Below are 56,414 nucleotides of genomic sequence, written 5' to 3' on the forward strand. Positions count from 1 at the left end.
GGTGACACATTTGTATTATGATCAGGGATGTTTAGACCTCTGAAGTACACATGATAACATTTCAGGTATGCGACTCTGCTCATCTTGTTTATGATGTACTTCTAGTCAGGGGTGGGCTTCAAGGGGCTTAAGCCTTTGATCTCTGGCCTCTTAGCCCCTGACCTTCGATGGCGTCATACCCCAATAAGGAACCACTCACGCAATCGATAAACCATGAGGGGGACCCCCCCACCACTATTTAATCTGGCATACATGTGATGTGTGATGAAACCCCCCCCCACTCTTCCAAAATGACAGAGAGGGCTAGGACCCCGATAACTGCAAATCCTAACGCCGTCCCTCCTGCATGGGTCCCTTACGCTAATCCAGACTCTTCTAGATCTTTAACATAACAATGGATGTGCCAATGGGTTCCGGATTTTGAAAGGTTAAGTTCAGGTCTCCTTGATCTGCTCGTATCCTGCCAGCCAGCCAACTATTCGTAATTAAACATTTCTGTTTTTGTCCAAATATTAGGAACCTTTTCAAACCTCAGATATTTAATATCCCATAATGTCAAGCACTGAGGAACCACACAACACACCAGGATTTTTAAGAGTGCAGAACTTTGGACTCCCACTTGAGAAAGCAGACTTACTGTAGAAGGCAATAAGAGAGGAGGAGGAGGGGGGGGCGAGTGGGGGTGTAGAGACAGGGGGGCGCTGCATTTCTCCTTCTTAATGGACTGGCTATGGGTGTACTGGTGGAGGACACAGGCTGACACGGTCCAAGGAGGTGACGGTAGGCATGGGGGACTACTGGGACTCTCACTATGGCTTTGGGGGTCTAGTTAGGGGGTACACGGACTGGGTCATTCAGCCGCTAAGCTTTTCTTCTTGTTTTCAGTTCCTGGTCCTGTGGTCTCTCGGGGCCCAAGTTTGGCATTTTTATGATCTATTTACAGTTATTTTTTGATGCACACTGAGAAGGTTCTTTCAGGGCCACCTCAGCGATTCTCCACAGTGGTTCTGTGGGTTGAATGAGGTTCGCACGAGGGGAGGAGGTCCACTTAGCAGGACACCCCCAGGGTGCGGCTCAGAGGGCCTTCTCAGTGATGGAGCGCAAATATGCAATCTTCTGTTTTGTTATAAAGTCGCATGCACAGAACCCTGAGTCAATAAAGAGAAGATTCTGCATGAAACAAATCCTTTGGCCTCCGACGTCTTCTGTAACTGATGGGGGGGTGTTGGGGCGCGCGCCCAGTTCTAACGCGGGAGGACCGCGTGCACGCGCATTTCTACCCTCATCTCTCCGGGAATCAACGGAGCCTGAGGTGCTGCGCTGCCCGCCAGGGCCGACCACGCTGGAGTCCCCCGTCAGGTCCGACGGCCTCCTCAGGCGCTGGGTAGTGTGGTCAGATCACGGCTGTCATAATGCGACTGCACAGCGCCTGCTGGGGCGGGGTGGTCCCCTGGGAGCGGAGCCAGAGGAGGCTTAAGGAGGTCTGAGGAAGCCAGCGCTGAGTGAGCTGCTGAGTAATCAGGACAAACAGCGCATTGAACGGTTAGCGGTAAGGCGCACGCAGACAGCGAGAGGGGGGGATGCCATATGTTCACATCCCCACGATGGAAAATAACAAAACAAAATGAAAAAGGGGAGGGGTGTGCAATCTGGAGGAACACGCGCACACCTCTCAATACGTGCGCACTCTCCTCCAGTCGCAGCACAGACCTCTATACGACAAGAGTCTTCCACGCGTGTCACAAGCACACGCACAGACACACAGACACACACACACGGGGCACATAGCCCACTGCCGCACACTCGCTCGCGTCGCAGGATCGCGCACGCGCACTTACACACCGCCCCAAAGACTGCAGCAGAAGGCTTTTGCGCCCAGGGGCGTTACCATGGCAACCCTCTTCCAGGCAGCGCTAATGAAGTCCAAGTGATTTTTCGACAAGATGGTGGTGGGGGGGTTAAGCGGCGGGGGCTTATGCCCACATTCAAGTCGGAATTCGTTGACAAGTCTCAGAGGCAGGTGGCCGTTTGGCGGAGAGAGGGCACGTAATGTCCATTTCTGTTACGTAAAAGGGGATCAGCAATCCGCAGCAGACCTAAAATCCCACCGAAGCTGCCTCAGTCACAAACAGGCTGCAGTCACCGATCACACGGCTATGGCTGGCCGTTTTCATTTTCTTATTTTACAGCCCAGTAAGTCAAACCGAGGGGCTTTCCCATTGACCCCTATGGAACTATGAAACCCAGAGGACTGCTTGACTTTTGACTTGTTATATTCGGAGTTCGGGAATTCTTCAATATCATTTTAGGCGCGAACGCATAGGAGGGCATGGCGGCGCAGTGTGTAGCGCTCTGGCCTGGGTGCTGACTCTGGGCACTTTGCGTGTCTCCTCACATACTAAGGACGAGACGTTAGGCTGACGCGGCGCTTCAAACTGTCCAATGTGGCGGTGTGGTGGACAGTTGGCCCAATCACAGTTTGTTCTGTCCATGCAGGCTCCTAAATACGTGGGTTAGAAGATGGACGGATGTATAACGCTGTGAAGAAGTATTTGCCCCCTCCTGATTTCCGCTCTTCTTGCTCATTCATAGCACTTGTTTCTGATCTCCGAACAAATCTCTCTGTTATAAAAGGAAATCCTGGGAGAAGACTTTCTCGGCGATCATTTCAACTCCCGCGAGAGAGAATTTCAGATCCCGCGAGGTGAGACTTTTTGCCAAGGGGTTTTGACAAGTCCCGCCCTCCTCTCAAACATTTACAACCACTTGGTCCGATCACTTGTCATTCGTGTGAATGCTATGGTCAGACACAGTTCCTGCGCTCTCAGGAAATAAAAGACAAAGAGTAGAAGACAAAGTTGAACGTCGTAAAAAGGTTCAAAAACGTTGGTGCAATACACATGCAGAACAGGTTTGGGATTATGAAAGTCCTAAAATTCAAAAGTCTCAAAAAACCGATAGTAAAGATCGCATTAGTGCTAACAAACGGAAATTATTACTTGGTGAAATAACGGAACAGCGAAAAGTGATCGAATATATGGACAGAGGTGATAGGACAGAAGTATGGAGATATTGTTCGGCTTTAAAGTTTAAGTCCGAGACTTGTTGATCGTCTAATTTGTGTTGCAATCAGGGAAAAGTGGTGTTTCTTCATAATGAAAAGGCGCATCCGCGGGAATTAAAAGATTTGTTATTTGGTGAAAGTGAAATCCACAAACGCGAGCGGCAGAAACGTGAAGTGGCGCAGTCCGGAGTGGGGTTAGGGAGCAAAGCCCCCTAGTTTAATAAATTACAAAAGACAATCTGAGTAAACACAATGCAGTTTTTAAAATGATCATTAGATTTATCAAAGGGGAAAAGTTCACTAACACCTCTATCACCCATGTGAAAAAGTAACTGCCCCCCAGACCTAATCTTTGGTTCTGCCACCCTTAGCAGCATCAACTGCAATCAGACGCTTCTGGCAACAGCAGAGAAACTTTGGCCTAGTCTTCTCTACAGAATTATTTTAATTCAGCCACGTTGGAGGGTTTTTGACTATAAACTGCCCCTTTAAGGTCCCATAATAACATGTGAATGGGGTTCAGGTCAGCACTTGGACTACAAAACCTTCATTGTGTTTTTATTTGTCAACCATTCAGAGGTGAACTTGTTCTTGTGCTTCAGATCGTTGTCCAGCTGCTTAACCCAACTGCGCCTGAGCTTCAGATCTCAGACTGACGACTCGACATTCTCCTTTCGGGACTTCTCTCAGTGATGGCCCTGAAGTAGCAAAGCATCCCCACGCAGAGGCGTAGCTAGGGTTTCAGCGCCCCCTCCTGTTTGTCAAAATGTAATGGGGAAAGAAAATGTTAAGATGGCACCCCCTGGATGCTGCACCCGGGGACAGATGTCCCCCCTTGCCCCCCCCCCCCAGCTACGCCACTGTCCCCACGCCACCACACTACCATGTGCACATGATGTTCTCATTGTGGAGAGCTGTGTGTCAGCTTTAGGCCAGATGGGTCCAATGTGACCCTTATCTTCCACAAAAGTTCTGCTTTTGAATGTCCATCTTGTTTAGCTGTGCTGTTCGCCTCGCGGCTCTCCCATGGATTCCATTTTTGTCCAGCGCCCTTCTAATGATGGAGTCCAATGGCGAACGCTGCCGTGAACTGAGCTGGGAGAGGCCTGCACTTCCTTAGATCTTCTTCTCTGACTTCCCCAATGAGTTTTCTATGCACTCTTGCAGTCCTTCTGCATTCCTACCACTGCTCCAAGTTTTCTCCATCCTTCCGGTGGTTCAATGGAGTCCCAGGGTTTTAGAGGTCATCCTTTCCCGACTGGTTTATTTCCGTAACTTCTGGAGTTTCTTTTGATCAAGGCCTGGTGTGCAGCTTGCTGTTGAGTCCTTTAAGCCAACTTCACGCTCCCTGACAGGTTCGACTGACGTTGAGGCTCAATGGGGCAGGCAGCGAACACGCTTGGGTGAGGCCAAGTCTCATTCACATTTGATTCATGGGCTGATTGAGTAACCAAGGAGCCAGTTACGTTTTCACATGGCTGACAGAGGTGTTGGTGAATGTTCTCCTTCAATAAATCAAATGAAGATGTAAAAAGTGTGTGTTTTGTGTTTACTCGGGCTGTCTTTTGTATTGTACTACATTTGTTTGGAGATTAGAAACAGTTAAGTGTTACGAATGAGCAAAACCAGAGGAACTCAGGAAGGGGCAAATACTTTTTCACAGCACTGTAGATGTTGGTGAACTTGCTTCCCTCCTTCAATCATTTATATGCTGAGTATTGTGTTTTCTTTTGTACTAAATTTGTTTGAAGATCAGAAACAATTTGTGAATAAAGAAAAACAGAGGAAATCAGAAAGGGGCAAATACTTTTTCACAGCACTGCATCTTGACTATTCAAAAACAAGACTGCTGGGTATTCTAAAGAGTCAAAATGTACATTTGACACCTACAAAGCATCTTTACCTCAGCAGAGTACGTTGTGTTGGTGAAGGTTTTGGACTTCAAACCCAGAGGTTGTGGGTTCAAATCCCACCGCTGACACCATGAGACCCTCAGCAAGTCACTTCACCTGCCTGCGCTCCACTTGGAACTCCACAAAGTAATGTAACCAATTATATCTGAACTGTTGTCACGTCAGTCCATTACAGGTACATAACATGTCAGCAACATACCCTAAACTCCAGTGGACCTCCATGGAATGTTGTTTGAGAAGTAGACGCCTGCAACCCCCACCCATCTCAGTCAGGCGGTGCCCCCCTAAAACGTGAATCAGATCAATGCATCACAGTCCACAACTCTTTCATTGAATGATTCTGTGGAGCCCGTCTGTCTGAAGCCGAGATAGAGAACATCCCAAACAACAAAAGGGACCCAGCCTTGGACATAAAGGAATGTGTAAGGGATGGGCAGAGCTGATGACACGGGGCACAGTTTATTATAAATGTGCAGCTCCACGACCTCACCTAAAGGCTCACAGAGACACTGCCGGGCAGACGAAGCGAGCCTGGTATCTCTGTACCCCAGGGTGCCAAGTAGGTGGAGTTGTCCTACTCGGCAGACGTCATTATGGAGCCACCATGAGATGTGCAGCTCCACGCTGTCATCACTCGAGTCACACAAACTAATCTCAACTGTAGCGTAACCAGGCGGAGCTCTGCAGGCCGGCAGTGAGAGTTTATTGGTCCCCACTGGAGTCGACTCCGCCTACTTGGAGCTCCAGGGCGGAGCTTTTGAGCGGCAGAGTTATGTAGAACTGGCAGTGGACAGGCAGAGACACTCGGCAGAGTCTGAAGACAGCATCCTTTAATTCTACTATGTACAGGAGAACATTCGGACACAAGGAGAACGAAACAGAGCAAGTGGACTTTACAGGAATGTACACATTTCTCTTTTTAGAAAGTTTTCAGGGCGTCTGAGGCCTGAGGTTGGGGAGGGTCAGTGCTCAGTCCACATTTCTTTTTTTTGTCGGTGCTCCCGGCCAGCCTGATAGGCCAACAGGTCGGCAGTGGGCATTGCTCGTCAAACGTGGGCCGGCCAACACTTCTCCACCCCCTTTTCCCTTGGCAAGGATCGACACAGTAGGCTCCATCCAACCCCCCCACCCCACACAATTCACTTTCATCACCGTCTGAACGATCATAAACACGAACCATTAAAGGGTATGGCTGAAAGTGACCTCTGTGAGGGTGACAGTACGAGGCCACAGTGGTCAGTCATATGCACTGGCAATCCGCTGCCCACGCCACTCATGGGGAGGCTCCACCCAAAAACAAGAGAAATGAAACATTCAAGCTTGGAGAGAGAAAATTAAAAAAAAGGGGGAAAAAATACATAAGTAATACAGCATGCCGTTTACATGGTGGAGCAGGTCTTTACAAAACGTGCCAAGAGGACCGGGTGAGGGGTGAGGGGCGAGGGGGAGTGGTGGGGTTCAGCACCAGAGTCCAACAAGTGCCACACATCCTTCTGAGGCCCCTGCCGGCTGTCCTGCAAGGGGTTGGTGTGATGCTTAATTAAGTCCTGTGTTTGACCACTTGGCATTCAGGCAAATCAAAGTGCCCCGCATCTCTTTGGCCAGGGTGCCCTCTTGGCAGTCTGCAATAGAGGAGACCCGGCGCCGTGTCCCCCGCAGTGGCACCGCCTCGGCCTTCCCCAATCACCAGGCCTGTGGCAACGAAGTTGTTGTCTCTGGGGGCGGGCACTGCATCTCCAGGGTGGCATTCTGGGCCACACTCACATCAATCTGATTGGCTGAGTGGGGACAGGTGCTATCTGGACCTGCATTGGAGAGGACAAAAAGAGAAGAAAACGCATCGAGAGTTAGGAGGTGCCTGAGAAGAGACAGAGACAAGACAGGAGAGGAGCGGAGCCGAGCTGGAAAGGCGGACGGGTAAGAAGGCAAAGACAGACAAGTTGAGAGAAGCAGACAAGCATCGGATTGGGTGGGCAGAGGAGCAAAGACAGGAGAAGCAACCAGTCAGGTGAGTGAAAGTGGAAAAGAAATGGAAGACAGCAAACCTGGACAGAGACAGAAGAGGCCAGTGGGTGGAGATGTGAGAGGGAACAGCACTGGCACACGGGCGGGTAAGCGAGAAAGTCCAGAGTCCCCAGTGCACGGGGACAAGGGTTGCACAGTGAGTGACTGGAAAATGCTAGGAGGCAAAGTTAGCAGTGACAGACAGGGAGATAAGCGGGGATTACAGCTGCCCGTGGTAAGCAGTGCCAGCGTGTAGTCAGGACAGACAGACAAACAAGCAGGTGGGTGAAGCAGAATGTACAAAGGGCAGAGCCCGAAAAGATAAGACAGGCTGCCACTGAGTTGCCCTAAAGCCCCCTCGGGTACTCTTGCCTGCATCGGAGTCACTGCACCCCCGTTAGCTGCTTGCAGTGAGGTTGGCGTCCCCGGTGCCCTGGGGTGTCCCGCCCTCTGCGTTCTGTCTGTTGTTGTGCGTTCCCATGTGCCCGCTGAGCTGCGACGCGGTCTTGCAGTGCACGCCGCAAAGTTGGCACACCAGAGTCCCGCCTGCACCCCCCGCAGGGCGCCAGCTCAGCCCATGGTGCTTCTGGGCATGCACACGAAGGTAGGCCAGCGTGGTGAAGCCTAGACAGACAGACAGACAAAGTTAGAGACACACTTAGAACCAAAGTGTCCTTCAAACAACATCTCTCTCTGTCTGTCTGTCTGTCTGTCGGCTGAATTACTGACTGCACCCTGTCTGCCTGTCTGGGGAAGGAGTGGGGCAGGGGGGGTTTAAAAAGGTATGAGGGGAGGTGGGGCGCCCCCTTTACCTGTGGACCTTCAACATGACGGCTGGGCGTAGCTCTAGGTGAGCGCATGTATGAGAGTGCAATGCAGGGTGCTGACATGCATGACACGAGAAAAACACACCGGGTGTGGACACACGCACGCGCACACACACACCTGCGCGCGCACACACACACACACAATCACACACACACCCGCGTGCGCACACACACACACACACGCCTTTACTGGCTCACCTCGGTTGCAGGTCTCACAGACGTGGTTCTGCGACTGGTTGTGCACCCTCATGTGGTCAGTGATGTAGGCGGCGGAGAGCAGCTTGCCGCACACGTGGCAGGGCACCTTCTCCTCATGCCGGATCATGTGTGCCCGGAGGCGGTCTTTTGTGGCAAAGGCAGACTCGCAGGTCTGGGGACAGAAAAGCGGACAAGTGCATTAGAGACGACCCCCCACCCAGTCTAGGGGATGAACTGAGATTTGGGCAAAGTCCCAGCTCCAGGCGGGTGTGCACCCTGCTAAAATACATACATAAATAAAAAGACGTCACATAACTGTAACGCATTTCTAAAATTCAATCCCAGATGGGCTTTCCAATCTTCTTCTTCTACCGTTAGAGGTTGCCACAGCGGATCATCTTCTTCTCTTGGGCCTTCCTCTTCTCCTCTTACCTGGCTGCTCTATCCTTAGAACCCTTCTCTCATTATACTCAGCATCTCTCCAAACCAACGCCATCTCGCCTCTCTGTCTCCAAACTGTCCACCCTGAGCTGACCCTCTAATGTCCTCCTTTCTAATCCTGTCTGTCCTCGTCACACCCAATGCAAATCCTAGCATCTTTCACTCTGCCACAACACTTTCACCTTCTAAGCAATGTGCAGACGTGATTAAAGAGGCAAATGAAAGGCTCGGGTACATCGGAAGGAGTGTTGAACAGAAATCTAATAATAATTAATATTTCTTTACATTTATATAGCACTTTTGTCACTACTCAAAGCACTTAGCAATTGCAGGTTAAGGGCCCAACAGAGCAGGATTGGCATTTTACGGGATTCGAACCGTCAAGCTTCCGATTGCCAGTGCAGATCCCTAGCCGCAGAGCCACCACCCTAATCTAGTGATTAGACGGTATGATGAGACCACATCTGCAGCCTTGTGTGCAGAAAGACAGCAGGACATGTGCAGAGGAGAGCAGCCCAGTGCATCATGGGACTTGAGGACACGTCCTACTGTGACAGACTCAGAGAATGAAACCTGCTGAGTGACAGGCAGAGGAGACAGCGTGGGGACCTCAGCCCGGCCTTCTCATTAATAAAGTGGGTCCCGCAGCATTCATCGCGTACTCGAGGACACAGAAGAAGAGCATTTGGGACTGAAGAGAGGCAGCACATCTTTACACAAAGAGTTGTGGGACTCTGAACAAAGGCCTGAAGCGGAGGTAGAAACCTCGAGAACCCTCGAGATATCGGGACCCGTTAGCTACTACTGGCTAATACACCATACAATACAATACCATTTACATGTGTGTAGCCCAAAATCACACAAGAAGTGCCACAGTGGGCTTTAACAGGCCCTGCCTCTTGACAGCCCCCCAGCCTTGACTCTTTAAGAAGACAAGGAAAAACTCCCTTATAGGGAAAAAATATGGAAGAAACCTCAGGAAAGGCAATTCAAAGAGAGACCCCTTTCCAGGTAGTGGGTGTCAAAAAGAAGGGGGGTCAATACAATACACAGAACAGAACACATCCTCAATACAGTATAAAAATAAAAAGTACGGAGTACAATTTAGCAGTAGATGACATCCCATAATATGATTTGGATTTGTTCAGAGTCCTGGAGACCTCAGCCATCAAGCTGCCTCCCCTTATTGGCCATTCCACTGCTGTGTCAGCGCTGGGCCAGCCAATCCGATGACAGGACGCCTCTACCCCACGATTCCTGTGATCCGCCATCTTTACCTGAGGCAGGCAGGTGGGCCGTGGCACCAAGTGGCACATTTGAGTACCGAGACCTAATGGTCTCCTCTCGTTGTTTCGTTCCTGCTAACTTCGCCACTGTTTATTCACACATTGGAGGCTCCATGTCATTGGACCTCCGGCTGTTTGCAGCTCTGATGCCTTCACCTCAGTGCAGTGCGGCTCCTTAAGAGCTTGTGATACGCTGGTAGAATGAATTGCGACTGCGAGAGAGTCATTTGATCTCCTTAAGCATTGATTGAAGATTCTGAAGCCTTTTTATGGAGGAGCACAATGTTAAGAAGTGAACCAGTGAAGTTACTTTAGTACTCCACAACGCCCAGAGAGAAGCGACCACTTCACTGACGATTTGTGTGCTCTGTTGACGTCTTGTTACATTACGGCATGTGACTAACAGATTACAGGTAGGGCCTCACCTAAAGTGTTATCATGCATTTCTCAGAACATCGGATAAGAGAATACAAAATTAAACAGTCACATCAATAAGAGGTAGAATGGCCAAATGATTTGTGAAAATGGCTGGAGCACAAACCTGCAGGCAACAGGGAGATGACACCAGCACTGCGTTCACTCGTGTCTGTTATTAAAACAAACTGCTAGGTTCACACAACATGGGAAGAGAAGGGGAGCAAAACTCGCCAGAGGGAGGAAAGCAACAGACAAGAGGAGTGTTTACAGCTTACGGTAATTCATTGGCATGACTCGTATTTTTCCATTTGCTCAGATCACAATTGAAATTTAAAAGGTTTGAAAGAGAAAACGCGTTCAACGGATTTCAAAAGAACTTGTTCAGTAAGGCCGTGTCAGCCACCGACAGGACACGTGGTAAGTGTGTAAGTGAAGACCACATTCATCACTCATTGGGACTCTTACTTCAGGCGCCTCACAATTTAAGAGATGTAAGCGCAGGTCTCTCGACTGGACGTCTGTGCACCGATTTGAGACACGAGGACACACATAGCTTGTGTTCTTCTTAAGGTGAGATAATGAAAAGACAGCAGCTAATTAAACAATCACATCCGCTGACTGGAGCACCGACCTGCGGCCACAGGGGGTCAGTCACGGCTTCACTTCCATTTATTATGAAGGCACCCCGGGAGAAGCAGGCAACTCATTTCAATGCTGGATACAAACCTCGAGTAACACCAACAAACGGTGTCAAGTGCTGCATGGGACACCACAGTGGTCCCGTGAGCCGGACTTAAAGTCAGACAAGATGCCCTCCATGAGTACATGCAGGGCGACCACCCAAAAAAAAAAGCCTGTCTGCAGTATCTGAGCAGTGAAGACTTGTAAGAGTTCTGTCCAGTTCAGCTCTGTTGGACAGCAAGGTAAAGACAAATCAATCCGAACATTTCAACAGTCTGGACGACGAGAGGCCATTCGACCCAACAAGGTGTGACAGTCGTATCCACTTAACTCCTCCAAAATAACATCAAGTCGAGTTCTGAAGACCCCCGGAGTCCCACCCCGCTACTTGTCTACGGTTCTCTAAGCAAAGAAAAACCTCCTAATGCTTTTTGTGAAATCTCCCATTGACGAGTTTCCAAATACGCCCCTGTGTTCATTTTAAAGTCACAATGTCACCCACATATGGTGAAACATCACTACCCTACTGGTATGGACACCTGCCCCCTAAACAGACGTTTGTGTCAGTTGTTGTGGCCCGATGCCCTTTGAAGACAATTATTTGAGGCGTTTCTCATTAGGTACCTGCATATGTAACTTTGTATTTATTACGAAATATCCAACAGAAATTCACATATCTGAGAGACAGGAAGTGAAGATGGCAGAATAATGTGGTTTTGACACTACCTTGGGTACCCTGTGGCATTATAATTACTTGTCACGGCTAATTGTTGACAGTGACAGAACTGATTTCTGGGAGGAATGAAACATTTAGAGTGACATGAGTTTGTTACAAGGGTGGCGCAGTGGTGGCACTGCTGCCTGGCAGACAGGAGACCCGTCTGGGTTCACTTCCCGGGTCCTCCCTGCGTGGAGTTTGTGTGTTCTCCCCGTGTCTGCCTGGGTTTCCTCCCACAGTCCAAAGACATGCAGGTTTGGTGCATTGGTGATCCTAAATTGTCCCTCGTGTGTGGGGGTGTGTCCCCTGTGCTGGCTGGGATTGGCTCCACAGACCCCCATGTTAGGATATAGTGGGTTGGATAACGACTGAGTGACTGGGTTTGTTACAATATGCAGGTAAAGAACGAACATAGCAGGATGACATTATTGAATCGTTGAATTTGATAGACAAGTATGGAATTAAGTGCATTTAAATTATTTTTTTGCATTATCTATATATATATAATTCACTAAGTCCATGGCAAGCAAGACGCACGCAAGACAGAGCCCCGCCCGCCAACACTAACCCTCGCTCTCGAGGCACGCAGCACCTCACCAAACTCTGCCTCAGTCGCTTTCGTCTCTGCTGCAGTCCACATGCACCTCTGTGCCACATTGACTTTTCATTGTTCTTTTCGGTTCCAGCTGCTTTGTCTATATATAATCCACCAAGTCGCCCGACCATGGGATACGCACACACGACAGAGCCCTGCCCGCCAACTCTAGCACTTACTGTCGCCGGTTGCATTAACAAGCAACCTCTGTGGCGTTACATGCATGTACTTACACTGACGACAAATATGACAGCTCTTCCTCGCGAACAAGATTTCGCAAGACGGGAAAAACGGAACACCTGCAATATTACCTTCACATTGTTTTCCTTTCATTTCTGATCCCGTTCAACAACTATGTGGCGACATCGACTTCTCAACTGTGACTCCGGAACAACTCAGTACGCAAGCTATATTAAGTGTCACCAACGAAGACTCGCTAAACCTTAATGAACAAGTGCTGAAACTTATCCCTACTGATGAAGTAACTTTCACCAGCGTCAACCCCATCGTCACAGACGATCCCGCACATCAACTTTCATTCCCCGAAGAATTTCTTAGCAGTCTTACTCCCACTGGCATGCCTCCATATAAACTCAAAATTAAAATTGGTTCAGTCGTCATGCTTCTCAGAAACCTCCTGCCAGCAAGAAGTCTCTGTGATGGCACTAGACGGACTGTTACCAGCATTCACCGCAATGTACTGGAGTGTAAGACTATCGCGGCTGCTACCTCACAAACTGTCCTTATTCCCCAGATGTCCCTGACCCCATCAGATTCAAATTTGCCTTTTATGTTTACACGCAGACAATTTCCTGTTAGATTGGCCTTTGCAATGACAATTAATAAGGCGCAGAGACAAACTTTCAAAACGATATGCCTGTATCTGCCAGAACCAGTTTTCAGTCACGGACAATTGTATGTTGCTCTCTCCAGAGTTCCATCTTTTCATTCACTCACAGTCGTATCCTCAAACCCACCCCATTTTGGACAACTGTGTCTTTCAGGAAGTGTTCACCCATCAATAAATAATTATGCACAGCACATTTTATAAATACATATATAGTGGGTGGGACATGGGATGGGCAGGCACCCCAGCAGAAGATTCCTTATCCCGAATGGAAAGAAAGGCATCCCAGCTGCAGAGAGGGAGGAAGGTCACACCCAGACAAGGCTTCCGTAACAGAGGGACGGACATCTCAGCTGGAGAAGAAGATAGTCCCTTAACCAGATGGGAAGCACAAGACAAATGGACAGGAGTCCAGACTGGGCACATGTGTTCCATCTTCCCTGGCCGAGATAAAGGAAGACAGGGAAGGCCTGTGTCTGAGGGGTGTTTGTTCCCCCCTGGCGCTAGGTGGAAGCAGCCTTCCATATCTGCGACCATTTGGGAACGAGCTGGGAATGCCAGGAGTTGAAGTCCGGCAGCACAGCCCTGCTGGGGTCCATGGGTGCCACAAGAGGGCGCTGCAGGGGGATATCCTCCCTGTAATACAGGACTTCTGTGTGACCAGGAAGTACTTCCAATGGTCAGCAGCCCTGGCACCAGAAGTGCTCCCGGGTCTTTAATAAAAGGGGCCGCACTCCCTTGTCCAGGGAGCTGGGAGGACGGCAGGCAGCACTCAATTGGAGGAGGGCAGTGCGGTGGAGAGAGGAGATCTGAATTGAATTGGAGGAGAGATTAGTTGGGCTTGTGTTTTATGCTTCAGTTTGGAAGTATTGTGTAATAAACATACCTTTATTTGAACCCAGGACTGTCTTTCCATCACTACACACACACCCTACTCTGCACCGGTGTGCCATACAATGGCTGGCCCTGACCTCTGAGCAACAAAAGGTCATGTGAAAAGATCATTTCCACTTGGGAATTAATAAGGTATTTCAAATTATAGCATAAAAATACAACTGTGAGTACCACAGTGGATGGACAGGGGTCACCAAGGGGGGTGGAAAATGATTACTCGACAGGCTGGGATGCCATAATGAAGGAAAACAGATGGATGAGCTTTCTGGCTGGGATGGAACAGGAACCCATACCTAGATGAGAGGCCAATACAATGGAAGGACCAGGGGAGACAACAACTTATGAATCCTTTATCCTCCGATACACTAGGTGGCAGCCTCTCTGGGCTCAGTACCCTGCAGGACACTCACAGAGCATGCTGGGAATTGGAGTTCTGAGGTGCAATCCTGTCAGGATCCTTGACTGTATAATCCCTTTGTTTATGGGACTTCCATGTCATGTGGAAGTGCTTCTGACAGACCTTTTCCTAGTATGAGGGGTACTACCAGGCCTAAGATAAAAGGAACTGCTCCACCTGGCCCAAAGAGTCCAACGTCAGGAGGCAGAGGACAATTCTCTTGGAAAAGTGAAAGGAGAGAGGAGTTGCATTTACCTGTGTATTTGGTAATCTGACTGTTCCTGTCAGTAATAAAAGGGCAATACTGGAACCCGTGACTGTGTCTGGGGTTTGGGGCTCAATGGCGCCCCCTACCCTACTGGTTACAAGACTTTTCAGTTATCTAAGATAGCATCGGTTCACATTACCTCTGAAAATTGGGATTCTACTGTGTAAGTATCTATCTATTTATATACATACTGCATATTATACTTCCGGCCTGTCGCTCTGACGTCACATGTGATGAAGACCATGGAGCGGCTGCTGCTTCACCACCTGAGGCCACAGATCCACCACGCCCTCGAACCTCTGCAGTTTGCATACCAGGAGAAGGTGGGAGCGGAGGATGCCATCATCTACATGCTACACCGATCCCTCTCCCACTTGGACAGAGGCAGTGGTGCTGTAAGAATTATGTTTCTGGACTTCTCTAGCGCCTTCAACACCATCCAACCTCTGCTCCTCAGGGACAAGCTGACAGAGATGGGAGTAGATTCATACCTGGTGGCATGGATCGTGGACTATCTTACAGACAGACCTCAGTATGTGCGTCTCGGGAACTGCAGGTCTGACATTGTGGTCAGCAGCACAGGAGCGCCATAGGGGACTGGACTTTCGCTGGTCCTGTTCAGCCATCGGACTTCCAATACAACTCGGAGTCCTGCCACGTGCAAAAGTTCGCTGACGACACTGCTATCGTGGGCAGGAGGAGGAGTATAGGAACCTCATCAAGGACTTTGTTAAATGGTGCGACTCAAACCACCTACACCTGAACACCAGCAAAACCAAGGAGCTGGTGGTGGATTTTAGGAGGACCAGACCCCTCATGGACCCCATGATCATCAGAGGTGTCTGTGTGCAGAGGGTACAGACCTATAAATACCTGGGAGTACAGCTGGATGATAAATTAGACTGGACTGCCAATACTGATGCTCTGTGTAAGAAAGGACAGAGCCGACTATACTTCATTAGAAGGGTGGCGTCCTTCAACATCTGCAATAAGATGCTGCAGATGTTCTATCAGACAGTTGTGGCGAGCGCCCTCTTCTACGCGGTGGTGTGCTGGGGAGGCAGCATAAAGAAGAGGGACACCTCACGCCTGGACAAACTGGTGAGGAAGGCAGGCTCTATTGTTGGCATGGAGCTGGACAGTTTGACATCCGTGGCAGAGCGAAGGGCGCTGAGCAGACTCCTGTCAATCATGGAAAATCCACTGCATCCACTAAACAGTGTCATCTCCAGACAGAGGAGAAGTTTCAGCGACAGACTGCTGTCACAGTCCTGCTCCACTGACACACTGAGGAGACCCCACACTATGTGACTCTTCAATTCCACTGGGGGGTAAACGTTAACATTATACAAAGCTATTGTCTGTCTGTATACCTGCATTGTTATCGGCATTTTGATTACTCTTTAATTTAATATTGTTTTTTGTATCAGTATGCTGCTGCTGGAGTATGTGAATTTCCTCTTGGGATTAATAAAGTATCTATCTATCTATCTATCTATCTATCTATCTATCTATCTATCTATCTATCTATCTATCTATCTATCTATCTATCTCTATGGAGGTTTGCAGGGTGGCTTTGTATTCAGCACTGTCATGAATATCTTTTAAATAAATACGATTACAAATTTGTCTTTATAGATGAAAACTATGCAGATTAAATTTTGTCTATTTGTAATTTGTACATCTCACATTTGTTATTCATCTGTACATTATGCACCTTATTTGTAAGTCCTATGAGTTATGGTGAGCTGCTCACTATCTACATACATACATAGTGTACAGACGTCACTAAGAAGGTTAGATGACACACAAATGTGTGGAGTAAAAGTCAAAGGAGCTTAAGCTTTATGACACAATAGTGAGGCCTCACCTGAAGTGCTCCGTGTAACTTTGGACTGCAGGCTCCGAAAAGACACAGCAGCACGAGAGAAGGTCCACAGACGAGTGACCAGGCTGACGAGCAACGAGGAAAGACTGAAGGATCTGAACCTTTATACGCAAACGGAGACTGACTGAATTGGTTACAATCATGAAGGATCCCAGCTATTACTTTTAAATGAATTCTTCAAAAAAAAAAAAAAACACACAGCCACACTAATTCAGAGAAGATTTTGTCCAAATGTTAGAAATAATTTCTTCACAGGGACAGCTACAGACACAGGGAATAAGAGGACCTTCAAATCCCAACTGGATGTCATTTTGTAGGAATTTGGCTGAATAGTAGGTTGGTCTGAAGAGCCCGTTCTTGTTAGAACTGCTTTAATGTTTTTCTAAGCTGCACGGCCCCACTTTCTTTTTCAGAACATCACTTGGCCACACATTCTTATATTAATGTCTTGTCTTTTTATTCCACCACATACCTACGTTATGTAGCTCAAGGCCTTCAGGGTCACGACTCATCTGTTTATTTGCACCAATCTATTAAAATGATTAAAAGCAAGTTGGTCAGTGAAAAGCGGTACTTACTAGGGGCTCTGCATGTCGCTTTTTTATTTTAGCAGTGGCATTAACTATTGGCACTGCTGCCATGGCATGAGGGGCTGGGGGTCCACAGCCGCTGCAAGATTGTATTATTAACATACTTGACTACTTAACACCTGAAAGGAAAGGCTAATGATGTCATCAATCCCACAACTCCATAAAGGCTAATTACGAGGTGACACTTTAGATGATGAGGTATACCCATAATGCACCTGTTAGTCACATTCTATTAAGTAACAAGACATTAATGACGGCATCTTTCGGCTTGAATAACTCTTACAAAGCATCAGTGACGTGCTCATTTATATTTGCAGTGTGGCGCCTTAAGTGGGTGAGAACATACGTGTCTTATCAGCACAAGGCTTGAGAATCCTTAGTGAATGTTTGACACGACTGGTCCGAGTGTATCGCAGGCTCATAACACAGCAGCACCCTGCGTCTTTACTGAATGAAGCCTTGCGAGTGTTGGAAAGAGCTAAACAAGCCTTTGTGATAGTAGTAGGTGACTGACAGGTGCATTGTGGGTAACCACCTAACATGTCACTGGCTACGACTCCTGGTATTTTATGCAGCTTATACACTCGGTGTATCTGACTGATGGCGGTCATTTTAGGCCGTGACCGCACTTGTTCTCTTTAGCCAATTCCGATGTTTTAGTTTTCTTTCCTTTCAGTCATTCTGCTGTGTATTTGAGAGGGGGGTCGCTCTTCCGAGACCCCCTCTTAAACGGTGACACAATGGGAAACAAATACCATTTTTTTTTTTTTTAACCTCCTCTTTGCTCGATCAGCTGCTGCTGCTGCCGTGTCACATGATCTGCACCTCGCACAGCAACATTTAAAAGTCGTTACAGCAGCTGTCTACTCTTTGTCTTTTATTTCCGGACCCCGGCCTGGTTAAATCTCTTGGCACAAAGTCTTGTCTCACAGGAGGGGAGTTCTTGATATTTTTTTAGTTTATAATTTAAAAAACGGAATCTGAAAATCTAACAACATCACATTACAGTGCGATAAATTGTGAAAAGAATGATACCAAACATATATATGAAGGTTTTAAAATAAGCCCGATTTGAAGCATGACATAAAATCGTTGCACTTTTAGGGTTAGGATTATTATATATCTATGTATCTATATCTATATCGAGATATATCGATATATATATATCGATTATATATATATATATATATATATAGTAGTCAGTCAGTCAGTCATTATCCAACCCGCTATATCCTAACACAGGGTGACGGGGGTCTGCTGGGAGCCAACACAGGGTGCCAGGCAGGAACAAACCCCGGGCAGGGTGCCAGCCCACCACAGATATATAGAGTGGATAATATTTATTAATGTATTGAGCTCCTGTGTTCTGCGTGATCTGAAAGAAGATTAAGAAATGCAGTTTAGCTTTGGACAAGGTGAAACAATCTAACAAGCTGCCATATACTGCAGTAAGTAAGCGTCCAGTTTGAATAACAGACCACCAGCATGTGCGCTGCTGGACACGGCACAAGGGCCACACAAGTCATCCTTTGGTTTTGTGCCAAACCACTTCACTTCTGTTACGCTTTTCGTTTGCATTAATCCGAAAACGCTATCCTACAATCTTCAGCCCTTAAGTCAAATTAAATCAGGTACAACCTGGACGTCTGAGATGCTCTTTCACGCTGAGGTTTCTGTACGGGGTGGAACGTTAGCCATTGGGGGGCTTCCAGGGTTTGAATCCACACCTGGTCAGTCTCATGTTGTACCCGAGTTGTTTTCCTCTCCAGAGGCACTGACATGCTGACCCTGTGACCCCTGCGACCCACCTACAGCTGTTTTGTGCCCAGACCTCAAACCCTGATCTGGATTAAGAGGGTCTGAGAATGTCAGGTTATGTTTAGGCCGACTTCACATGAAGCGCTTTGTTCGAACCCAAACCGGCAAGGCGAATCTGCCATTTTCAGGTTCACAGTAAGAAATAAAACAAGCGTACTCTTACAATACCTTCATTTCATTTAAAGATGGTTGCATAATTAATCAGCTATGCTTTCATTCATTTGATATTTGCTGCATTACTCATTTCTGAAGCTGTACTTTTTAAGTGCATAATCCACTGCTGGAATATCAGTGACAAACCCCAACGTCACCTGGGCAGTAGAACTGGCAGAGAATGCCGACGGGCGCACGCGCTTAATCGACCCAAGGTTTCAAATGGTGCCTTTGCTTGTTTACGAGAACATCACAAGCTAACAGTGATTAATGAGATTCTAAATGGCCGCCGCTCTCCCGCTCCCTCATTTTTCTCCGCACAGTTATTACATAAATTTATCACAATGTTACCAAAGGCAGGCAGTTACGGGGGTCTGAAAAGGACAACATCTTTGAGCAATGTGAGCCACTGGCTGCAGCTCCTCTCCATAAAACCGTCATGTGCTTACTTCAGAATGAATGCTGGAAGACAACTCCTGTAAGCAGTCCTTTTACTTAACGCAGGACATCTGCCAGATATGTGGGCACAGCTTGGCTTCGGATTTTGGGAGGGGGGGCCATATATACAGAACAGTCTTTAAATTCTTACTTTAAGAAGCCCACAGATACCTTAACCAGTCGCACCAAAGAACAAGTCCATACATAATTCAGCATGTGAGACACATTTTACATCACAAGTGCAAACTTCTCAATTCTTTGTGCACAATACGATCTTATGAACCGACCCAGAAAAATAAACGACATGCTGCCATTAAAGCTTAAAATATTTTCTGTCTCTTCTGAAGCAGATGCCACCTCAAGTTAGTCTGGGGCTTGTTAAATTTAACAGCTGCAGCTGCCAGATCTCGTCGCCTTCAGGATGTCAGATTACACAACTCAGCCACGACGTCTCACATTTCCTCGCTCACGGCCCACTAATGGCCTGCCAGGACCTGTGGAAAGGCTTTAAAGGTGTGGCAAGTTCAGCTGCCCCCACTAAAGCATGCGCTGCTCTCGCTCTGTGATTTCACGTGGCCTACCACTTGGTGGCTGACTTGCTGTTGTTCCCAGTTGCTCCCACTTTGTTGTAACACCACTAACAGTTGACCGTGGAATATTCAGTAGCAAGAAAATGTCACGAATGGACTTATGGCACAGGTGGCATCCTATCATGGTACCAGGCTTGAATTCACTGGGCTCCTGAGAGCGACCCATTCCAGCCTGTGTGCCGAGGTGCTCGATGTTAAAGACCGGTAGCCATGGAAGTAATTGGGACACCTGAAATCAATGATTTGGAGGGGAGGCCCTGATACTTTTGGCAATATGGTGTGAAAAATGGAAAGGCCGTTGGTCCAGATGACATACCTGTGGAAGCATGGAAGTGTTTAGGAGAGAAGGCAGTGGAGTTTTTAACCAGTGTGGCGTGTGGCCGGCTAAATATTCCGGCCCTCACCCCCAGGCCACTAGGTGGAGCTCTTCCAACAGCGTGGACGTTCCCCGAATTCCAGCAGGGCCTCATGGACTTTGTAGTTTACATGCACAGCCCTGCTGGATACTATGGGGACCACCAGGAGTCGCTGTGGGGAGGCTGCTGGACTCTTACTTGCCCTATAACCCGGAGGTACGTCATGATCACATGACAAGAGGAAATGACGTGCTTCCGGGTTGAAGAAAGGAGCTTTTTATCTGACCCGGAAGTGTTCATGATCACATGGACAGAAGGGAGAAACACTTCCGGGTCATGGACTATATAAAGGACTCTGGGAAACCAGTACACTGAGCTGAGCTGGGAGGAAGGGTGACAAAGTGTCTGGGAGTGTGGAGGACTGAGTATTGTAGTGTTTATTGATTTATGAGTATTGTGGAGTGGAGGGTGCTTTGTGCACTGTACTGTTCAAATTAAAGTAATATTTGGACTTTTACCTGGTGTCTGGAGTCGAGTCAGAGGGTTCAAGAGGACGATAAGGGCCTCAATCTGTGACACCAGATTGTTTAATGGAATCTTGGAAAGTGAGAGGATGCCTGAGGAGTGGAGAAGAAGTGGACTGGTGGGCCGATATTTAAGAATAAGGGGGATGTGCAGGACTGTAGTAACTACAGGGGGATAAAATTGATGAGCCACAGCATGAAGTTATGGGAAAGAGTAGTGGAGGCTCAGTTAAGAACTGAGGTGATGATTAGTGAGCAGCAGGATGGCTTCATTACAAGAAAGAGCACCGCAGATGAGATGTTTGCTCTGAGGATGTTGATGGAGAAGTTTAGAGAAGGCCAGAAGGAGTTGGATTGCGTCTTTGTGGACCTGAGAAAGCATATGACTGGGTGACTGAGAGGAGCTGTGGTATTGTATGAGGAAGTCGGGAGTGGCAGAGAAGTATGTAAGAGTTGTACAGGATATGTACGAGGGAAGTGTGACTGTGGTGAGGTCTGCGGTAGGAGTGACGGAGGTGGGCTTACATCAGGGATCGGCTCTGAGCCCTTATTTGCAATGGTGATGGACAGGCTGATAGACGAGATTAGACAGGAGTCCCCGTGGACTGTGATGTTTACTGATGACATTGTGATCTGCAGGTTGAGGAGACCCTGAAGAGGTGGAGATATGAGAGGAGAGGAATGAAGGTCAGTAGGACCACCAAGACAGAATACATGTGTGTGAATGAGAGAGAGGTCAGTGGACAGGTGAGGATGAGGGGAGTAGAGTTAGCGAAGGTGGATGAGTTTAAATACTTGGGATCAACAGAGTAATGGGGATTGTGGAAGAGAAGCAAAAAAGAGAGTGCAGGCAGGGTGGAGAAGAGTGTCAGGAGTGATTTGTGACAGGCGGATATCAGCAAGAGTGAAAGGGAAGGTCTATATGACGGTAGTGAGACCAGCTGTGTTATATGGGTTGGAGATGGTGGCACAGGAGACAGAGCTGGAGGTGGCAGAGTTAAAGATGCTAAGATTTGCATTGGGGGTGACGAGGATGGACAGGATTAGAAATGAGGACATTAGAGGGTCAGCTCAGGTGGGATGGTTGGGAGACAAAGTCAGAGAGGCGAGATTGCGTTGGTTTGGACATGTGCAGAGGAGAGATGAGGGGTATACTGGGAGAAGGATGTTAAGGATAGAGCTGCCAGGGAAGAGGAAAAGAGGAAGGCCTAAGATGAGGTTTATGGATGTGGTGAGAGAGGACATGCAGGTGATGGGTGTGACAGAGCAAGATGCAAAAGACAGAAAGATATGGAAGAAGATGATCCACTGTGGCGACCCCTAATGGGAGCAGCCAAAAGAAGAAGAAGAAGAAGAAGGTGTAAATAGTTGTGTACCCATTTACAGCTGACCAAACCGAGTCTGTTAGTACTTAAGGCCGAGAGCCTCAAGAAAACAATTAGGGTGATAATGTTCTAGAAATTACCAAACTAAATAAACCTTTCATCATCATCATTATTATCACAGGGTCTCATGTGTTTTCTGGGCCCTTAATGTTTGTTTTAATCGCCGCAGCTCCATGTGGATAGTTCTTACGCATTTGACTCCACACCTTCTTCCTTACGCCTGCGGTTCTCAATGGCAAACTGCCTCCTAGGTGAACCACGAGCCTCATTAAAGGTCACCCTTATTGTAACAAGCTCCTTTAGAAACAGGGGAACACGTCGCACAGCTCTGCAGAACGCTTAGGTGACCCACTCGCGACCCAATGACGCCAACCTGCACCCTACCGGTGGTGTAACTTAGTGGTTGGGTGGCATTGCCTTACATGAACCCGTCACGTTGACGCAGAGACTAGAAGATCGGCTTATTAGAAGTCACGTGAACTGGTGGCCCACACCCTCAACTGCAATGACCTGAACGCTTTGTGACCAACATACGGCCAAATGGCCGGTCCCACTGTAACGGAGACAGTGACAGAGTGCTGTGCCACAATGCCCTGCCCTGAGTCAACCCTGGAATTGAGCCCCATAAGACCCAGCAGCAGCAGCACAGCTCTTTCCTACGATTTCCTTCTTTTCAGTCACAGCTGTGTAGGGACACCTCCTGCATGTTGTATCAGCAGCCCCCATTTATCAAACTACCCACACGACTAAGACCCACCTCGCCCTTGGCCACCTGCCTGTCTATATGCTAACACTTTTCAATGTCAGACTCCCTGGACTGCAGATACCTGGCACTTGAAGGGTCTCTCCGTGGAATGAACTTGCCGTACATGGCTGTTGAGGTGGTCTGGCCTAGAGAAAGAAAAACAGAAACGGTAAGACATAGCTGGTCCTGGTCTTACAGCACTGCACACCAAGCCTGTACAACAGCTACTGACCTAGAGAAGCCCTTGGCGCAATGTGGGCATACATAGGGCTTCTCCACACCCCCCTGGTGGGACCGCACATGGTAGCTCATGCGGTCTTTCCTCTTGAAGCGCTGCTGGCAGATGGGACACTCGAAAGGCTTCTCGTCCGAGTGGGACAACTTGTGTCGGTTGAGGTGGTAGACGTCACGGAACGCTTTCCCACAGGCCTCACACGCGTGGTTCTTCCTCACACGCCGCGCATTACTGCTCTCGGGAGTCTGTACATGAGAAAACTTCGAGTCAAATACTCCTGCCAGGCCAGTCACAGCCCCAGATGCCCGCGACGTCCCCTACTCACTTGAACGGCGCTCGCCAACACAGCAGCCCCCAGGATGGGCTGGGTATTGGCTGTCACCGTCTCGGTGGAAATGGAGCCTGCAGGCTGCTGTGTGACCGTGATGGGCAGCGCCGCACTGACGTCACTGCCCGGAAGCTCAAGGAGACTGACGGGGACTCTGGGTAGCTCCCTCTGCTCACGTTTGATCCCAGTGTGGACGGCTTGGTGTCGCCGCAGGTTGTAGCCATTCTTAAATTGCTTGGAGCAGGTGGAGCAGATGTGGCTCACCACAGCCCTTGGCCGTTTCTGGCCGCGATTCACAGAGCTGGCATCCACACCTGAGAGGAAGAAAAAAAGAAATTTAAGGAAGGAATCGTCAAAAGATCGAGATGACATGCACATTGGGTTCAAGTGACGTTCAAGTGGCTAACAGGCCATTTTGTTGTTCACTCAGAGTGGGCTATGATCTCGTTACCAATAAATGTCTGAGGGGCTGATAAGCAAAACGCGCTCTGGCTACTCTGGTCAGTGCCAACCACACAATCCCAAACCAGCCTGAAGGGGGTCCGGCGGGCTGTAAAGATGATATGCTGGACAAGATTCCAGATTGTGGCGCACGAAACAGTCAGTGGTCAGACTAGCCTGTCCAATCACAACTTCGTCACGTGACAGGAGTAACAGGGTCCCTAAGGCTTTGTAGAGGCCCCAACATGGGCACGGCCTGGGACGTGTGATCAGCCGCTACTCACCCGAATCAGTCTCTTGGCTTAGGGCAGCGGTGTCCACCGTGGAGGGAGGAGATGGAGTTATCGGGGTGATCGAGGTGGCTGCCGGAGCCGGCGGAGGGGCCTCCAGAACAGGAAGAAGCTCCACCTGCAGAGAGTCCGTCGCCTGAGCCTGCGTAGGCTGAGTCTGCAACAGAGAGAGGGACACAAAGATGGCAGAAAAAGTGAGAGAGCAAAACCAAAGACGAGTCCAAGATCAGCTGACCCACCGGCCCCCATGTCTCAGTAAACCCACAACAGTCGGAGGAACTGCAGAAACTCGTACAATTAACAAGTCAACGAGGTCCATGCCACCTCCAAACCAGGCTTAACCTACTCTCGTGGCGCCAAACAAAAGGCGAAAAACGGAGACAAATGTCTGCAACGTAGGCGTAGTGGTCAGGACACGGCGTTAGCAAACCAACTACTTCTTTCCACTGCATTGTGTGTTCTCTCAGGAGCCTTTTCTCCAATACTGCACTTTGAGGCCATTCATATGACAAAATCTAGGTTAGGGTTAGAGAACATACACCAGCACGGCACTGTAGGTCCGGACCTCCGAGATCAGGCTTACGTTGGTCTTGTAACGACCAAGCATGTGGCCCGAGCCAAGCTGGCCTGAGGCCCGAGGACTGAAGTGGCCTGTGGATGAACTGAAACTTGACAGACGCCCCAGTCGACCTGATGTTGAGCGACACTCACTGGCCACTTTATTAGGTACACCAGTTCAACTGCGTATTAACGCAAACTCCTAAGCAGCCATTTTGGCATGCAGACACCGTGAAGACGTTCAAAGCGAGCATCAGAATGGTGAACAAAGGTGACCTCAGCGACTCTGAACTTAGCGTGGTTGTGGGTGAAAAACATAAAACATCCAGTGAGGGTCAGGTCTCTGGGTGAAAAGGCCTTGTCGATGGCAGAGGTCCGAGGAGAATGGCCAGACTGAGTATGAGCTCATAGAAAGACAGCAGGAACTGAAATAGCCACTGGTTACAACTGAGGTGTGCAGAAGAGCAGCTCTGAACACAAAACACATCAAACCTTGAAGCAGGTGGGCTACAGCAGCAGGAGACCACCCTAGGTGACACTCCTGTCAGCTAACAACAGGCAACTAAGGCCACAATTCACACGGACTCACCAAAAATTGGACAGGTCTGAGGAGTCTCGATTTCTGCTGCGACACTCAGATGGTGGGGTCAACAACATGGAAGCAGGGATCTATCCTGCCGTGCATCAACGGTTCAGGCTGGTGGTGGAGGTGGTGTGATGTTATATCTTTTTGGCACACTTTGGGCCCTCAGTACCAGCTGAGCATTGTTTAAATGCCACGGTCTACCTGAATGTTGATGCTGATCACATCCATCCCTTTGTGACCGCAGTGTCCCCAACTTCTGATGGCTCCTTGCAGCAGGATAACACGCCATGCTACAAAGTTGAGATCATCTCACATTAGCTTCTTGAACATGACGATGAGTTCACTGGGCTCAAATGGCCTCCACAGTCACCAGATCTCAATCCACTAGAGCACCTTTGGGATTCGGTGGAACAGGAGATTCACATCATGGATGTGCAGCTGACAGATCTGCAGCGACTGCGTGATGATCTCATGTCAGTGTGGACCACAATCCCTGAGGAGTGTTTACAGCTCATTACTGAAGAATTATAGCAGATCTGAAGGCAAAAGGGGGTCCAACCGGGTGCTCCTAATAAAGTGACCAGTGAGTGAAGGTCAGGGGACTCGGCTCTGGTCCTGGAGGTCTGCATTGCTTCATTTTAACCTCTCGAGTGTTTCTTCAGGACTAAAACAATTACAAAGTTTTTTTTTTTAGTTAACTTACTTGTTACAATTCAAGACCTCTTAATGGCCTCTTTTGGTTTGAAACAGGGACATTTGGCTTTGCATTGTCACCGGTGTCCTTAAGCAGCCATCAGTTTATAATGAGGTGCCAATGACAGAGGGGCCAGCAGCTTGAAGTAACCTTCCATCTCAACCTGCACCTTGAAGTAACCACGTCAAGGCGACGTTCAAATAAATGATGGAGAAGAGGAGCAAATCTGCTCAACAAACACAAAACACGCGTAAAGTTCTCAGGAAGTGGAAAATCTACAATGGGATAAAAGATCTGAAAACACAAAGAAGCCATTGGATTAAATACCAAGTTTCATTATCTGCTAGGCCTGACTTTAAATGACAAAACTGGGTGGAATGAACACCTGCAGTCACTGCGGACCACCAGCACTGGAAAGGAGTACCCCTGATCAGGGAGGAAAAAGGGCTGAATGGCCTCCTCTTGTCACCGCTGTTTCAATGTTCTAAAACCCCAAGGTGGCCGCTGACCCCAATAAGAGCCTGGGGCCCGTCACCAAAGTGCACTCACGGCCCCTCTGAGTTTTAGTCCTGCTCACTTGCCTTTGGGTTTGCACACTCACTCACACCGTCGCTGTTATCTCACGTGAGAAGGGCAGGCCGTCCTAATTCAAGTTCGACTCTGTTGCAGGGCACCTTTAAAGCACCTCGGCGTTCATTAAACGACTGAATTACAGTTTGTTGGATCTCGTCAATTTCTAGGCCTCATGAAGTACAGTGGATTGCGGTGGCATTGAGACCCCTGCACTTTCTGCTGTCGTAGATTTAACTCTAAACGGTCACAGGTGCCATTTCTGCCCATCGGTCTACAGTCGATATCCCATGTTGACCAAGTGAAAACATTTTCAAAAGGGTTTGCAAATTTATTAAAAATAAAAAACTGAAAACTCTCATTCATAGCAGACACTCGGACCCCTTAACTCAGTACCTTGTAAAAGCACCAACAGCATCACATTACAGCCTCAAGTTCTCGTGTACATCTCTACACAAGACCCTGGACCGTTTATTGTAGTCCTCCTGGCCGATCCGCTCAAACTCCGTCAGTGAGCCGCACATCGCCCTGCTGTTCAACACGGCGAGCGATGAGAAAAATGTTTAATGGCCATCAAGGGGTACAGCATGGAGGAGCACTGGAATCGTCAGGTAGAGGGGTCCTTTCATCTGATTGGCCGGCCCAGCACTGACTCAGCTGTGAAATGGCCAGTGAGGGGGAGGCGGCTTGATGGCCGAGGTGTCCAGGACTCTGAACCAATCGGAATCCTCTTAGGTGATACCATCGACTCTGTTCTTGTAATGTTACTACTGTCCTACTATCGTATTGTAACACTAATCCTATTGTGTTGAAGATTACTTGTGCTCGGTTCTCTCTATTGTGTTTACCCCTTTTGTGACGCTCGCTGCACGCCCAAACTACCTGGTAAGGGGTCTCTCTTTGAATTGCCTGTCCTGAGATTTCTTCCTTTTTATTTGGGAGTTTTTCCTTGTCTTCTAAGGGAGTCAAAGCTGTGGGGGTCTGTCAAAAGGCAGGGCCTGTGAAAGCCCATTGTGGCAGTTCTTGTGGGATTTGGGGCTTTACAAAAAATAAATGATGTTGTATTGTACAGTATGGAGTTGACGGACCTTACGTTTGCCATTGACAGCGCCATCTTCACAGAGAGTCGCAAATGAGGTGCAACCGTATGGGCTGAAAATCAACATTGAAAATAACCCAAGTAATGGCGTCTACCTTGAACACAGTCAGCTTAAGTAAGCAGCGGAGTTCAAATATACAGGAGAAGACAATGGCCACTACCTCCGAGGTCAACGGTCGAATCGGGCAAGCCACTGCTGCTTTCAGGTCACTAACTGGAGCACTTGGTGAAAAAAACAGCAATCGAGACTAAGATGGGACCCCGCTGACCACTCGTCATCCCAGTCCTCCTCCACGGCTCGGAGACGGACCTCAACAGGCTGGAAACATCCCTGATGCGATGCCTGCAGTTAATTCTCGGAATCTTGCTCAAAGACCGAACACGAAATTAAATGATACGACGAGGATCAGAGGCCTCCAACATCCCAGTCATTCAGAAAAGAAGACAACTGCGCTGGTCCTGCCCAATGAAAACCAACTGCTATGGAGAAACCGCCCAACAAAACACGCCGAAGACAACGTGGGGTCATCCAGTCAAGGACGAGCTCAAACAACATGGACTGAGCCTCATGGAGGCCAAGGCGACAGCACAAGGTCAGACCAGCTGGAAGCAAATTGTGCACATTGGCACCTACAGTGGCATACTGGCTCCAAGGCAGCCTCGTCCAGATGCCCGCTCAAGGATTGACGACGATGAGTCAGGGCGAGTCAGACTGTGAATTGCCATCATGGAGGTCTCGTCTCTCCTCACGTGTTCTATAAGGTTTAATGCTGGGCCTCTGAAGAGCAGTCACAGCGTTGACGTGGCTGTAGGTTTCGGGTCATTGTCATGAAGGGCAAACCATCTCCCCCAGTTTGAGGACATTTATGCACTGGTGCAGGTTTCTTTTTTTAGGGCACTCTTTGTGCTTGGTGGGCTGCACTCCACCGACTCTCAGTTCTGACCGGTCCCCCCGTCCCTGCACACCCATGGCATGATGCTGCTACCACCACTCTTCACAGTAAGGATAGCATTAGGCAGGTGATCCCTAGTTTTTCTTGCCCCAGACACTGCCCATGGAGTTCTACCCAAAGAGTTTGTGTCTCATCAGACCGGGTGCTCCGAGTCCTTTAGATGCCTTTAACTCGAGAGTGGCATCAGAGTAGCCGCTCTGCCCTAAACAAGAGTGCCACCGAGTCGGCCGTCGTTCTGACAAGTTCTCCCGTCTCAGCAGAGGACTTCTTAAGCTCAGTTAGAGTGACAATGGAGACCTCAGCCATACCCTGACTGAGGTCCTTCTTGGCTGGTTACTCTGGTTGGCCAACGGGTGAGAGTGACCTGGTGGTTCCCAACGTTTTCCACTTTACAATTATTGACAGGACCCTCAGAGCTTTAGAAATGGTTTAACCCCCCCCATTACCTTGATTTGTGGCCCACCACAATCTGATGGAGGAGAGCTCTCTCTCGCCGGAGCTCATGGTTTGTTGTTTTTTCCTGACATGCAGTGTGAATTGTGGGGTCTTCCATGTCAGGTACACGAGTGACTGTCTACGTGATGTCCTGTTGGGCATAGGTGGTCTCCAGTCACGTTCTACACACATCAAGGAGAATTAAAGCAAATAATTTGGAAGGCCACAGCAAAGGGTCTCAATAGTTCTAGGAATGAGAGGTTTGGATTTGGTATAAAATCTGACTGAGGGGTAACATGCTGCTGCCTCTCAGCTCCGAAAGCCTTTGTCCAAATCGCAGCCCGGTCAGGACTTGGGGGTGTGCCTGTGTGTTCCTCATTTCTAATCCCAAACGTGTGCAGGTTTGGTTATTTGGTTCTGTACTTGTGAGTGGGCTCTGAACGCAACTAGCAGCCCAGCGTCCTGGGTGGGTCCCTGCTTTGCAGCTGATGCTGTCCTGCTCTCTGCAGCTTAGAAACGCGGTGTAGTCTATGTACCATTAATTGGTGCCATTTTCTTCTTTGCTGACAAAAATAAGCCTTATCCTGTAAATATAATAAATCTAGATAAATAATAAAGAATATTAAACAGGGATTCAGTGAGAAAAAATAAAAAGGAATGAGAGGTTCAGTTTTTGAGTTTTAATGTTTACAGGTCTTCCTAAAAATATCTTTTCATGTTATTATGGGTTATTGAGGGTAAACTGAAGGCCAAAAATGTCAAATTCACCAGTTACCACTGAATCACAACCATCATAAATTATGGAGAACGTCACCTAATGAATCCACTGGGTGGCAATAAGCCTTGATGAGGAGACCCCTTTTCACTAAAGCATAACAAAGGGTCTTTCTTAAGAATTACATTCACAACGGTCATAGAAGAAGAGTCCACCCCTTTCAAAATAGTCGTATTTTGTCGATTTTCAGTCTGAAATGAAAACACAAACAAACTTCTTCATCTTCTACTTTAGGCTGCTCCTGTTGATGATCTGCTGTGGTGACCCCTTTCTTCCATCTCTTCCTGTCCTCGTCTTCTTGCTCTGTCACCCCCATCACCTGCAAGGCTGCTCTCACCACCTCCATAAACCTCCTCTTCGGCCTTCCTCTTCTCCCCTTGCCTGGCAGCTCTATCCTTAGTACCCTTCTCTCAATATAATACCCAGATTCTCTATAAACTAACGCAAACTCGCCTCTCTGACTTTATCTCCCACCCTGAGCTGACCCTCTAATGTCCTCATTTCTAATCCTGTCCACCCAGTGCCAATCTTAGCATCTTTAACTCTGCCACCTCTGTCTCCTGTGCCATCGTATAACATAGGGGGTCTCACTACCGTCCTGTAGACCTTCCCCGTCTGTCTCAAATCACTCCTGACACTCTTCTCTGCCCACGCCACCCTGCCTGCACTCTCTTTGGACATGAAGACACACACACGCACACACACATTCACTCAATGCCACTCAGAACAGCCAAGTGAAAGATGATAGCAACATTTCAGACAAAACAAACAAATAACGCAGACGGTTAAAAGGAGCCCCCATGTCAGAACCACCTTTTGCTTTGATTCCAGCCCCCAGTCTGTACCAACTTTGCCCATCCAGGCTGTGTGATATTTGCCCCCTCGTCTGTTCAAGCTCAGTCAAACTGAACGGTGGCCGTCGGTGGGCTGCACTCTTCACCTAATTGCACAGGTTTTAAGTCAGACTGCAGTCTGTGACGAGACCACCTGAGGACATGCGCCTGTTCCTCTTTTGCTGTGTGTTTCGGGTCACTGTCACGTTAGAATGTGAACCTTCTTCCCGTCGACGACTTTCTGGGGGACGTCAGCAGGTTATCCTCACGGTATTTTCATCTTGATTTTCATTCTACTTTTCTAGGTGTTCTAATCGTTTAATTAATTCCGTTATTTACTAATTAGTGGGTCTGATGCTAAAGTGCTTGCAGCCTTTGCTTATTCCGTGTTGTTTGCCTGGGGGGTCCGCTCTGCTCGTTTTTAATTGTCATTAATAAGACACAACGAAAGGGGAAAACGGCAAAATAAAATGAAATCAACTAAAGAGAGTTAAGCATTTGTCTTATAAACGTAAAAGGCTGTGCTTTTCTGAATGCAGAGTAAGAGAAAAACAAACCAGCTAATTAAATGAGCTCAGTGTGATCAGGTGGAATCTGACTGGAACAAAAACCCACAGCCACGGTGGGCCCCCATGTCCGACTCCAAGCCCCCCTGATTTACCTGGTAAGCGGAGTTGACCTTCTGCCAGATTCACCGTTTGGTGCCGAGGCCAAGTAGTTGGATTTTGGTCACATCTGATCGAATGGATTTCTGGCATACAAGTCACGTTTGTCACAGAGTCGTCACATACACACAGTGGCCAGAGCTTCCTGTATCTGCTTCTACGTGGCCATCGCTCTCCCATCCAGTGCTTGGGGGGGGGGGGGGGGGGTACAGGCTGATGTGAGAAGGACCCTTGTGGTACCAAACCCTTCCCACTTCTTTATGGACCGCTAGGAGATCACAGTAAAGACTTTGATACATCTGCTGACTTGTGGCTGTCCCCCACCTTTAGCTCTCAGACCTTCTGACTGTGCCTTGCCCCCCAAAGTTGACTGTTTGCTTTCAGTTGCACTTCCGAGGACTGAAGAGCTTTAAGAACAGCTGAACGAATCCAGAGGATGACAGCTGATGCCACGTGGACGCCAATGAGCTTGGAGTGCAATGAGGAAGGTGATTGGTGACAGGAGGGGGATTCTTTAGCCATCTCCGAGATTCCGGTTCTTTAGTTTCTTCAGAATTGTTGCTTTTATAACTTGCATTGAGTAAACTCAGCTGGAAAAATATCGTGTGTGTGTGTGTGTGTGTCTTCAGTTCAGGCTGCAAAGTATCAAAACGTGAATACGTTGAAGGGGGTACTCTCTTCCACACCCCCTGTATTTAGCGCTGTTCGCAGACAGTGAAGACCCCACGCTCCTGGAGGATGGGAGGGCACTGCATTGCCATGCAAGAAGATGAAGATCTCAGGAAAAAGAACGAAGCGGTAATCTAACAATACCTGCACAGTAGAGGGGGGCACAAACGGCACCGTAAAGACACTTCAGGGGGACGTTCAGACAGATGGATAGCAGGGAGGAGCAGAGCTTAGAGAAAAGGCAGAAACCAACAGAGAACATGCGGACAGAGAGAGCGACACTTCAAATGCAGGGCTGACTCAAAAAGAAAGAAGTGCACCCTTTCAAAAACACATCACAGGAAAAGTTCCTTTTAGGAGTTGGTGTTACACTACGTGTTTATTTTAATTTTATAAATGCTCCTTCTGCACCCCACGTGTCCGTGGCACACAATCACCCCAAAGCCTTTGGTGAACGGCGGCCACACTGCATCCCCGCTCTTTCCTCAAATGTCAAAATCTAGAACAAGAATAAGGGGACAGCCAGATAATTTAATGACACTACACGTCCCTTGTTGTATTTTTGAACACGTTCAATTATTATTTTTGTTTTAGTGACCCTGAATAAACGTTGACAGGGAAGTGGGATCCACATCAGGAAAAGACTAAAATCTCTGTGATAACAAAGTAGGTTTAACTCTCAAACAGACAAAAAATTAAAAAAGCCTCTCAGCATTGCTTTGTGAGAAGGAGAAATGTCACCTGTGAACAGCAAACCCTCACAGCTGCAAAGTGACTAGAAGTGGAAAAGGACGGCCACCGGCAGAAGGGGGCGAAAGCAAAGACCCCAATGAAAGCGCAGGAGGGAGCAGGCTCGCCTCACACCAAGCAAAGAGCTGGAGAAATTAAACTACGAACATAGTGACTGGCACCCAAGCTTCCCTAACGCTGAGGCTAATATAGCGCCTTTAAAGTGCACTGCAAGGAGAATGAGCTCGTCGTTGTTCTGCCGCTATTTTGCATGGCAGAAAACCCCAAAAGGGACTGCACTGAAGTCCCAATTCTAATCGGGTTTTTCTACATCAAGGTCTGAATAAAAATACAAAAATGACATCGCCAGCTTCCTGTCTCTTATTCCTACGCTTCAGAGAAGAAGATGCGCAAAGCTCTAAAGTAATGAAACCGAGGCAAAGTTCAACAGTTAATAGAATACAGAAGAAAAATCATATTAACAAACTAAATTCAATAAAAAAAAAATACACAAATGAGGGATTCTGGGAGAAATTAAACTGCTCCACAGTGGCAGGATACTCCCTGGGAAAAGAGATGGCAGGAGACACCCGATGGGATAATAAAGTGCCTTTGCCCTGAACTACAAATGGAGTTGGCATCTGGGCTTGCCAAACAGAAGTGAAGACTGTCATTTTCTTCTTCTTCTTCTTCCCCAGTAATTTACTTTTCGTAACTGAGGCCTTTAAAAGTATACGCCAGAGTGGCTGCGCTGGTACCTGTAATGTTGCCAGTTTGAACGCCTGTTACTGCCCTGGGCCCTTGAGCAAAGCCCTTAACCACCAATCGCTTCGGGGCACAGTACAATGGCTGACCCTGTACTCTGACCCCAAGGGGTACGTGAAAACTAACAAAATCCGAACACAAGAAACTGTATAAAAGCATAATAAAGAACAAAAAGAAAGAATCTGATGACTGGAGACACCTAATGGAATCCTAAAATGTCTTTGTACGGAGCCACAAAAATAAAGTACACACTCAAGCTTCCCAAATAACAGCAACGACAGTGGACTACAGGGATTAACGAAATCACATTCGGTGACTGAGGACAATATAGCGCCTTTTAAGTGCTCTGCAGGCTCAATGAGACCCCCTTGGCTTAATAAGTCCTGAGAAACTGATGAAAGGTGAAACCCACTGGCATTATAGTGCGCCCTTGTGGGCATCCAGCCTTGCCATGGTGACTGCAATCACATTCCGTTAGGAGAGGCCGATATAGCGCCTTTGAAGTGCACCACGGTGGCAGGAGATGCCCGACTGGCCATAAAGCGCCTTTGCTGTGTGTGAGCACCCAGGCTTCCCCAAAAACAAAGCTTACATCGCACTTAATGAAATCACATTCTGCCACTGAAGCTAATATAGCGCCTCTGAAGTGCGCCGCAGGTGGCATTAAATCCCCTTTGCGCGACTGACAGGAGACGTTAATGACAGCGAGGTAATAAAGCGCCTTGGCGCATCCCTCCTACAGAAGGGAGGCCTTGACAGATGACAGGAGGCCTCCCCCGCTCGCAATCCCACAGAGAGAGAGAGAGAGAGATAATAAAGCGCCTTTGCAGCGCACTGCCAGTCAACGGCGGCGGCCCCCCGCTCGCTACCGCTAGACTTACCTGAAATAGGAAATTGCTCCAGGCTGCATCCATGTCGCCTCGTCCTCCCGGCTCCTAATTTCGTGTAATTAAACGCAACAAGTCCTGCGCTCCTGCCGCGGCCCGGGTCACCCCGAGGTGGCAGACTAGCAGTCGATCGGCCGGTCCTTCCAGAGGCTTGGGTGCGGTGGGGGAGCCGCTGGGTGACCTCACGTTCGAGTAGCTCGCGGATGGATGAAAGTCGCAGCGCCCCTCACTTGCCTCTCCGATTTATTTCTCCATCACGTCTCCTATATTCGAAGTTTCCCCCCCCCAATTCTCCATTAAAGCTTCCCACCACCCCCCCCGCGCGTTGCGACCGTGGCAAACGACTATTCGAGACCCCAGCTGCTGGACGGCGGCCCACTCCTGTACATCGCCCCCGCGCGCCGCTTTCACTTCTCACTGGAGAGCGGAATATTTTTTGCAGGCTTTTTTTTCTGAATTTACAGTTCACCGCGACTCCATTTTTTTCCCCCGTCCTCGAAATTAAAGGGGAGGACGATCGGTTCTCCTCCTCCCCAACCCGAAAGGACGTCTGTCAGCAGCCTCGTGTACGCCGACGAAAAACACCAAAGCGACGCGGCGCCTTAAAGGGAAAGGAGCTGAGCGGGAGAGAGAAGCCAGAAGGGGAGGGGGAGCGAGAGAAAGCGGTGAGCGAACCAAATGCGGAGTGGGAGGGGGGGGGGTGAGTGCGAGCGAATGAAATGCGGAAAGGGAGGGGGAGGCAGCGAGCGAGAAACCGCAAAGGGAGGGAGAGAAAGAGCGAGCGGGCGCGCGCACGAAATGCATAGTGGGAGGAGGGAGCGAGCGGGCGAGAAAGCGAAGGGGGTCGCTGCGGAAAAAAGACGGGAAGAAAAAAAAACAAAAAAACAAAACTGCACGATCAGCATTCGGTCGTTGGCCTCGGTCAGCAAAATGTAATGCGCGATCAAGAGTCGATATTCTGTTATTTCGAATTTTGTCATTTTTAACCCCCCACCTCCGACGTGCTGTGTGACCCTGAGCAAGGCAATCAACTGACAACCTCCATCTTTTATCGCTGGTGCCCTAACAGTCGCGAGTACACACATCGGTTACAAAGCGATATCGCTTATTATAATAAATGATATTCTGGGTTTACTCGTTTAAGATTTAACGCATTAAATGCTTAAATTGCTTTAAAAAAAGCAAGTAAGAGATTCTACAAAAAGCACTATAATGGGAAAAAGAAATACAGGAAATGGAAGCTTTTTAAAATTACAAATGGTATGGCATGATAAAGGCATTTTGTACCCTAGATGGCATACAGTATATGTCAATGACGATCGCTTCGCATCCAACAGGCTGCCCTTTGCTTGACTAACTAAGTCCATGTAGGATGTCATATATTATTATTAGGTGGTCAATATGGTGTGGACTTCAAACACTTGAGGGGCTGTGGGTTTAAATGCTCAGTCACACTGGATCAGCGGCAAGTCACTTGACTTCTTTTGTTGCTCCAACTGGAGCACAGACCAATGGAGTCACCTGTATCTGAAATAATGCACAGTCTAAAGGTTCCTCAAATGAACTGCAATCCAAATTAAAAATAAAACCATACGTTGTTCAGTAGCTCACTCTGTTAAACTTCTCACTTTTGCCATCATTGGTTAACACTCGCCAAATGCCTTCATAACTACACAGTGCAGATACTCGTGCGGTACAATGTACAGATGAAGATGAAAGGATAGATCATTTTAGGAGTATGTACATTTTTACATCTTATATTCATTTTTCATCAGCAATCAAAGCACCTTATTCTATTGACTCTGGGGTTATGGTGAACTGGTCACTGTCTACATCCATACATAATGGACAGAAACTATTATAAAGCCTCAGAGAATGTTACATCATACAGCATCTCAATGTGTGGAGCACAACTCAAGCTTAAGGTATATAATTTCCCCTGGGGGCAAAACGGTCCTTCTACTTCAGCCTCTACCCACCCACACATAACAGCACTAAAGACTGACCAGAAAATGTAAGAAAACAGATTAAGAGTTGACATGATTAAAGAGTTTAAGATTCTGATGGAATTAGTACAGTGGATCCTGGCAGTTACTTTAAAGTGAGTTCATCAAAAACACAGGGGCACAGCTGGAAACTTAAGGGTAAAATTCACACAAACGTTACGAATTTGTTGTTCACACAGAACCACAGGCATATGAAAAAAGTGACCGAGTAAATGTTGGAAACAGGGGTGGATGTACAGGGGGTCTTAGGCCGCCCCATTCAGAAGCCAGCAGATGCTTCTGTTTGAATTACTCATCAATTGTCAATCACTTTTTCTGCTCACCTCCAATGGGATATAGAGCTCTGCTAAACGTCAAGGGGAACCATAACTCTCCAATTATTACAATTTATAAATGGTTTATTGCTTGCAAATCCAGTTATTTCCAGTCCTGGGGCAATGTTTTTTTGGGTACGTTCTTCAGCAAATCCTGCCAACAGCCAAGAAAGTGCCAGGTGTACATCCATGGAGGTCGGAGGCCGACTAGGAAACAATCCAAGGGTAAGTGGGCTTTAAGTAGTGATTAATTTAGAGCTGGGGATAAAGAAAATGAACAGCCAGACACAAAAAAAAAGCACAGATCTTTTTATCTACATAACTGTCTACCCTCTTTCCAATTACAGCAGTCCCTTCTGTAGCGGAGAGTGCAGAACTGACAGTTATATACAGTATGTTACACATATAAACAAAAGACCTGTGTTTGTGTATGGAGCACTCCTCCCTGCTTATGCACACCCACAGCCACTAGATGGCACTTGCATGCACTTCAGTTCTCACTATGAAAGGTGTGTGTGTGTGTATATATGGAGCAGTCTGCTCTGCTCACGGTCAACCACAGTGAGTTGGTGTGAAAATCGACAGAAGATGTGACTTGCACTTGGGTGGATGGCACATGCAAGCACCCCACTTCTCACTCAACCCAAGAAGACAACTTCAGCTTTGTGGTACATTCACACAATGAGCTACCATGTTTGCCCGAGACAGGTTCCAGCCTGTCTCACTCAATCTGCCACAGCTGCCCTCGACTACACATTTGTCCAGGACAAAATACGACCTGTCCTGGCTGATGACTCTGCAAGTTCACCAATATAGTAAAACTGCTAGAGAGTCTTTGGGTTGTTTGTTCTGAAGACCACACACAGTATAACACCACACACACACACAACTTTAGATACCCCAACTATTTTACTTCCAATCCAGAATAGAAAGGATTCACTTGAGAAAAAAAGTTGGGTTTGACATTATCCTACCAGTCCAACCCAGCTAGCAGATGAAGAAGTTTCACTTGCAGGTTCAATGGTTAACCAAACCTTTCTAGCGTGAACTGCCCTGACCCTTTTCTATGAATTAATTAGATTCATTTGTAACCAGTCTCTTTGACAAATTATTCCCATCCACCATCATATTTCTGACTTTCCCCACCTGTGCAAGTTTATTCAAATACTCCTCATTTTCCACGGGCATTCTCCCCAAAGTTCCCAAATCTTTCCCAATCATTAAGATGTCCCTTGCCCATAGACCACAGGGCTAAACACAAACTTTAGTCAAACTTGCTTAGTATAACGTAGTGCACACTATTTGGACTGTAAGGGGGAAAGCAGAAAACTATTACTACACTTGAATCTGATGGAGGTCAGTGACCAGGAGGTCCAGTTAGCAGGACTCTATTGCCTCAGAAGACAAGCAACCCAATGAGTACCCCAAAAGAATAAGGTGTCATTCAATTTAGTCAGCAGACCATAATCCATTCCAAATGACTAATGTATTAAAATAACAAAACTAACGTGAAAAAAAAAATTTATTTAAAAAACATTAAATGGAAATTCCTACAGAACGGCAGAGGAAAAAAAAAAAAAAAAAAAAAAAGCGCACTACTCAAGCTATATACAGAAGGCCAAAAACAGCATTCACCGTGCAATGGTGCTCAGAAGATTTGCCTGGAGAAAAAAGAAAACAAAACAGCATTAGTAATGAATAGGAAAAACAAAATATAAAAAGTATTTGATCAGGTCTGAGTTAATCACACTGCATTGTCAGAGATACCATGAACCAGGTGAAATCAGATTAATTCCTGTTATTTCCAAGGTCCTGAAAAGTACCTGTAAAATTTTGCAACATGAAAGGCACCTACATAAACATTAGGGCCCAAGCTGACAGGATGGTCTTTAAGGATACAAGAGCAATGTACTCAACAGTTCATTAGAGGCCATGTCAAGCAGATGAGAAGATCATAATAGAAGTACTGCTGCATTACTGGGAGTGCTATTTTAAAAGTAAAAATCACTTTTTTTTGCAATACTCAACAGGGTCTTGCCCCCCCCCACTACAGTGGACCCCACATTAAGTGCTTGCAGTCTTTGCTGAGGTGCGTCTAAAGCCACACTAACAGTACAAAGAAACTGGTACTGAGTGAACATAGAAATGGGCTGGCATGTCACACCAATTAAAAATTTGTTTCTATTTGCACCAGGAAAAAAGGGATGAAGACATTCATTCATTGCATACCAATGGCTAAATAAGATTGCAATAGAAAAAGTAGAACCTTTCAACCAAGTATTTTGCCGGTACAAAATGATCCTAAAATTGCAATAAATGCTGTCCACAGGACCCATGATTCAGTTTAACAAAACAATTCAGTACTGTACAAAACCACTAAAGGGATTAGAACCACCACCACCCCGCGTCTATTATTCACAACAATGATGCTTCAAATCACACTGGTCTTGTTGGCTTTCTGGAACAGGTTGAAAACAGTTTGAGATGGTCTGCTCAATATTCCTGTCAATGCTGGTTTTGCATACTTAAAACCGTTCTGTAAAACAATCACTAATGGTTCCAATAACATGGATGGGAGGTGCACAAAAGGAGGCATATGACCTTATAAAGCCAAACACTGAGAATGTAAGCTGGCAGCACCTCACCTTTAAAAATGTTGCAACTTGCTTGTCTGAGAAACCAGCAATGTTTGCCAAATCAGCCACCTTAAATGAGACAGATGAGTAAGTAAGTATCTGCAAACCTTAAAATGACAGACAGAAATCTCTCTCCATGTAACACACCTGTTTGAACTGCCCATTCAGCTCTCTGTAGCCCATGATGAGTCTGGCCTTTTTATCTCCGATACGCTGTAGCTCTTTCAGATCCTGCAATGACCCGGTGTTGAGGAGATTTAGGATCATTTCTTCAGACTTCTTCAGTAATCCAGAGTTGACTTTGCACTGGAATTCTTCCATGTTCTCTTTACCCTCAAGCTGTTCAGTCTGGTAAGGGATTCATGCAACAAGCCAAATATATTCAATTTAGAAGTGTGCTTATTATACAGTGAACTAAGCACACTTACAGTTGACTTTGATTTAAACACTAAATTAACACATGCACAACACAAAACAGTACACAGTGACAACTCACAGTAAAAAGGCATCAGGCAGAGCCAAGAGTAAAAAGGGAACTAAGAAGTACCTTCTTGGAGGTCTTTGTTTTCTTAGAAGTTTCAACCTCACTTATATTCTGCTGCAGAGGGTTTACTCGGGATACTAAAAGGGTATAAAAGGTGCAATAATTTAACATAGCAGGAAAAAAAAAAAAAAAAAAAAACTAAAGTAGTAAAATATGGAGGACTGTGCTCCACTGGGATCTGGAGATAAATATCTAAAGAAAACCAAAACACCAAATGCACACACACACACACACACACACACACACACACACACACACATACACACCTAGCTTTGTCATGATTAAAGACCTAAAGAATCACCCCATGAGATCTCTTACCAGAAAAATTGCATTGGACTCGGCGAATACATATTGAAGTTTGCAGATTCTATTTATCAAGCACACAAGTCAGTGGTTAAAGGCAAACCAGCATCCATATGCATTAATGCATGCCTCCAAGTAGAAACAGAAGTTCACAGATCTTAAAATGAAAAGTTAACTGCACATATCAAACTGGTTTCAAAATGTTAAAAGTTCCTCTACATTAAGCAACAAAAAAAAATTTGGGAAATGTATACAAACTAAAATTTCAGATGTGATCACAATTATTCACAAGATGAGCTACTGTCAAAGAATGCCATGAAATGAGACCGTAGTAACTGGAGAGCAACTTCCTTGTGCCAGTCTGACTCAAGCAAGTGCTACCTGTGTAACAGCTAACCTTTCAAGCAAGATGGTCTAATGGACAGAGGTGTGCAGCAATAGTAGAAATACAAGTTCAGGGTGCACCTCCAATGGAAGCCAACATTTTTTCTATAATTTTTGGATTCTTCTTCATATCCATGTAAGGACATATATTTTTAATTAAAACCACTAATCACCATGTGGGGAGGAGGGATTAAAAAAAAACCACACACTGTTGCTCAAAAGTCATTTTAAGGAGCAGAAACCCAAAAACCACAAAGTTTTCACTCAGGGATTCAAGTAGAAGGAGAGATGAACACCTAACATCACACACAGAAGAAAACTTACCAAGGCCACATTAAAAAGTAGTCCTGTTACCATCTTGCAAGTGACAGGATGTGACGAGATACTAGTACAATTTTGCCATCATATTGTGAAATAGATCAGAATTACCACCTGTTATTTACACATAGTAAAAAGCAAGTATGCACACACACACATCATGCTTAAACCCACTTGGTTCCTGAAGTTGCATACCTTGCAGAGGTGACACCACCGCTTGCTGCTTTGAGCAAGGAGCAGCAACAGATATAGGCTTATTTGCCAGAGGACGGATATTTCTCTTGACTTTGCCTTCTGCATTTGAAGAATTCGAGGGCTGCAAGGTATTTTGCTGAGCAAGGAGAGACTGGGCCTCTTGTGCCTTGGCTTCTAGCTCTTTCTGCTTCTCTCTAAGCTCCTGGCAAAAATAAGTGATTAAATAAAATAGTTCAATACATCAGCCAAGTAAGAGTCCATGCCACTTCTGTAAAGGAAGAAGCTAGCTCTTGTCACACCTGAATTTCCTTACGACTCTGTTGGACAGTCTTGAGAAGAGCAAGTCTTTCTCTCTCAGGAGTTCCCATCATCATTTTCTCTAGCATTAACAACCTCTCCATCACACTGCCATCATAGACTTCATTGTGAGAGCTAAGAAAAGCAAAGCCCCATAAACAGATTCAGATCAAATTCTTTGCATGTTCACTTAAGAAAAAGAAAAAAAAAAAGAGGCACAATGAAATCAAGTTACTACCTTCTAGAGGACACAGAAACACCTGGTGCAGATTCTGTAGAAACTTCTCCACTGATATTTTGTGCTTCCATTTTTTTCTTGGCAGGCATCCTAGTTGGGGACTCTTCTCTTGGCCTTTTCAATGCTTGAGAGGGGAATTTAAAAGGGCAGAACAGTAATGTAATGAATTTAAAATTGGTATATAATCTGTGGGGGGGGGGGGGGGGGGGGGACTCTGGTTTTATTCTCAACATGGGTAAAGTACAAGTCTTAAGACATTTGTTCACTGGTTATATTAAAAAATACTTACTGAAATCTATGGGCAAAAATGCAAGTGGAATTTTCACGTTGCCCAGAATATTTCCAGCAATTAACTACATTCATTTGCAAGTTATTCAGCTGAATAGATCACAATGCCGATTAGACTGTTAACTTTCTAGATACTTAAAACATTTATATTTCAACACCAATATTCAACATATAGTGTGCCAAAATGTTGCCCTCCCAGACAAGATCTTTGGGCAAATACAGCAAGCTTACCGGTAGGCTGAACAGTTTCTCTTGTAAATGGTTTGTTGATTATCTGCTTTGATTTGGCGGCAAAGTTCAGTGCTGTAAGTGTATCAAAATAATACTTAAACTCTGGAGCAAGGTTTGTGATCATTACGCTGTGTGCTGAGCCACCCAAAGAGTCCTAAAGAGAGAGCAAGTAAACATGACTGAAAAGGATATAAAACAGACAACCGGCTACCACACAATGCAGATCACAAGGGCACTTGTCCAGAAAAGCAACAAACTGTGTATTTAATGATCTTGAACTGCTATGGGATAGCTGTTTCAGTTCTTTTCAAACACAAAACTTGATGATCTGAGGTAGGTTTGAGAAAGCAGTCATAATCTAAAATTGTATCCTTTCAAATAGCAGCAAAATTTTGGTTTTCCTTTGCATGCTAAGGTGGAAACTTTTCTAAATTGTTGTATAAAAAAAGGTAACCCTGAATGGAAATCATTTGATATTAACTGTTGCTGAGAACATATGTTGATGTTAACCCTTTTCACTTGGATGAGACTGAACTGTGTCACTTACCTGCAGAAGTCGAGTGAGCTTGCTGTCTCTATAAGGTATCCGAGGAAGTCCTTGGTTGAGCGCATCAACCACCTTGCTTAACACAAAGAGAGAGGAGTTAATGGCTCCACTTTCTTTCAGTCGAATGCCTTGGTTTCCTGTCCTGCGATTGTCTTCTGACCCAGCAAGGTCAATCAAATAGAGTTTACCAGTCAGCTGTCTAAATGGAGGCCTACGTAAAGACTTGACAACCTGTAAGCAGAAGGTATAAAATAAGCCGCAACATATGGAAATCCACATACAGGCGGTTAGAGATCTTGCACAGTTGTAAAACACTACCTTGATGAGGAGGACTGTGTGGCTGCGGCTAGATCGAGAGTTCAGTTTTGTACTCGCCACAGTGCGATTCTGACTGGCCGGGATGAAGTGATTCTCAAAGTCTGTGAAAGAGGAGATAAGCTTCTGAGTGAGTCCAGGTATCAGTATGTTTTTGTCCTTATCTTCCCGAATGGGCAGGTCCTGATCTTTCAGGTCTTTAGGCTGCAGCAGGTCAAGAACCTATATAAAAGGGGGGACATTTTTTTTTTTTTTAACAAAACTTGTATATTTATACATAAAACAGGTGGATAACTTTATCATCACCCATGGAAAATTCATGTTGGACACACCTTCTCATTATAAATCTCTAGGTAAGACATTGTAGTGGTAAATTCCCATTCTTCATTAGATGGAAGAACGCTCTGCTCCCGAACCATCTGGAAAACATCCCTGACAGCCCTGGGTATCACACCGGGCTGATCTGGACTTCCAAGCATAGTGTGCGTTTTACCTAATAAAATATTACAGTAATGAAAAATGTGCAATTACCACAAAAGGCTAGGTTGAGAAGACTTTTTTTTCCCCTCTTTACACAAGTCCTGAATAATTAGTACTATCCAACTACAATAGACAAAGCAGACCTGCTCCAGTGGGCCCATAAGCAAAAATGCTAGCGTTCTGTCCACTCAGAAGATGAGTCAAAACAGGCTTCACAGAGCCCAAGTAAACCTCTTGCTGACTGGAACCATCACCATAAAAAGCATCAAACCTGCAGACACAACACCACAAAATTAGGCAAAAGTGGGAGGTGTAACATTCAACTGTGGCCACTTTAAGATGAGATTACAGTGTATAAGCAAACCACAAGAAGTTTCAAGGCTTACTGATACTGCATCGTCTCCATGGTATTTCTCCAGTTCACAATCTCCAGGGAGTTCCCACCAGTACCACGGACACATGGACCCTCATTCTTCTCATCATCCTGGCTCATGTACGGCCGAAGTCTAACAGACACCCGAACTCGAGCAGTTGAAGCCTGAGGTTTCTTCAGCCCCGCTTCAAAAATGCTCACACGCTTTGCCATTGCTATGGAGAAAGAGGAGGGAAAAGGCAAATTTGTCAGAGGTGGTATTAGACAAATTGTTTCTATACAACAGTATAAATAACACTTCCCCATCCAAAAAAAAAAAAAAAAAAAAAAAAAAAAAAACAAACAAACAAAAAAAAAACCTACATTTGCATCCCTGGCACTAAAGGCAACTTGTAAATCCAAATACACTGCTCACTACCCCCGCCCCATCCCCCACAGCTACAATATGGCTATTAGTGTTTCAGCCAGCAAGAGTCTAATCTCTCCACTGCTTTCCTACTTATGGTTTTTATGTTACACATTTAAACTTGTGTCATGAAATCATTCATTACCCTATAAAGTGCTTACAATTGTCTGTAGCTTTTAAGGAATAAATTCAAGAAAAAGTGACTCCCCGACAACAGTACTGCGACCAGGTTGGGAACTCTGGAGTAAGGAAATCACAGTGTTACGGTGCAGAATTCAGTATTTATTGAGCACATTCTCACTTGTGATGCTGCTTGCACAGAGAATGAACACACTTTAAGAGAATTCATCTTTAGGTTATTTAAGTCTGCAAGCTCCACCTGCAGGGCCCCTGTGTTAATGCACCAGTAGGATCGGATCCATTGAGGTTTAGTAGTACACACAAGTTCAAAGACTTACTTGCTATTCTAAATCCTTGAACTTTGAATCGCCCTAAAAACAAGTAACACTTAGGGCAGTGAACTTGTTTAAAAATATTTTGGAAGAATAACAAAGCTTATACATTTGACATACAGAAAGAAAAAGGTTATTCAGATAGATGTGTAGAGGAGGTGCAAAACAGTATTGGTGAAAGTACAGATTACAGTGAGATTCTTAAATTGTGTGTGATACAACTTTGTCCATTGGCGGACATTTGACTTGTTACAGAAACTCTATCTACCCATTTACGCATGTATTTCAATAAATATGCTGGAGTTTAGGATCTGCCTCTCCTTCATATTCTATTCTTGCATTACCAGTAGAAATCGGCCTTAGATAGAAATTGGACATTTTTGCCTGTTCTTGAATTTGGCTTGCAATCGGCTGAACAGGCTGCCAGTTTTGTGATGACGAGTATGCTGAATTGCAGGCATGCCCTTTCTCCACTGGCCAGACACCCCACTTCTCTGCATGATTACAGCATCAGCTTATGTAGTGCTGCGGTCTCACCGTAAGGAGGCCTGGGTTCATAACTAAGGGTCCTTCCTGTGCAGAGTTTAAATGTTCTCCCAGAATCCAAAGACACACAGCTTGGGTGAATTGGTAACACTGAATTGATTTTGATGTGTGTTCACCCTGTCTAGGAGTTTTACCTGCCTTGTGTGCTTTGCCCATTGTGTTGGGCTTCAACTCCCCACAAGTCTTGTTTAGTTCTTGAACATGCCCTTTTCTATGCCTGCTTAATCGTAATATGGGAGGCACAAAAACAAATATTGTATACAGAACAATAAACAAGGCCCATTCTTTTAAGAAATTTCTCAGGCAAAGCTTTATAACATAGCTAGCTTAATTTAAAATTCCAATGAAATAAGATACAACATTCAAGAATGCCTTAAACCCTAGCTGGTATTATGCTGTCATGCTTATTTTCATCTGAAAACAATTCTGGGCAAATATGATCAAGCCAAGTAAAACCATAAAGCTGCATATGCCGATGTCTGTGTTTGCAAAAATACTTGCATCAAATCAAATATTTAGAAACAAATCCCTTTTGACATGGTACAGGTTGAATGGCATATGCAAGTAAGAATTTCACTTTACTCTGCGGACGGGACAATAGGCATCTTATCAAGGCAATTTTACATCAATTCACCTCTGCTTTTCAGTTTAGAAGGCTTTGAAGGTTGTTTAGGGAACAAACAAATGTGTTTAAAGAACTAAACATATTTTTTCCAAGTATTCACCTTGACAAACGCTTGGCTTATTTTAGACACCTCTAAAAACATTGGCTATGTACTGCCCTGCACATTGTCATACGAACTATTGTCAGGAAATTCCAAAGTGGTGTCTGTAATTATTACACACTCACAGTCCCCATCATATTTAAGATTAGATTAACCCCATGCCTATGAAGAAGAATTGGTGAAGTCCAGATCCCCAGGCACATACATACGACTTTATACCTGCAGCGAAATCATTAAATTATAAATTCTTAAGATGTGAATAATGGATCAACACTGATTAGAATCTGAAGTGAATTTCAACGCCAAATTGAAGCCTTAACCGCATATTGCCTTTTCGCCACATTCAGACGTCAAAAGGAAATTCTTCTGTTTATTCTTGTGTAAACCAAAACTGAAGCAAATAAAGAAATGCTTTATTTATATATATATATATAAAAAAAAAAAAAAAAAAAAAAAAAAAAGTGTCCAACTTTCTTCTGCTTTAAAGCAATGCTAAATAGTTTAAGCATATGCCTACCAAGCCTGTTGAATTTTAACAGCACAAATATTAGAAATAAGGTACCAAAGGGTCAAAATAAGAGTTCTATTAAAAGGAAGCTGAAATAACATTTTCAAATTTTATCCTCAAAGGGACCTCGATTGAAGGCCTCTGATGCATGTTGAGCTGTACACATCATCATATACAGCACTGTAGAATACGCCTTTCATCTCTACATCATGTGGCGGACTATTTTGGTATTGGGGGGCAAAAACACACATTAAGAATTTCAAAGTGTGGCAGAACAAGATGATGTTTTTGCTGGGGTGGCAAAGCCAAGCAAGCACTGGAAAATGTAAATCAGCATGGCACCGTTCCAGTTTGTTTGAAAGATGCTTATCTAAGCAAACGGCATTATAAAAGCACAAAAAGAGTCGCACAAGGAGGACTGAAATTTCTTTTGCAATAAAGCAAAGGCCACACATATTACCTGTCTAAATCACAATGGCACAATTGTTTCTGCATTTCTATAATGGGAGGATAATTGACTAGAGGAGAGATTTGCTGTGGTTTACAGCCCAATGCATTAGTCATGGCAAACTGTCTGCCTGCTCACACGAACAAAATATAAATCAGTTTAATGTGTTATTAGTGCAACTAATGGAATTGCTCACCATATAAAATATACAAGGTCTTGGTATTTAAGTTTAACTTTTGCTAATGGGCAAGAGTTCTACCAAAAACAAATTGATATTAACATTTTGGCCCAGAGAGAGTTACTCTATTCCTGTAAGCAATGTAATAATGGGTAAATAAAAACATCTGAAGCGAAAGCAGACACTTGCTTAGGAGCTCAAGATGAAATTAATCTTGATGTTTTAAAGACACCGGCATTAATGGCAGCATACGTACTTTGTTAATGATCAGATTACAGCCTTTGGAGCATCCAAGGGAACTGATTCTTTGAGTCCAAAGCAAATATGTCCATATCAATGGTTTGTTTGGTCTCTATTACTATCCACCCCCAAAACTGGGCAATATAAACATATTTGGAGATTTTGCTTGAATGTTTAGAAGCCCCCCTGCTGACAAAGAGCAAGTAGCAGTTTAGCAGCCTGTGGCTGTGCCAAGTCTACATTATAATTACAACACCTTAAACACTCCAGATTATCACTCCAGCTCATGGCAGGGGTACTAAAACAAAAACCAATTTGTGAGTAGAGAGTTCAATTCTTCTTTCAAGGAAAACATATCACCAGTTTTCCTTATTTGAGATCAGCTATAAAAAGGGTTTAACATTTTCCTCAAAGGGAGGAATGGTCACAGCATCCAAAGATTTTCTGTACCTGATTAACAGTTCAGACACACAAGGACATATCCTGGCAGAGCGCGCACACACACACACAAGGTCTACTTGTGAAACTATTGTACATCACCCATTCAACCCATTAAGTTTGCTTCCATTCAGTAATACCCACTGCCCCCAAAAACTTATCAAGATACTGTATGGGTTGTTGTCAGGACTCTGACTTAAAACGGAAGCAACAAAGTACTTGACACAATGTCACATTAGGCAGCTTCTGATCAGGGCGGATCAGCACATGATGACTGCTATTACTGATATCAATGTAGTATGATGACGTGGGGGAATTAAGTATTTTGCTGGAAAAGTTGGTACCCAGTGACCCAGTCTGGCACTCACACTGACAAAGCCAAACTGGTTTGATTTAGTCCCAAGTCACAAGGATGGGTATGAGTGTATAGGAGAGATCAGACAACCAATGAGTGCTCACCCAGAGATACAAGGCACAGAGTGCAGGGACGAGGAGTAATGAATGATGAGGTGTTGGACATTACTAACAGAATAAAGGCTTGTTTGCCTGATGTCTTGTGTATTACAGACCATGAATGGATGGAGAAAAAATAAAGCAGAGATTACAGCTTAACTCGCCATACCTGAAAACCCTTCTAATGGGCAGCTGCTCTGTCAGGTGACATGTTATTGGCGGTCAGAGAGAGAGAGAAAAAAAAAAAGGGGGGGGGGCACTTGCGATACTTTGAAATGTGAAACTGTGCATGGAGGTCATTACACAGTTATATTTGACAAATCCTCCAATTTATAGCCACATATGCAACTTATGATTTTAAATAATTCCAAAGGATCAATTTCATTGATGTTTTGGATAAGTTCTGTATTTTTGAAGATATTTTTTACACTTGAGGCATGTATTTGTCCCAGAAACTAAAGTGACACATTCATTAAAACAAAGTCTACCCTATGACCTATCGTAGCAGTCTATAGGGCATAAGAAGCAGCTTGAAATAGAAGCCTTGGAACATCTCTATATATAATCTTCATTTGGATCTTGATCTTTGTTTGTCCACGAATGAATTAGAAGAAGCACTAGATGGCAGTAGAGAGACAGCTAAAACATAGGCATTGCATTAAGAATCTCCTCCAGGCTTATACTACTGAAGACTGTAGTACTCCAGTCACACCTCAAAACACAGACATTCAAACTAAACAAATTGTTGTGCTTTAAATTCACTATCTTTATATATATTATTCATTTGGATCTTGATCTTTGTCCGCGAATTCACTGCCTTGTGTGGTGTTCCTGCTGTGTTCAGTAGAGGGCAGTAGTGATGGAGGAGGAGAGGAAGTGAGGGGGGAGGATTGTTGGATGAGGTTGGAGTGTGGTGATTAAAGAGGACTGAACTAAAGGAGACTACGTGCGGTTTGTACTGGCTGAATACACAACACCTTGATTGTTACTTTTGTTTATAAACACTGTCGACACCACTCTGTGTTTAGATCTGGCGTTGACACCTGCTTCATTGTCGAGACTGTGGTTTTTTGTGTTTCTATCGACCGTCGTTGGCAGCACTTTGTCCAAATCGAATGTTCACCCACTTCTTGGAGTCGGCAGTCAGAGTATATAAGTCGGACACACTTCTGTGATTTTCCATCAGTCGCCGTTTGGAGTTCAAGACAGAAGCATTGGTTCTACCTTACTCTTTGGATTGCCACAAAGCAACCTGCGAGATTGGAGAAAGGTTTAGAAGAGAGCGTGAGAGGAAACGACAGCGTCATGAAAACGAGACGGACTGTGAACGGAGAGAAGCAGAAATGCTCCTCCACCACCACATAATTACTATTCGGACAGTGATATCAATGTCCAAGGGTTTTGTTTTGCAATTTTGTTTCCCTTATAAAAAAATCATAATGCTGTGCGACGAAGGGCCCAGTTCACGACTGGCAGCCACGTTTAAACAGGGAGCCCTTCACAGACAACTTTAACATGTGCAACGTAGTTGGGCGCACATGGCTAGTACCCAATATAATCCCCTTCAAGGCCAACACATTTAGGAAAGGGTGCATCATTATAGTCAAAAAGGGTTCAAGTGTTTCTTTTCTTCATGGTACACTTTCACCCTCCAGCTGTGGTTTATTGTAGCTCATTTTGTGAAGAGCTTATTTGCAGATGTACTTTAGTAGAGATTTGACCAACTAGACTACACTTTTCTAGTGAATATTAACCCCCCCCCCCCCCCCATTCACACAAACAAGGCATCATTTTATATGAGAGAGAGGTCTGACAATGAAAAATGACAACAAATGTATCCACCATTCATTTATTCACATGAGCCAGAATATACACATCAAGAAATGCAGCAAAACTGTAAATAAGGAAATAAATTCAGTCTGATGTCTTGCTGAGTTGGTGAGGCACAGTCAAACTGGCAATGGTGCCCATGGGTTGGGGGGGAGGAGGGTATGGGGTTTGGGGAGAAAATGTATCAAGGCCCACAAAGGGGAGGAGTATCTTTGCTGCAGAGAGCGAGAGGTTTTTGCAACTCCTGCACGAAAACTGAGGTGTCCAAGGATAGACCACTTAGTAACACTAAAAACTGCTTTGTGTAACTGATTGGGACAACTCTCAAGCTATCATTAGTCATGGACATCTGGAGAGATTCATTATTTAAAACTAAACTGGAATGAAAGACAAAAGCTGAAACAAAAGGACAGCCTTTAAATCGAGTAAATTCAATTGCTGAAACTTCTAACAGCAACAGCACATTACTTATCTCGGACACCTCAAATTTCCAACCCACTGTGGCGCCTGAGGGTTTCCCCAGATTCTCTGGCAGGCTTCACAGTTTCCAAAAAAGAAGCATGATACAATACAGCCACTTCATTTGTTCAGTTTAATTTTACAACTCAGGTATATGCATTTTGGAAACACTGCATTAAAGAATCATAAAACTATTTTCCTTCACGATACACCCTTCCAGTATCTCTAAGTTTTGTTGTACTGGCCGCTTACAAAAACTTCACTGAAGGCCATCACTCAGGAGAGGGTGCCAGGGTACCGAGACAAATTAATGACTACCAGCTTCACTTTGTTCTCAAACATACCTCTAAAACACAGAAGGGGTGTTTGCTGCTTGGAATGTATGCATTTAGTAAGACTTTTGTTTTATGTTTGATATGTTGCCCTCATAGACGACCAATGTAAACTGCTGGTGGAGATTTTTATAATTAACGTTTCATTTTTAGAACACAATTTTAAAAGGGCAAATGAAAGTGACAACTATGAAAATCAAGAATTGCAAAAAAAATATACATATCCTTTTAACAAAAAATGATTAGGTCCCCATATAAAGGGGGGAGGGGAGGTCAAGCAACATCTTACTAAGCATATAGGAGGAGGTCAGTCACACAGAAAACTTCAGCTGACAGAACCTAAGGAAGATGTAGAACATGCACGATCATCCAAATCTGTTCTTTAGAAGAAAAGCCTTGAATTCCATTCCAAACCAAGTTTGACCTTTTAATCCACAAAATTAATGGATTATGAACACTAGAGATGATTCAAAATTACCGATTAAAGTGATTGAGGAGGTACGCATCAAGTTAAAAATAACTGTATACATGCTGTTTGTGGAGTCACTGATGGCATGGCAACTTACAAAATGGAACTTTCTCAAAGGCCTGGGCAATGTGCCCATCATAGCTCATTTCATGCAGAATATCACCAAAGCTCCACCATTCAGCCACATACATTTTAAAGAAAGAAATGCAATGTCAGATTTACAAAGCAAAATATATTGGTCACCTCTAAGGAATATAGAAAAGCAAGTAAAAATTGCGGCTCAACGAATACAGGATGGTGTATGTGTGTGTATTCCGGTATTTAAAAAGCACAGTTGGGTCACAAAAGTACAGTAATACAGTATGTTCATTTACTAAACTGGCTTAATCTTATCCTCTAATAAAATCCCTGTGTGCGTCCAGGTGTCTGTGTCTTCTGGTGAAGTGCGCATGCGCGGGGCACGGTGCAATGCGCGATATTACTGTCAGAGAAAGTTACAGGCATTTTACGGAAATACAAACCAGTATTACTGCGAGAGGAAATTAAAGGTACACAATACAGTGACTCACATTATAGCCACATACAAGCCAGTATTACTGTCAGAGGAGATTAAAGGCATATTACCGACGCGCACGCCTGTATTACCGCCAGAGAAAATTAAAGGTATATTACGGACGTACAAGACAGTATTACTGTCACAGAAAATTAAAGACACACAATACACAGCGGCAGCCCACGAAGAACGGTTAGCTCAGCAAGTAAACATCAACAAAAGAAAGGCTGAAAGAAAGAAAAATATAACCAACAAAAAGAATGATGTCAAAGTCCCTTGCCATTTAATATAGACTTTATTATGTTCCTACTAATGTTTATGCACTACTGTTCCAGCTCCCGTCATTGTAACAGGCTAAATGACTAGTAAATATTATAAATAAGGCAGGAACCAACTCCAGACTGCTCGCCACTCCATTGTTAGACACAACGGTACAAAAACAGACACTTGCTCATACAGAACTATCATTCAATTACTCCTAAAACGAACTAGAACATCTTGGTGACATAGGATGTAAATCTATGCAGGCGGTCTTCAAAAACAACCTAAGACAGGGATAGCCTACGGTAGCTGTCAGCAAACGCCATTAACCACCACGCTAAAGTCAATGCTGAACTCAACCAATCCCAGTAATTAGGCTGAAAAACTGGTTCCTTAGAAGACCTCACATTAAAACTACTAGGATCTGTGACACTGGGTATACTGTACCATGAAAATAACTATAAACAGAACAATAATGACTGTAGAGTGGAATATCTTGGCATACTTTTAATTCTATAAAACATTTGCATTATCACAAATTCCTGCAACACTTCAAGAAGCCTTTAAAAAATAAAACTTCCCAAAACACCACAGCGAGCTTCCACAGCTGTTTTTTTAATCAGATAAAAAATTCCAAAACCTTCTAGACTTGCTTGTGTTTAAGACAGATGCCAAAGATTGATACACTTAGAAGTTTACTGGAGTAAATGTTATTCTGCACAACATAACTCCTCTCCTTTTACCAGATTAAATAAAATTTATCAATTGCAGGTGCCATTTTAATACCCACTACTTTTTCAACAATTACTTTTGGGGTCAAAAAAAGACTACAGCAAAGAATAAGACCAGCCATGTTGTAGATCTGAAGACACTGGTGCAATTGGCACAGGTACAAGACAGGCTGCATCTTTCTGGCTTAATACTTACCTAGACTCGGCTCTCCTACTGTGCAACAAATGCCCAGGTTTTAGGACTCTAGGATGGTACATATTGTATGTGCAAGTATAACTGGACATTTATAATAAAGTCTGATGCAAAGTAAAATGATGGAAGGGAGGTCATAACTCCGACAAGCACAGCTGCCATAAAAAAAAAGGTACTTAACTAGATGCATATGTAGAGGGCTAGAATTCAGTATTCTAAAGCAAATGACATTTCTGTGTGTTGCTTAGTGTAATGGGCTATAAACCAGTGTTTTAAAGAAAAGGCAGAATTTCTGGAAAATTTTGCTACAGGTTATTGCCGATGGCTCTATACAGGACATACATATTTACCGGTCTTGCTAAAGAGTCACCTGCTTTGCTTTAGCATCTCATCTACACACAATATGGGGATACAGAACTGTATGCTTCCTTTGAAAATTACTGAGTTCTGGGGACATTGGTTTCTAACCAAGTACTTTTGATAGCTGGCCACGACTACTATTCCTTTCTTGGTAAAGGAGAATAAAGAACAGAGAAGTATGGTCAGACTCGGGACTGCTGCCTGTTTTTTCTATGCTTTTCACAATATCACTGTGGCTACACCCTGTAGCAACAGTGGCTTGTACCCGGCCCAAGTTCCCCAAGGCCCGAGGCTGGTAACACATATATCAGATTTTCCTAAATATAACATGCCTCAGCTTTATATTACTATGGTAAAATTGCTAACTAAAGAACCACACAGATAAAGTAATTTTAAAATAGAAAAAGACTTCCCTCCCTTAGTTAATTCTTAAGTTCTGCATCAGGAAGGCAGATGTGTTATGAAGGTGTGTGCTTGCACCCAGGTTTACGAATGTGCACGTGTGCAGACACTATTCTACAATTGAATGCAATGTATGGTATTAATTTGCTATTTGTATGTGATGCTGTGTTATAAGCAGCTGATTATGTACCAAGTTATATTTCTCTATATTAAGTACTCCCAAATAAACGATTTTAATTCTGATCTGACACTTTATTTAAATGCACTGTTCAAAGAAAGTTATCTTCTGATGGTGCATCAGACGTGGGAAAAAAAAGCAATTATCACTAAAATGCTCCCATGATTCATAGCTCTTGTAAATTAAAGTCACAAGTTCAAGTCACACAGTCTCTTTAAACTGACAAGATCTCTATTTGTACTCGATTAGTCACTCATTTCTTTGAGAATCAAACAAACAATCTTCACTCACAGATGACTTTGCATTTATTTTGAAATGAAGATCATTGCTAAACAGAGGCTATGTGACATGGTGGTTATGGACTTTAAATCCCCAAGGACCCCAGTTCATTACACGCCTTTGATCCTAACAAGTCATTTCAAGTACCTGCTCTCTAGCTATTAAAACGTCAATGGATGTGTTAAAGCTCCGTATACGTAAAGCGCACTGGAGACTAAAGAATGACACCAAATACAGTTGTCTCCTATGGTTATCTTACCACCTTTTCGCAACGCTTGCTATCGCTCCTCGCTGTAAAAAGAAAAAAAAAAAAATTACACTACAAATGATTCACTCTGTATTGTGCTTTATTTTTGAAAGTAACATTCTACTTTATATATTGGAATGTTATTTCGGATTATAGGTTAACCAAGCTCGCCACATCGAGGACAATTTATTTCAACGCCCTTGTGGATCACTGGATAGAACTTTATTTCAGTGGCACGCTGCTGCATGATTTATGAACCAATCGTTCACAATGAAGAAATCAAAATGTTTTCGCCCACTGCCCATTTCAACGTAAAATGTTCTACTCTCGTGGCGGTAATGGGTCGTGCTGTAGCATAAGAAACGAAGCAAACCTGAGGAGGGGGACAACCCGGATGTTTCAGAAGCTCCACCAGGCTTCGTTGAACACCGCTCGCCACTTTCCACATTTACTGAGTTTTAGATCCCGGACTCTACTTTCAGGCCTACTACAGGAGAACTAATTCAATAAAGACGTATCCGAATAAAAGATGGGAATGTGAAGACAGACAACCGCATACCGTATCGCAAATGGCCCCGCGTGTAGAAGGTAAACAAATCCACTAGAGACGGTAAATAAAACATAAAAGCCGCCACACACCCGCACTTTCTACTCGTACAATTCATATGATCAATGAACCGACTTCCATACGCATTGCATTTTACAGCACTGTGAACAACCGAGAAAGAACTGGGGTCTCACTGCGAACACCTAAATCCGTGTCAGGCCCGCATCTAATCGAGCTCGTGAAACATTAAAAGCAAGAAATACTTCCAGATGCCTACTTTCGTAACTCAATTCTTAACTCACCTAATTCTGTCGGCTTCTCTTTTCTTTCCATCTACCACCGCCTGTCTCCTGGAACACTCACCCCCGTATTCTTTCCGGCGCTTCAACCGCTTCGATGGCCGCGTCGAATGTTTTTTAAATTCAGCTCCGTCCGACCCTGCGCTCCGCCTCAGCCAATCAAAACGAAGTCGGACATGACATCACACACCAAATGCTCACTTCCGCCCGCCCTAGAACCGACATCTTAGGTTTATCGGCGGCAGCTGTCTAACGGGACTACAGATAAGGGGATGACTTGGGATGGAGCCACGGGGCTGATGTCGACCGTGAAATAAAAAATAAATGTATCAACTAGTGTGCTGTTCCGCTCGGAGGTCTGATACGAAACTACTTTTTTAAGTAGCGTTGGGTGTGTAGGAATTAATTTATATTTTATAGCGCCTTTCACAATGAGTAGATAGAGGGAATGTTGCTTGCTCCCAGGGGAAAATTTGGAGCTTTACAGAAGATCAATACATGCATATTATAACAAGCAACAAACCAATCTCAAATATACGCCAGTATGTCTAAAAAACATAAGACTTGGCAGTCACAGGCACGGAGAGGACTATAAAAGTGTATTGCTGGCGTTAGGAAGGAGCACCAGTGGTGTTTCTTGACACACTTTTACAGTACAATTGTTTTGCTTAAAGTCCTCCATAATGGTGTGTCAGAGAGAGGATGAACAGGATAACACCACAGAGGAATGGGTGTGTCATTGATTTATTTAAACTATTTGGCCACAGCCGCCTTTCAGAAAAGGGAGTTGAATGGTTGAAAGAAAAAGTTTGTGAATGCCGGCTATTTGAATTGGACAGGTACCTGAATTGAGTTTTAACGT

At 45.3% G+C, this 56,414-nt stretch overlaps 2 protein-coding genes across 3 annotated transcripts; both read right to left on the reverse strand.

Moving 5' to 3' along the window:
• Positions 1–5,785: 5,785 nt before the first annotated feature.
• LOC114661653 (myc-associated zinc finger protein-like) lies at positions 5,786–35,085 on the reverse strand. 2 transcript variants are annotated; one of them, XM_028814808.2, is made up of 8 exons: positions 34,544–35,085; positions 24,326–24,488; positions 23,598–23,914; positions 23,270–23,517; positions 23,120–23,183; positions 8,007–8,178; positions 7,354–7,605; positions 5,786–6,782 (listed from the first exon to the last, which is right to left on the reverse strand). In XM_028814808.2, the coding sequence occupies exons 1-7, from the start codon at positions 34,574–34,576 to the stop codon at positions 7,379–7,381; spliced, it is 1,224 nt and encodes a 407-aa protein (XP_028670641.1). In that variant the 5' UTR covers positions 34,577–35,085; the 3' UTR covers positions 5,786–6,782; positions 7,354–7,378. The 2 variants fall into 2 exon arrangements, with proteins under 2 accessions (XP_028670641.1, XP_028670642.1); XM_028814809.2 differs by lacking the exon at positions 7,354–7,605 and having other exon boundaries at positions 34,544–35,075.
• A 3,313-nt stretch (positions 35,086–38,398) lies between these two features.
• kif22 (kinesin family member 22) lies at positions 38,399–55,703 on the reverse strand. The gene is made up of 14 exons (XM_028814811.2): positions 55,556–55,703; positions 44,032–44,233; positions 43,789–43,916; positions 43,498–43,658; positions 43,169–43,387; positions 42,851–43,081; positions 42,304–42,457; positions 41,785–41,908; positions 41,549–41,681; positions 41,250–41,451; positions 40,053–40,126; positions 39,653–39,853; positions 39,515–39,574; positions 38,399–38,530 (listed from the first exon to the last, which is right to left on the reverse strand). Exons 1-14 carry the CDS (start codon positions 55,584–55,586, stop codon positions 38,501–38,503), a joined length of 1,950 nt encoding a protein of 649 aa, XP_028670644.1. The 5' UTR covers positions 55,587–55,703; the 3' UTR covers positions 38,399–38,500.
• Between the last annotated feature and the right edge of the window lie 711 nt (positions 55,704–56,414).

This window comes from Erpetoichthys calabaricus, chromosome 12 (genome assembly GCF_900747795.2).
Source record: "Erpetoichthys calabaricus chromosome 12, fErpCal1.3, whole genome shotgun sequence".
NCBI lineage: Eukaryota > Metazoa > Chordata > Cladistia > Polypteriformes > Polypteridae > Erpetoichthys > Erpetoichthys calabaricus.

What these genes read in the sequence shown, in the direction of transcription:
- LOC114661653 (XM_028814808.2), bottom strand. Translation starts at nt 34,576, where the DNA reads ATGGATGCAGCCTGGAGCAATTTCCTATTTCAG. An exon ending in GGAGCAATTTCCTATTTCAG is followed by an intron (nt 24,489 to 34,543) that starts GTAAGTCTAGCG and finishes TCTCTGTTGCAG; the next exon opens with ACTCAGCCTACGCAGGCTCA. An exon ending in AAGCCAAGAGACTGATTCGG is followed by an intron (nt 23,915 to 24,325) that starts GTGAGTAGCGGC and finishes TCTTCCTCTCAG; the next exon opens with GTGTGGATGCCAGCTCTGTG.
- kif22 (XM_028814811.2), bottom strand. Translation starts at nt 55,586, where the DNA reads ATGGAAAGAAAAGAGAAGCCGACAGAATTAG. An exon ending in AGAAACTGTTCAGCCTACCG is followed by an intron (nt 41,909 to 42,303) that starts GTAAGCTTGCTG and finishes TCCCCTCTCAAG; the next exon opens with CATTGAAAAGGCCAAGAGAA. An exon ending in GGTGGTGTCACCTCTGCAAG is followed by an intron (nt 40,127 to 41,249) that starts GTATGCAACTTC and finishes ATACCCTTTTAG; the next exon opens with TATCCCGAGTAAACCCTCTG.